At 40.6% G+C, this 72,089-nt stretch overlaps 1 protein-coding gene across 1 annotated transcript; it reads left to right on the forward strand.

Annotated features, from left to right (window-relative positions):
• Positions 1 to 6,721: 6,721 nt before the first annotated feature.
• trhr2 (thyrotropin releasing hormone receptor 2) lies at positions 6,722 to 37,743 on the forward strand. Its single transcript, XM_028585536.1, has 5 exons — positions 6,722 to 7,457; positions 16,729 to 16,861; positions 19,782 to 19,933; positions 22,138 to 22,261; positions 37,028 to 37,743. Exons 1-5 carry the CDS (start codon positions 7,075 to 7,077, stop codon positions 37,619 to 37,621), a joined length of 1,386 nt encoding a protein of 461 aa, XP_028441337.1. The 5' UTR covers positions 6,722 to 7,074; the 3' UTR covers positions 37,622 to 37,743.
• Positions 37,744 to 72,089: the final 34,346 nt, after the last annotated feature.

The raw sequence follows: 72,089 nt of genomic DNA on the forward strand, positions 1-72,089 counted from the left end.
AACAACACAGGACTTTCACCCCGGAGAGCAGGGATCGTGTCCCGCGTGTTGCAGTTCCTTTCCTCGTTATTCTCTTCTTAACCACAACAGTCCCGCTGTTGTTGGCGTGTCCCTTGTGTGACGGTTCCTTTCCCCGTTCTTCTTTTCCTAACCACAACCGTCCCATTGTTGTGGCATTTCGTTTCCCCGTTGCTTTGTGCCACTGCGCCCGGGGATCGCGTCCCGCGAGTGGCGGCCCGTTCCGTTGTTGTGGCCGCCGTGTGGTGTTTCGTTTCCCCGTTGTTGTGTGCCCCTACGCCTGGGGATGCGCCCAGGGATCACATCCCACATGTGGCGGTCCATCCTGTTGTTGTCGCCGGCGTGTGGTGCCTCATTTCCCCATTGTTGCATCCCCCAGGGCAGGTACGAAAATCGTGACCTGTACACATAAAAAATTCGTGACGTCTACACGAAATAAACATCAAAATCATGGCCTGTAAACAAATCAATAAATCTAAATAACGTGACTATTTCACGACCTGGCGTGAAACCGGGTTTGGCATTACATCAGTGAGTTCAAAATATTCTCTTAATTTCCACTTCGACATCAGACAATTTTTTAATGAAAGAGACGTTACATTTAGCCTATATCGTCACAGGTAACAAGCTAACCATCGCAAAGTGTTGTGCTAATGCTGGAAACAGGCAAATTGTATATTTATAGTTGTATCCATATGATGTGACAGACTTAGGTTAATATTTCAACAGGTCCGAGGGCTAGAGGGCCATCAAAAGACTTGAGACTTGACTTGAACTTTCCCCTCAAAGACTTGAGACTCGACTTGGACTTCCAAAAAAATTACTTGTGAACATCATTGGTAAACAGCCATGGCCTGCTCGCCTGGTCCTCCGGTAACGTTAGCAGTGAAGGCGTGACCAGTCGGGATCACTTCACTTGCTGTGTCTCAATTGTTTTGCAAGCAACTAACTTGAGTAACGTTACTCTATAAAATTCAATAACCACATTTTTAAATGAGTGAAAATGCCTGTCCCTAGTAGCCGTGATAAATTAGCCTGAAGCTAATGCTTACTGTTTAGGAGGGAATTAACCAACTCTGCGTTCTTTTGGGCTCCAAGCTGTCTCCATCTTTCAAATACATCTCCAATATTTAGCAGGGGTTCGTTACTCGTTGCAACTGTCCGGTTATTTGTTTGCTGCCTCCGTGGCTGTACTACAGCTGTAGCACGCTGGGTTTGCGTTTTTACAGACCATCTGGCAAATCCGGCTGTCAGAATGGGCAGTTGACACCAATAAACAGGCATAAATTCTGTCACGGAACGGAAATTTGAAAGGAAAAAATACTGGCTTTAGCATCGTCAGAAAACATAGTATTTCAGCTTAGCATGTTACCTTAATATCTTATGACATATTGTGGTCATTTTTGGATTTAATACCGTAAATATATTACATATTGCACCATTTAATTGAATTATATACCTAAAATAGAAGTATTTTAAACTAAGTAAAGCACTGTAAGGTGAACAGTCTATATGCATAGAACGATAAAATCCGAGCGGCAGTTGCTGGTTGTATTTAGCTGCTACAGAGCTCCGGGACACCAGCTATCAGCGGCAGTTGTTTAGCTGCTAACAGGTGATTGTGAGCTGGGTTCAGGCACCACTAGATGACGGTCCTTTCAGGGGCCATGGTAGTTGAGTTCAGGCATGAATTGGCCATCGGGATTACCGGGAGATTTCCCGGTGGGCATATTTGTGTGGGCTGAATGGGGACTCCGGTCGAAAAACGTTTTTTGATAAGCCCCTAGAGATAAGAGAGATAACATGATTGGCCCTCTTGTGTGTCTTTCATGTTAACAATGGCCATTCACATCCTTGGTCTTTGACTGACCGGCCCACAGAGAGGAGAGGGATCACATGATTGGCCCACTGGTTTGTCTCTCATCTGAACACTGGCAAATCACATCTTACTATGGCCTACTTCCATCCTACCATAGAGAGAGAGAGCGCATTTAAGTCCCACCCCATCGGCTGCAAACACAAAGTGCCTGTAGCTAGCTAAAAACACAAGATTTAAGCATGTCAAACAATTATTTTAGTTCCCTTGTCGACCAGAGGACAAGTTAGCTGTTAGTGAGCTAATGTTAGTTATGTGTTTGCATGCTAAGGCCCTTGCAAACATAGTACTATAGATTTCTTATTTATCAACATTCCACAATTACATACTGTGTGCAAAATGCCATGCTCCACTCTCAATCCGGGAGGAATCCCGGAAGTGGAAGTAGTGGATATAGTCTAGGGTTCAAGTACAAATGTTTCAACCTGCTCTGTCCACAGTTCATTGGCAACCCATGTATTGATACCACTCTAATGTATGTATGCTAAATAAAAATCTACAGCCAGGAGTCTTATCTTTGCTTAGCATTAAGACAAGAAATGGGGATTTCTTGGCTGGGATCCGTCTTTGTGCTAAAGTAAACTTACTGGAAATAGTTACCAACTCTCCCCTTAAATTGATGTTGCCCCTTACCCTTTTTGCATTTCTCATGTAGAAAAGATGGTTTGCATCTGTGTATGTAAACTGCAGTACAGCAGCAACCCCTCGAACTAAAGTGTTCCTGAGGCACCTCACTCAGTCAAGCATGATGGAAAGTCAGAAATGTGCAGAAGATCAGCTCTACTGGGTTGTGAATGTGCGTGTGTAACGGAATGGAGAGTGGATGCAGTTTGATTGATGGCAGCATAGTGCAACTAAATTACTTTTCATTTCTTTCCCACCTCAATTTATTAGAGGCAGCCCTCAGGAGGGGAGGTCCATTGTGTGTGTGTGTGTGTGTCCGTGTGTGTGTGTGTGTGTGTGTGTGTGTGTGTGTGTGTGTGTGTGTGTGAGAGAGAGAGGCTGGGAGATGAGTGAAAGAGCAACAGATGACTTGTAGAGTTTCACAGTGCTGCACACTGGTTAATTATGAAACCTCAAAACAAACAGGATTCTTCAAGCGTCCTCTGGTAACCTCAAAATCTGGTCAAGTATTATAGTTAAAGAAATAGCTTTAATGAGAAATTATTCTTCTTGTACAGGATTTTAGGAATGTGTCTGTAACTTTAGCAGAAATGCACTAGGAGGCATCATAAGAACATTATGAGGGGAGAATAAACCCTTACTTATGTTTGTGTTTTGTCAGAATATTATGTTGGAATGATCCTAATGCACTCATTGAGTGTTACGCCTTGAGAGCAGTATGACACATTCGAATATTGCCTATTAATGCATATCCACAATGGATCTTATTAAAGCCTCACCAGGAACAGTTAGAGCTTTGGCTCTCAATCTAAGGTCTGCAGACCTTTCGGGGAACATCAGGCGTTTTCTATTCATTATGTTTGCATTATTTAAAGCTGTGCATTGCAGTTGATCTGTTGGTAGGTCCAATACTTCAGATAAGATTTATTTTATTATTGTCTCTTACTACTGGCTGTATTGCCATGACAGTTGTTGTGGATATGCAATGTCAGTTTCAGATTTGGAAGCACAGCTGAATCACCTGTCTTGTTGTCTCAAGACAACAGTCAAATGCCTGTACATATATTGAAAGTTACCTACTGCTGTGATCATTCCTCCTCTTCACACTGGCCATCCTGATGCAATTCCAGTTTTCATACCATTCAAAAATGCTCTCTGAAGTTCAGCCCAAACTAATGATAAATGAAGTGGGTATCTTCCAACAGCACATATTTTTGGCAAAAATTCCTTCTTTTTGTTTCCTTAGACAGTGTTTCCTTGCTGAACCACAGTCAATGGATAGTAAGACAATGAGTGAATTTTGTAATTGCAACACAGATTTTGGAAGATATTTTGTCTAAAGCCCTATTCCCATTGGACTAGTTATACAAAGGGATCTCATGGGATTTAAAAATTACCCTAGTTTTATTACCTCAGTAAACATTTATATTTTAAATTGTTTTACATGTACTGTAAATCAGTTTTTTGTTTGCTGTGTCTGTTTTTGTGATTCTGTGTAACTTGTGTACTGTTGCTCCAGGGCTCCCTTGTAAAAGAAATTTGACTATCTCAATGGGACATCACCTGGTAAAATAAAGGATAAATAAATAAATAAAATAAATTTTCATAATTTAATGGCCCCAATCACCACTTTCAAGTCTTCTTCCATACAGATGGATGTTAATTGTTTTAAATAATGGTCCCATTAACTTTAAAATAGATGATAAAGCAGGGGATGCTTTGTGGGCATGGCTACACAGCGATAGGCTTAGCATTGTGTATCTATGACACTGTGTACATTAAAATAGCCGTGAACTTCTTTTTGGGTGTGTTTAAGACATGTTTGTCTTAAACGTTGACCTTCTCACTGTGTTTTTCCCTTCATCAAAGTTAATTGGACCATTTGCTCACCTAAATATGTCTTGTACCACATTCTGCCAACCAAGCTAGATAGATCTCAAAAGCCTTAGCTGGTAAGTTAAGGGATAGTTTTCCTATTTTCTGTAGTGCCAAACATGCAAATTGGCCGCAATACCCAAAGTTCTGTGTTTCCCCGCTGGAAAATCTCCCCTGGATGACTACCGAAGAGTTGAAAATCTGCAACTTTCCCTCTGTAGCATTTAGCTTATTGCAGTGCCATTTTAACCACAAACAATGCTGGCTTAACTACGCCATCCTCCCCAGCTCCACCATCTCATAAAAAAAAACGATACGTCTAGTTGCAAAAAACCACGATGGCAACTCCTGTATCGTTGAACTTGAGGCTTCAAAATGGCAGTCCTCAAACCGATGGGTGACGTCACGGATGCTAAATCCACTATTTTTACAGTCTATGTATTTTACTCAAATTTACTGAAATTATTCCCCACATATGATGTTAAAGCTCTGTCAAAACTTTCATAATTTACATTTGCCAATGCAGCCAATCACAAATCACAGAGATGCCGATTCACGCAGGACTAATATTATCATTCAACCTCTGTGTTTGGTGAAATATGGTAGGTTATTTTCTGTAGAATTTTCATTTAACAAATTACAGATATGGCAGATTTACAGGATTAAAATCACAGAAAACCTCTGTCATTAGTCTCAGGTAATACTAGTCCCATGCGAATAGGGCTACTCAGACAGCTGAAGCCTCATGTGAAGTAAAAATTTTGTGGGGTAGTTGTTTTGGGGGATGAAAATGGTTAAATTATATCTTACATCTAAATAGTTTCTGCCCAACGCACAGTTATTGAATTACCAGAGACTTGTACTATGAAGCAAAATTTGGCGTTAACGAGGTAACTTCAGGTTCAACCCAGGGTTTTCTAATAGGCTAAAGCAATGGCAGTTTATGGAAAGCACAAGCATAATTATGATCAGATCTTGGTCCTGACTGATGGGGAAGTGATATTGATAAGCGTTGTGATTTACGCATTGACAGTGTCGGCTATGTTTGTTGCCAGCTTTCCTTCCTGTTTTAGGAAGCAGTGAATGTATTGCATTTTGCCTGTTAAACCGTGTCAGTCTTCTTCATATTTATTTAGAATTATAATTTGCTCTTCTTATATAAAATATGCAGCTCTGGTAGATGTCTGTGTTTGGTCATGCTGTACAAACACCACATCTTTTATGTGAACGTGTGCCTCGCTGGATTGGGAAACCTGGGTTGATTGAACTAGTTGATAACCACCATCACTGTCACGTCACACAGGTTATGCAGGACCACGGTTGTTAGGGTTAGTTAAGCCGGGTAACTGAAAGAAATCCAGGGCATGTTGATGTTGATTCGTAGTACAGGCCTCTGGTAAGGAATGTCTTAATACAAATGGCGGAGATAGACAATTAAATTAAATGTGTTCATCACTGACAGACAGCAATGAGAAGGGGGGATGTTGCTAAACACTTTTGCTGCTAATAAGAAAAATATTTGAGATAAATGATAGGTTTTTTTTGTTCACTTAAAAGAATCGGAAATACAGAACAAACTAAAAAATGCAGTATTGTGTTGATGCAGTTTTTTAATCTTCCCAATCAGCTGCCGTCACCAGAAATGATCCGATTATTGTGTCCTCACCAGATCAAGTAGAAAAGAATGAATCAAAGTTGAGGTACAGTATATGTATATACTGACTGTACATGATAACAATTATTAAAAATGTCATCGATCAGAGAAGATGAATCCTACTAATTTTCCTTGTGACCTGCTGACCATTACTTACGCACCCTGATCTAGCCAAATGTCAGATTGCCATGAAGCACATTACACCTCACCAGAGGATGAAACCTTTGGACACACTATGAGCTTTACTCCCACCCTTAGGACAAAATATCAACTTTGTATACAAGATATTTTATAATCTGGACATCAGAGAATTTAAAATTGATTTACTGCTGATCTTTTCCTTACACATTGTCTGCAATTACAGCATCTCATTGCCATTTAAAACCACCAGCATGCTTTGTTCTTTAATTTGCCCCATTTTATTTTAACAACCATTTGCTTTTGGGGCACTTCTTCTTCCAAGCAGCATTTATCAACTGATTCTGCCAGAATTGGAGCTACCTGAAGGAGTCACTGAGAGGAATTCTGTAGATGTGTTAATGTGTGTTTGACATTGATAAATGAAAGTCCAAATTCAATCCAAAGGTTATTGTCAATATAATTCCCTGTCTGTCCAAGTAATTTAACTCATCTTCTATTTCTAGGTGACTCGGTCTTTGGAAGTCCTGGGATCATATCCAACGTGTTATTCCTCTACATTAGTTTAAAGAAAGATAGATAAGGGAAGTGAAGGGGAATGACAGAAGGAAATATCAAAGACAAGAAAACAGTGCTTATTTTCTCTTCTCAGTGATCAAAGACGTATAACAAGCAAATTCACAGCTGTTTCTTTCTCTATAGTGAACTGTGAGATGCTAAAGCTTCACAACAGTCACTATATATGCTTTTAACTGGACTGGCTATACATGGGAGTTAATGCTCTTAATGAAGGAGAAAAAACATAACATTTAAGAGTCATGCCTCTTATCACTTTAATCAAAAGAACATAACCTGTAATTAACTAACACTAGCCAGGTCGCTAGGAGATATGGCGGACAACGTGAGCTCCAGAATCATCACCCCAACCAATATCTCTCTGAGTCCCAGTGATGCCGTCTCTGAGTCGTTGGAGTACAAGACAGTGTCAGTGTTCCTGGTTATGCTGGTGTGTGGTGTGGGCATCGTGGGAAACATCATGGTGGTCATTGTGGTCCTCACCACACGCCACATGAGGACACCCACCAACTGTTACCTAGTCAGCCTGGCCATAGCAGACCTGACGGTACTGGTGGCGGCTGGGCTGCCCAATGTGTCGGACAGTCTGACAGGCACATGGATTTTTGGCCACGCTGGCTGCCTTGGAATAACCTACCTTCAGTACCTGGGCATCAACGTGTCCTCCTGCTCCATCACCGCCTTCACCGTAGAGAGGTGAGAATGGACAAACAACCAAATACAAAAGGCTCTTAGTACAGCTTTTGCAATGTCTGCTTTATTAGTGTATTATGTGCTTGGAGCCACATATTGTTCATCAGTGTAGATGGTCACATCGTTGTCATTATAGTTATCATTTCTTTGTGTAGACAGCCCTAAAATTAGGCCCACATGGTCAGCCAATGGAGAGGTTGTCTGAATTGAAGTTGGCCTACCTGGGCCTATGGCTAGATAGCAAATATACATGGAAAGTACAGTACATATCAAACACTTAGAAACGAAATGCAGAAAAGTCATAAATGTGGTCAGATGTGACTGGGGGGCAGACAAACAGGCATTAGTAAAACCTACAGCATAGGTCAATATGAGGTCAACAAATTCATTATGGCTGTATACTATACACTCACCTAAAGGATTATTAGGAACACCCTACTAATACCGTGTTTGACCCCCTTTCGCCTTCACAACTGCCTTAATTCTTTGTGGCATTGATTCAACAAGGTGCTGGAAGCACGGTTTATAAATGTTGGCCCATATTGATTGGATAGCATCTTGCAGTTGGAGATTTGTGGGATGCACATCCAGGGCACGAAGCTTTAATTCCACCACATCCCAAAGATCTTCTATTGAGTTGAGATCTGGTGACTGTGGGGGGCACTTTAGTACCGTGAACTCGTTGACATGTTCAAGAAACCAATTTGAAATGATTCGAGCTTTGTGACTTGGTGCATTATCCTGCTGGAAGTAGCCATCAGAGGATGGGTACATGGTGGTCATAAAGGGATGGACATGGTCAGAAACAATGCTCAGGTAGGCTGTGGCATTTAAACGATGCCACATGGTGGCTAAGGGGCCTAAAGTGTGCAAAGAAAACATCCCCCACATCATTACACCACCACCAGCCTGCACAATGGTAACAAGGCATGACGGATCCATGTTGTCATTCTTTTTACGCCAAATTCTGATTCTACCATCTGAATGTCTCAACAAAAATCCAGACACATCAGACCAGGCAACATTTGTCCAGTGTTCAACTGTCCAATTTTGGTGAGCGTGTGCAAATTGTAGCCTAATTTTCCTATTTTTAGTGGAGATGAGTGGTACCCGGTGGGGTCTTCTTCTGGTGTAGCCCATCTACCTCAAGGTTGTGCATTTTGTGGCTTCACAAATGCTTTGCTGCATACCTCGGTTGTAACGAGTGGTTATTTGAGTCAAAGTTGATCTTCTGTCAGGTGGAATCAGTCGGCCCATTCTCCTTTGACCTCTAGCATCAACAAGGCATTTTTGCCCACAGGACTGCTGCATACTGGATGTTTTTCCTTTTCCAGACCATTATTTGTAATCCCTAGAAATGGTTGTGCATGAAAATCCCAGTAACTGAACAGATTGTGAAATACTCAGACCAGCACGTCTTGGCACGCTCAAAATTGCTTAGATCACCCTTCTTTTCCCATTTTGACATTCAGTTTGGAGTTCAGGAGATTGTCTAGACCTGGACAACACCCCTAAATGCATTGAAGCAGCTGCCATGCGATTGGTTGATTAGATAATTTAATTAACGTGAAATTTCCTAAAGTTCCTAATAATCCTTTAGGTGAGTGTATGCTGCAGCAGCAAAGACATCACCGCAAAATGTAAATTACCTACAGTGTAGAGGATTACATTTATGTATAGGAGCTACAAAGTAAGTGTCTACCCATAAATGTAGAAGGCAAATAGAAGTAGAGAGACACCGCTGGAGTTAAGAAGAGAGAAACTCGCACTTGCATACTGTGTTTTTTTTTTTACATTGCATCGTTTCTGTGTTTGCAGCGTCTTGCTTTTACAGGTGTTTTAGAGTTTGTTTTTTACTGTTCATCGTTTGTATTTGCACCATGTTTCTCCTAATGGAAGTGTTTTGGGGCCATTCTAGCGCGTTTACCTAGGTGGGCCACTGTAGTTTTGAGTTGTTAATGGTATTCATTTTACTTTTACTGGAGAATGCTTTTCAATTCAATTTTATTTATAGTATCAAATCATAACAGAGTTATCGAGACACTTTACAGATAGAGTAGGTCTAGACCACACTCTATAATTTACAAAGCCCCAAAAATTACAGTAATTCCCTCAAGAGCAAGCATTAGCAGTGGCTATTGCGACAGTGGCAAGGAAGGAAAAACTCTGTTTTAGGAAGAAACCTTGGCAGACCCACACTCTTGGTAGGCGGTGTCTGACGGGGCCAGTTGGGGGTGTGATGGCAATAATAGTCGCATTAAAGATAGTGGAACAGTAACTTTGAAGGTAGTCGTTGTAGTTCATGTCACAGCAGGACGTTGCGGGATGAAACGTGGCGCTGCAGAGCATGGGTGGGTGCAGCAGACGCAGCAGGACGCGGCCGGGCGTTTGAAGGGAATCGCAGAGCATAGCATAGAAACATAAGGACTCCGGGGAGTAAACTCCCCAGAGCTAGGTTAGTAACAAGCAGTTCTGGGACAGGATGCATATAAAAGGAAACTAATGAAAACATTGATGAGAGGCTGTACTGGCCTGCCTCCCTCTACTCAAACTATATTATTGATTATATGATCAATAAATCTGATGACTACGAAGAGAAGCAGGTGGGCCGGGTTAGGCGGACGCTGCAACTCCTCACTTCTTAACTATAAGCTTTATCAAAGAGGAGAGTTTTCAGTTTATTCTTAAATGACGTGATGGTGTCTGCCCCCCTAACCCAGACTGGGAGCTGGTTCCACAGGAAAGGAGCCTGGTAGCTGAAGGCTCTGGCTCCCATTCTACTTTTGGAGACTCTAGGAACCACAAGTAACTCTGCATTCTGGGAGCGCAGTGCTCTAGTGGGACAATAAGGTACTAAGAGCTGTTCTAGATAGGATGGTGCTTGACCATTTAGGGCTTTGTAGGTCAGGAGAAGGACTTTAAAGTCAATCCTGAATTTCACAGGAAGCCAATGCAGAGTAGCTAAAACAGGAGAAATATGATCTCTTTTCTTAGTTCTCGTCAGAACACGTGCTGCAGCATTCTGGATCAGCTGAAAAGTCTTAAGGAACTTATTTGAGCAACCTGACAGTAGGGAATTACAATAGTCCAGCCTGGAAGTAACGAATGTATGGACTAGTTTTTCAGCATTGTTTTGAGACAGGATATTCCTAATTTTAGCAATGTTACAAAGATGAAAAAAGGCTGTTCTCGATGATTGTTTTAGATGGGCGTTAAAGGATATATCCTGATCAAAAATAACTCCTAGATTTCTGACAGTAGTGCTGGAGGCCAGGACAACACCATCCAGAGTAGCTATATCTTTAGATAATGAAGTTCAGAGGTGTTTAGGGCCCAGCACAATAACTTCAGTTTTGTTACAGTTTAACATCAGAAAATTATAGGTCACCCAGGATTTTATATTTTTAATACATGCTTGAAGTTTAGCTAACTGACTTGTTTTGTCTGGTTTGATTGATAAGTATATTTGGGTGTCGTCCGCATAGCAGTGATAGTTAATTGAGTGTTTCCTAATGATATTACCAAGAGGAAGCACATATAAGGAGAATAAAATTGGTCCAAGCACTGAGCCTTGTGGAACGCCATGTTTAACTTTTGCGTACTTTGAGGATTTATCATTAACATTAACAAATTGAGATCAATCAGAGAAATAAGACTTAAACCAGCTTTAATTCCGACTAAGTGTTCTAATCTCTGTAACAGGATTGTATGGTCAATAGTGTCAAAAGCAGCACTAAGTCCTTTGTCTGCAGCAGTTAGAACGTTGTTAGTAATTTTCACCAGTGCCGTCTCTGTGCTATGATTCTTTCTAAATCCTGATTGAAAGTCTTCAAATAAGCTATTCCTATGGAGAAAATCACATAACTGATTAGCAACTACTTTCACAAGGATCTTGGAGAGAAAGAGAAGGTTAGATATAGGTCTATAGTTTGTTAAGACCTCAGGATCAAGGGTGGGTTTTTTCAGAAGAGGTTTATCACAGCTACTTTAAATGACTGCGGTACATGACCTGTTAATAGAGACATATTGATCATATCTAGTAGAGAGGTGTTAACCACGGGTAATGTTTCTTTGAGTAGAATTTTATCTCTAATTGTTATAATTTTATCATTAAAGAAGCTCATGAAGTCATCACTACTCAGAGCTAGAGGAATAGATGGCTCAATAGAGCTGTGACTGTCAGCCTGACTACAGTGCTGAATAGAAACCTTGGGTTGTTCTTGTTTTGTTCTATTAATGCTGAGTAATAGTCTGATCTGGCATGTCTGAGGCCCGTCCTATAGGTTTCTTGCCAGTCCAAACGAGACTTCCATTTTGGTGGAGCGCCATTTACTTTCAAGTTTTCGCGAGTTTTGCTTTAATTTACGAGTTTGGGAGTTATACCAAGGTGCTAGTTTCCTTTGCTTCATCTTCTTCTTTTTGAGTGGAGCAACAGAGTCTAAAGTAGTCCGTAGGCAGGCCGTAATACCATCTACACAATTGTCAATTTGAGAGGGACTAAAGTTTACATAAAGGTCCTCTGTTGTATTAAAACAAGGTAATGAGTGTAGTGCTGTTGGAATGTCTTCCTTAAATTTAGCTATAGCACTGTCAGATAGGCATCTAGTATAGTAGCTTTTATCTAATTTTGTATAATCGGGTATTAAGAATTTGAAAGTAATTAAGAAGTGGTCTGATAATAAAGGATTTTGCGGGAATACTAATACATCTTAAATTTTGATACCATATGCCAGCATGAGGTCGAGGGTGTGGTTAAAACAGTGCGTGGCCTCATGCACACTCTGACTGAAGCCAATAGAATCTAGTAGTGCTTTTAGTTGCTTAAGTTACAAAGGCAAAGTATTAAACATTTACATAGGCTCTACATGTGAACAAGGTAAACAATGTGTGGATGTAAGTGATGTAATAGGATGCAAGTTTTGCATTCTTATCTATAATAATTGGTTTTAGATATCTCCGTTGCATATACAGTGGGAGAACAAGTATTTGATACACTGCCGATTTTGCAGGTTTTCCCACTTACAAAGCATGTAGATCAAAAATCACCAGAAAAATCACATTGTATGATTTTTAAGTAATTAATTTGCATTTTATTGCATGACTTTGATACATCAGAAAAGCAGAACTTAATATTTGGTACAGAAACCTTTGTTTGCAATTAAAGAGATCATGCGTTTCCTGTAGTTCTTGACCTGGTTTGCACACACTGCTGCAGGGATTTTGGCCCACTCCTCCATACAGACCTTCTCCATATCCTTCAGGTTTCGGGGCTGTCGCTGGGAAATACAGACTTTCAGCTCCCTCCAAAGATTTTCTATTGGGTTCAGGTCTGGAGACTGGCTAGGCCACTCCAGGACCTTGAGATGCTTGAGACAGAGCTACTCCTTAGTTGCCCTGGCTGTGTGCTTCGGGTCTTGTCATGCTGGAAGACCCAGCCACGACCCATCTTCAATGCTCTTACTGAGGGAAGGAGGTTGTTGGCCAAGATCTCGTGATACATGGCCCCATCCATCCTCCCCTCAATACGGTGCAGTCATCTTGTCCCCTTTGCAGAAAAGCATCCCCAAAGAATGATGTTTCCACCTCCATGCTTCACAGTTGGGATAGTGTTCTTGGGGTTGTACTCATCCTTCTTCTTCCTCCAAACACGGCGAGTGGAGTTTAGATCAAAAAGCTCTATTTTTGTCTCCTCAGACCACATGACCTTCTCCCATTCCTCATCCAGATGGTCATTGGCAAACTTCAGACAGGCCTGGATATGCGCTGGCTTGAGCAGGGGGACCTTGCGTGTGCTGCAGGATTTTAATCCATGACGGCGTAGTGTGTTACTGTTTTCTTTGAGACTGTGGTCCCAGCTCTCTTCAGGTCCTGCCATGTAGTTCTGGGCTGATCCCTCACTTTCCTCATGATCATTGATGCCCCACCAGGTGAGATCTTGCATGGAGCCCCAGACCGAGGGAGATTGACCGTCATCTTGAACTTGCATTTTCTAATAATAGCGCCAACAGTTGTTGCCTTCTCACCAAGCTGCTTGCCTATTGTCCTGTAACCCATTCCAGCCTTGTGCAGGTCTACAATTTTATCCCTGATGTCCTCACACAGCTCTCTGGTCTTGGTCATTGTGGAGAGGTTAGAGTCTGTTTGAGTGTGTGGACAGGTGTCTTTTATACAGGTAACGAGTTCAAACAGGTTCAGTTAATACAGGTAATGAGTGCAGAACAGGAGGGCTTCTTAAAGAAAAACTAACTGGATCTGGTCTGTGAGAGCCGGAATTCTTACTGGTTGGTAGGTGATCAAATACTTGCAATAAAATGCAAATTAATTATTTAAAACATGCTTTGTAAGTAGGAAAACTTGTTCTCCCCACTGTTTGTAGTAGTAGTAGACACTATCATCCCAAGAAGAACAGCAACAGATGTTTCAGCAAGTGCCCCATAATGACATAAGCCTATGTGTAAGTGGCTAAACCCTCTAGTGCTGTATAAAGTATGACAGGAGCAAAGGAAGAAGTGTGACATTGTAGAGCAACAAAGTCTGTGTAGCGAAGAGGTCGGGGTACATAGATAGATCAATAAAACCTGGGACACTGCTTGTTGTTTCCTTGACAGTCATATTTTTTTAACCAACTGAGGTCTAAATGTACTTTTTAAAGATATTTCCATGTAACTGATCCCCATGTGTTTCATATGAAAATGGTCAGAACAAACTCAGCTTTCAGTCCAGTGAGACCCACATTTTTTCTAGAGCGATGTGTGAAGAGATCATTTGGTGCGATTGTAATCACGATGACAAATGTCCCCTAACTTTATTAATTTATTTTATTTTTATTCCCTAATGTTAACCAAGTCATTTTTGGGCCTCAACCTAACCAAACCATAGTGTTGTGATTTGTAATGGTTTTGAAAGCACACACACACAAATTATGTCCTGCTGATATGGTGGTCCTGATAGCTCAGTAACAGTACTAAGGGGCCACTGTCCAAGCATCAGTATGGGATGAATTGGGAGTGAGATAGGATTGGTTCCAAACAGGAGTGCAGACAGCTACTCATAATGTCAGGGCTTTTTCTAGCTTTGGAGTGTTTGTCTAGGCCAGCGATTGAACAACCAAGGGAATGTAACCAGTGCATTACAGTTAGTTTTTTATTTCTGAAACATCATTACTAAATGAACTGCCACTTTCTACTTCTACTCCGCTACATTTCAGAGAGAAATATTGTACTTTTTAATCCACTACATTCATCTGTTACTTTACACATTAAGATTACTGCACACAAAACACATGTAGTTTATAAAATCTGATGTTTGATTATAAATGAAACTAGCCAACAATATAATGGCCTACAAGTCCAGCTGAAAATAATTAGCTGATTAAACTGTTGTGATCGTTTCCAGTTTCTAAAATAGGAGGCCTTTTTTTCTGCATTAGGTAATTATAACTTTTAATACTTTAAGTACATTTTCCTGATGATACTTAACATACTTTTACTTAAGTAACATTTTCTAAGCAGGACTTTTACTTGTAACAGAGTATTTTTACAGTGTGGTATTATTACTTTTACTTAAGTAAAGGATCTGAGTATTTCTTCCACCATTGCATGCAGAACCCAAATTAATATTGCCAAGTTCTCTTTTTAAATTATCTTTATATTTGAGTTTCACGCTCCTATTTTCACTTTTTATCATTTTTAGGAACTTTGAAATACCCTTTCTTATTGTTCAATAAAATCTTCAATCATTTTGACAACCATGGCTTCCTGTTATTATATACCTTCAGAGACTTATTAGAGATGACATATTCTTCACAGAACGTTTCAGTGAGCTATATTTATTTTCTATTAAATAAAGACAAAACTAAGATCATTCTCCATTTCTTTAAACTGAAAATACCAAGTAACAGATCAAAATCTCAGTTTAAACAGCAATATCAAGTCAATAACAAAATTAGCCTATTATTGCTTTACAAATATAGAGAGACTTTGAGGATACGTGTCCAAACAAGATATAGAAGAACAAATTCATGCTTTCATCTCAAGTAGTTTAGACGGCTGTAATGACCTCTTCTCATTTAATGGCTTAGGGATCTGACCTACTTCTTCCATATGAACTCCCCAGGCCTCTAAGGTAATCTGGAACAGGTCAGCTAACTGTTCCCAGAGTCAGAACAAAAGACAGTGAAGCTGCTTTAAGTTATTATACCACCACTGTTGGAACAAACTGCCAGAAGAATTGGAATTTGCACCAACTGTAACTACTTTAAAAACCGACTAAAGACTTTTGTCTTCATGCCTTTTAACTGAAATTGCAATTTATGTTTTATTTGCACTAAAATTGCACTTTATTTCCGCTGTCTTTTATTATTACAGTTTTTGTATAGCTTTTGTACTATTATCTAATGTAGGTGGTAAAATCTCACAACTCTTAGTACAAAACTTAAAGCAGATCATCAAAATGGCTGGTTTTTCAAACATGTAATCACATGTTCAATTGACAAAGTACAACACACAGATTTACATAGTAACTTTTTCATCACACATAATCACTGTGTCATCAAAGACAATACCTTTTATATGATGTCTTTCACAATGCAATGCTCACAATACTTTTGATATGCCTATCTTCTGATTTGCATAAATACATTTCACCAACATTTAATCCAACTGCTCTCAATGGCTATTCATTGAACCGTTTGGTAAACCTAAAGATTTTAAATTGGTTTGTCAGCTATATAAATGTGTGGTCAGAAAGGTGGCAATTGGCACCAACAGAGAGGTCCGATGTGATGACATCAGTGTTGACCAATGTCAAGCATGGATTCACCGCGCCAAACGTTTTTTCCCAAGGTGCATGAATAATGAAAATCTATGGCCAAAAGCTCAAGCAGGTTTGATCCAAATTAATGTAATGTTTGGTTTTAATTTAGTTACAGTAATTTGTTTTACAGTATTTACTCTAACGTAATGTAAGTGTATTACCTACCTTGTCTTTTACACTACTGTAGCATATTACTTTCAGCACTTCTCAACGGGGAGTTTGGAGTTTTGTACTGTGAAATTGTACCACATAGTTGCAATAATAGTACTAAAGCGATTAAAAAAAAAAAACCTGTATTTTTATTTTATTTATTGATTGTATACACTTTTATTCTTCCTACCTGTGTCTTTTTTATTTATTTTTTATATAAAATGGCTTGAGCTTGTATGAAATGTGCTATATAGGTAGACTTGCCTTGCCACGGTTGTGTTTAAACCCTCCATTTCCTCCTTACATGCAGGTACCTAGCTATCTGCCATCCAATGAAGGCTCAGACAGTGTGCACAGTGTCCCGGGCCAAGCGGATCATTGCAGTTGTTTGGATCTTCACCTGTGTCTATTGCATGTTGTGGTTTTTCCTGGTGGACATTCAGGTTAGATAAATATGCTGCATTTTGCATTACATTTTGTGTGTTAATGGTTTAACTTGAGTAAGTTAACAGAGTAACAATCAGCATGCAATTTGTGAAAAAAAGCAGGGGGGGTTTTTGATCACGCACAATGAAACAAAACATGCAAGAATTAAATCCCCCTTTCAAAACCATGGATATAGAGCCACTCGGCCAACCATGCCAAAACACGTTTTTATGAACTTCAATATCCAATGGAAAATAATCTAAAAATGAAGTAGCACAATGTGGTGTCATCATAAAATACAGCTTTCAAGCCAGAGAGCAGAGTTCACTTGTTTGTTACTTGGGAGTGTTTTAAGCACATAAATAAAGAAACTACAATCTGCTGTCTTATTTTAGTTCATAGCCTCATTTTAATTAAACGGTGCTTAATAAATGCACATTCAGAAATGTAAACAAAGTATTATTATTGTCAATGTAGTACATGTATTGCCTCTGCCTCATACAGGCTCTCCCTCCCTCCTCTCTGTCATTTTTTGCTCAAGAGCACCTTGGCAGTGCTCAGGAGGTGAACTGGCACCTCTCCAGCTACTAGTCCACCACCATACTTTGGGCCTAATGGGGACTGGAACCAGCAACCCTCTGGTTCTCAACCCAACTCCCTCCAGACTGAGTTACTGCCGCCCCAAACATTACCAGTGATGTAAAAATGCAAATAAATCAGTAAATGCACAGGAAATTAAGTGATATCCCGCAGTTATGGTGTTGAAATAAAATCCCATCCTTTTTGTCTGAGACCAAGACAACACTGAGTAAAACTGCGGTCGATTTTGTGACGAGGCCGAATAAAACACTGCCGAGGTCTACCAACACAGCTCTGCCGACCGGAAGTGCAAGCAAGAGACCGTAAACAAAGTGGGATAAATGGGACAAGGGATAACTCCGTATCAGCTATTACTATGCAGCATTTTCCTCGCCTATGTACAATCTTTAGTAAACAAAATGGATGACCTTCGGCTGCGGATCACCACTCGTAAATGTATTATGGACTGCAACATCATGATTTTCACGGAAACATGGTAACAACAGAGCTGTGCAACACCATGTGCGGACGATGAGTTTGACGCCACTAAAGCGAGACACACAAGTGTAGATCACAGCATTATGCAGTTGACTTATCACTCACGGACCCTCCCCCTCTCACACACATTGGCCAACTCTGGCAGACTCGCTCTCTCTTCCTTTTTCAACATTTAAACAGAAATAAAGAAGTCATGAAATTTGCAGGTCTTACATGTGCAATGAGTTAAACACTTGCATTGTCTCAAACAATGGTCGCAAAATGCCATTTTGTTGCAGCCTGGAGACCTGACACCTATTTTATTTCATCATTTTGTGTCAGTTTGCATCATTTAAATATTAAATGTGTGTTTTACAATAATATGTTTATTTAATTTTGTGTTTGTGTTGTTAATAGGTTCCACTGCAATTACCAATCTCTTTCTGGTAATGACATTCTTTAACCCTTGTGTTGTCATCCTGTCAACCTTTTTTTCGACGTTTTTGACGGCTTTTTTTTTTTACAGTTTGTTTTAGCTTTTTCCAACGTTTTAAATTGTTAAATTTTTCTTCTACACATTTTCAGCGCTTATTTCTATGTCCCATAATTTCTGATATAAAACAAAAATTGAAAACGGGTCAATGTGACCCGAAGTCAACATAAGGGTTAAATTGGACCAGGTCAGCTTTCATTTGTGTCAAGAACAGAGGAATAAAGTCTTTGGGCCTCATTCACCAACCGTTCTTACAAAGAAATGTGTTCTTAAACCCCACTTACGCACTTTTTATGAAGATTGTGACATTCACTAATGTTTTCTTATCTTGGATTTGTTCTTAGCTAAAAACAAAATCTACGAACACTCAAGAGCACTCTTACGCATATCTGAGTGATGACAATTTGCTCCAAATAACTGGTTACTGCATTTTATTTAATTCTACAGTCGATTACAATGATAGTATTGTACGGTTATGTATTTCTGATCATTTGTTGAAAAAAAAAAAAAATCATAGTATAGCATAGTACACTAACACTGGAATTTACATCAGCAATTAAACTGATTAAATCCTGCGTTATTTGGTGATTGATCGCGCTATGTATAGGGCCAAAACGTCTTCCTGACCATCACACGTTTGTCTCACCAGTAAAGTTTGGTTGCCATCGCCGATCCTTCATCGGCTTCCAAGCCATCTCTGGTGCTCCAGAGCCCGGGCACAGCGCGGCTGACCCTCAGTAATACAGCCTCCAGTAAAACAACATATTTCCATTTTATGCTGGTAAGGATAGGAACTTCTTCTAAAAGCCAGGCCTTGTTTGTGGTAGTGGACATATTCTATTTTTAATAAAGTAAATACGTCTCCGGTTATTTGTACTTTTACTTATTTATTTGTATTGAAATTCAGTACTTCCTCCACCACCGCAATGTACAAGTCATCTGCAACTCCGACAACCATTTCATGAAGGCGGTCTCCCGCTTCCCAGGAGGTGCACAGGAAGTGTCATGTCCTTATATGGGAATTTGCGGGGAGTTTTCTTATGCTAATAGGAACAACTGGCACGCACTTTCAATTACGAAGACGTGGGATTCATCAAGCCTAAGAACACAGGTGCGAACAATTTTGTTGTTTAAGAACACATCATGAATCCGACGTAGATTTTCCTTAGGGACTTTCTTAAGAACATATTTCAGAGAAAACTTAGGAAGATATTGGTGAATGAGGCCCTTTGTTATTACCAAGCCTCTTTTGTCCAATGTGAAAAGCTTTTTAAGAGCTCTGTGCCATTTCTGAGAGTAGTGTTATTGTGTTTAAATGTGAAAGATGATTATGTAACTCTGCCCAGAGTTTTATTTAAGTGTCTTAATGATAACCGTATGACATTCAGGTCAGCCAGGATGGACATGTGCAGTGTGGCTACAAAGTGAAACGAGAGCTCTACCTGCCCATTTACCTCATCGACTTTGCCATTTTCTACGTCATCCCACTGCTCCTCGCCATTGTACTGTATGGCTTGATAGCACGGATCCTCTATCTCAGGTACTGTAAAAGGTCTTTAAAACCACATTAATAAATTAGTTACTTCATTAAAAAGGGTCACTACAACAATTTTAGATATGTAATGGGTCAGTGTATTCACCATGTGGAGTACTACTCAGCCTGTGAAAAGAGTTGTATAATGTCTTAAGCGGCTCTGGAGGAGCATTGTCAAGTCGGAGCGAATAACCCTGATGTCATTTTTTAAACTCAGCTTGGCTTTGGAGCTTAAAATATATAATGATTTAAAAAAGAAAGCCTGCATTACAAACTAGAGGCATGGAGTTTGAAAAAGATGGGTATCTACCAAGCAGGAAGTCAAATTAAATACTTTCAAACTTCATTATGGAAAACATAGGCTGCCGTAGATTTGGTGATTGAACCATACTAGGGAATAGGGACTAAAAATCAGGAAATCTCTGACTCTGCTTGCAAGAACCACGACCTTAAAGGCCCTGACACACCAACCTGGTAATCGGCCGTCAGACAGTCTTGCGAGGTCGGTGACTCGAGTATGTTTGGTAGGTTCTGTGCTGGCGTCCGTCGAAGGTGCCGTCGGCCTTCATTTTGGCCGATTTGACATGTTGAATCGGAAGGACTTAGTAACCAATCTGAATGGTGGAGTGCTTACCCGGATATGACGAGTGGGATGAGCGACGGACGGCTCTCAATATCTGACGAAAATCTTTTAAACTGACCTTTGTCGATCTGAAATGAAGACAGATTCAGCAACTGCACAGCCTATTTCTCTCTAAAAATGTTTTCGGAAACACGTTTCAGTGAACTGTTTTCGTAAAATGAGATCGTATTCCGAACGAGCTGCCATTATGTTCGGCTGGAGAAGCCAGACCCATGTGACGCGTTCGGCATTTCCGGTTGTCTGTTTTTGGGTGACAATACAGATTAGCGCCGCCTGCTGTGCACGTGCAGAACGTACGGTCAAGTCAGCGTTGGTTCGGTGTGTTTCGAGGAACTTTTTGGACCTCGGGGAGCTGACTGATCAGTCCGACTGCCTTTTCTGCTGAAGGTCAGCTGTCGGGTTGGTGTGTCAGGGGCTTAATGTGGTGAATGGGTTTGCATGTCCATGTGTCCCTGGGAGCTGTATTTTCAGAGGCAATAGTTCCTGGTAGCGTCTATGAAGGAAAAGTGGTCCCAAGGGAGGAGCCAGACTAAGAGTGATTCACAGACCCAAAATGAAACTGCAAAAAACTTTGCCCGGAAAAGGGAAACCTGGTCACCCTTCAGGAGCCAGACTTGGAAGGGCAGCTCGCTGGCCTTGAGCCATGGCCACCAGACTACATTAACAATCGATCTAAAAGAAAACTCCGGTGCCTCCGGATGCATGTTTTTGTTTTGCCGTTCCAACCTCTAGTGGATTTATGAGGACTAACTGCCTGTCCAATCTGAGTTTTCTAATTGGACAGACTAAACAACTTTTGAATGTACACGTTCCACCAAAACAATTTCCTTCCTGAGACTATTTAGCAGAGGCACCGTGGCTCCGTCCGGAGCTTAGCGCCGTCCAAGACCATTGTGATTTGTTTGAAGAAATGCCAATAAACCAGAATGTTTTTTGCCCATCCCTGAATGCTGTGTGGACTAGCCAGACCCTCCTGCGCAGCGCTGTGGAGGAAGGTCTGGCAAAGTGAGACTAGCCTAGAAGGGACAACTACGCATTGCATTTCTGGCACACCGCTTTCTTAACATTCATTTTCAACATCACACAGCGAAAACCCTAACTCAACAGGGAACTGGAAGGTTTTCTGGGCACGGCCAACTTGTAGGTGTGAAAACCCACTGAACACCAAACAGCAGACAAACAAAGTTAGCATAGCGGAGGATTTAGAAGCTAAAGAGCCAAGACTTTCTAATCGGAAGTTGGTGGAGACCAAAACAGAGCTGACGGGAAAATAAATATTGGACTTACATTCATCAGGCAGCCAAATCAAAACTCTAAAATAACTGATCATGTTGTTATGTGTCTGCTTGAGGTTTAAATAGGTAATTGCTTGCCAACAATTTTATAATATTATGTCAATGTTTTGTTTGCAGCCTATTTCTGCTTCATTTTTTATAGAACTTTTAAAATGTTCTGTTTTTATAAAGAAACCCTACAGCACAATAAATCAAACCACCTCCTAACACCTGATTTAATCAAGAAAACTAAACCAACCAACACATCTAACATGCTGCTTGTGTCCCCCCAGCCCTCTGCCCAACCATCCTGAGACCAGTGCCACCACGCTGCGTCGGAGCTGCCGGGAAGCCTCTGAAGTGGGGAAGCAGGGTCGCCAGGGCCGGCAAAAGAGCGCGCTCTCCTCCAGGAAACAGGTTTCTGCCTCATCCCACATTTAACCTCTTTCCCATTAACCCCTTCTGTGCTCTCCTTTTCCTGTTAAATCCTTTCTTATTTATAAAGTAAATGCTATGTGATAGCCTTAGTCACATTTGATCCCGGTCTTATCTTTGGCTGTGTGTGTTATCTGCTGGAAATATAGAGGCCATAATTCCCTCTTAACAGCATGGTGATGATGTCCATTGCTTTCAAAAAGTGGCCCCTTGTCGGCTCTATGTCCTGGCTGTTACGAGGCCCTGAAGTCAATTGTGTTGGTAATGGTTACTTTTCCTCAGGCTAAGCAGTCAAAAAGCCTTCTTACTAAGTAAGCCCTCTCTCTCCCAGGTTACGTGGTATTGCTGCAGTAGTGCTTTGTCTTTATGCTTTTGGATGTAGAACACATTCTCTCAGGCTTTTTGGTCTTGAAACCATTTACCTTGAGAAGCCTTTATCCACTCAGAAGGGACACGACAAAGTTATTTTTAGTCCAGAAGGAACTAGTTTTGTGTCCACGTATTATTCTTTTAAAAGTTGTATAGCAATTGAAAAGCCATAGTACAAAGATCTTTGTACTCTAAAAAAGCAATAGCATTTCTGTCTCTAAATATCAGTTTTTAGTTTTTTTTACATTTTGCAGTAAGACCGTAAAACAAGACACCATCTTGCAATTGGATTAGGGCATGTTCACACCAGCAAAAGAGGATCTGGTGATTTGCTGCAGGGTTGTGCGTAGGAATGCAATGATTATAGATTTTGTTGGTACGATTATAGTCTGAAAAATTATCACAGTTTCAGGTTTTTCACAATTATTATGCATTAATTAATTTTACTGCTAATGTCTGAAATTTCATGAACACTAGATTTTAATGTGTTATTTATTGCTGCCTTTTGAACCCTAACCCAGAAATAACACAATAACAGTTTGGAATGTTTTGAAAATGATTATATGATCAGTCATCAACCTTTTTATTTAAATTAATCTTTAAAGATTAGAGACTAGAGGTGAATCAACCAAAGACAGTGCTGTCTTTCTAAAGCCCTTTTTGGGCTAGAAACGGCCCTGCTAGCTGCTGTGTGAGGAGCAGCTAGACAAGATGCACCTGTCTCAGGTAAAGTCACAGCATGTTGCCAAGGAGTAAGCAATGTTAAGTAGTAACGTCAGTGACATTGAGTAGTTGCAGAGTTTTGTCTCGTACGAACGCAACGTTATCATCATAGCTCTCCTATGGGATCCTCAAAGTTACTGCAGGGGAGCCAGCAAGTTATTGTAAATTTTTCCATAGATACAGTAAAATGATTCACTGTGCCACATGTATGTTTAACATTAAAACATGATTTATAAAATCATGCCAACAATTATTATTTTAATAGCTTAGTATTCTATGAATTAAAAATAGCATTGTCATTGTCACTACCTTGCTGTTACCAGCTGTATCCAGAGGCCTGTCCAAATGAACCAGGACTGAAATATAAGGATTATCATTCTACAGAAGAAATAATTAAAATTTGTAGTTTTTAATTACTGGCTTTGACTCCTGTACACTTTTTCCTGCTTCCAACGTTACATGATTGCTGTTATACCAAACTAACTTTTCTTCACTTGGATCACAAGTGGATAGCATACAGGAACATCGCACTTGTTACTTATGTTAATACCGCTGTTTAAAAAAGTGAATCATATGCCTATTACCAGGGTACCTGTAATGCTACGCCTATAAAGTATTAGCCTCGTGAGACCGTCCTGATCTCGCGAGCTCCAGTTTTCCACTCGCAGATCAGTCTGGCATCTTGAGGCAGAGAAAATTTGGAGCCGTTAGCCAAACGACTGGGCCAATCAGCGTTGGTTTTGAGGTGGGTTAGGTGGTGATACACCGATGGTTTATCCAATCAGCTAACCAGTATTATCAGCCAGCGGTAGCCCTAATTCTGTTAGCCGCTCGCTAATGCTTTTTTTCTCTTGGATCCTTCTTTTGGAATATGGTCTGGGAACCTGAAATGGTGCCTTTTATTCCTAAATTCTCGTTACACAAATGGCAAATATCCTTTACCGACATGTTTGCATGCTGAGCTTACGAGCTATGCTTTGCCTGCAGCAACAGGGGCGGGCTTGTGGTTGTATTTTCATACGCTTCGTGGATATGATTGGTTGATTTGGCCCATCTATCACCAACATAGGTGATAGACCGATGGTTCATCCAATCAAATAACCAGTATTCCGCTCCTTCCCAAAAGTTCTCCAACGGAAAGTTCCCAGATGTATATGCCGAGCAAATGCGAAGCAATCCATCTGGCGGAGTCAGGTTAATAAAGTATATCTTCCTTCACAAAAACGGACCAATATATTTATTACAGCTAATAGATTACTACAATCACAATAAAGTACTAGACGGGGTAAAAATAACCTAGGTTGACTGCAGCAATTTTTTAAAAATGGTGACGACGCTCTGTACAGCATCAGGGGGAGTTTCAACAGTTTTGACTTTGACTGTTTTGCGTTACATGATTACTGGATATAACTACACTGAGTAAACCCAGTCCGATCTGCCGGCGATTTGATTTCGTCCTGCAGCTCAGGCTGGAAACCCGAACATCTTTCTATCCTGCTTCCGTTACATATTTGCAGGAAGCAATCACAAATTGGTTTACCCACCGGGCGAGCCACTGGCGGGTTTAACACGAGGACAATAGAGAAGCGACCATACAGCTCCTTGTTTACATTCAACATGGTGGCCACCGAAGCGCAGCACTCCATGGCAGCAACCCGTTGATGCTGCTGTTGCTGCTACGTCACCCGGATCATTGCTCTGATTGGTTGAAGGGTTATCCAATTGCATACACACATTTGAACTATGCCCGTTAATCACGCCTCTTGTACAGAGAAAATACAGCCAAACTAGGATATAACGTTAAAAACCAATCTTATCTTCGCTTTCCCAGAGAAACAGCTGATTGCTTACATGGACATCACACCAGAGACGAGACAACGCAGCAGTCATTAAACTGGGGTGATATGCAATATCGTTGACGAAAAAGACAACACAATGTTTCTCTCTCTCTCTCTGCACACACCAACACACACACAGAGTCCCGAGCTAAATGTGAGTTTGTCTCTCTACTCGCTTCGTTTCTGGTGGTTGATGAACACAGTGTATTTGCTGATTAGCTCTCATAACGGGCTGGATGGGTAGCGCACTGCCACGAGTCCATGATGCTAATGTAGTAATATAATAAAATAAGAACAAATTGTGGAAATTAACAAAAATTTGAGGAGATTTGTTCTTATATCGCTTCCTTTATGAGGCCCAATGTCTCTTCAGAAAATCTATTTTACTTCTGGACTGCTGGATGTCTTGAAAGTACTGCTACTGCAGCTTCTAGAGGTAACTCCCAGAGGTTGTACAAAGTCACAGATTAAAGAATAACCATTTAATTTATTGGGTCTAGAGTGCTTTACTGTCTCATGCAACCTTTAGCATAGCTTGTTTCTGTGTCACTGTGTGCTTGTGGGACACTCATGCGAGAACAGAGAGACGATCCCAATCTCATGTGTTCAAGGGGCTCCATCTAGAAGCAGAATATTTGCATAATGTGATTTGGGATTTACATTGAAGTGTGCTTAATACCGCAAATGATTTTACTCTCAGTTCTTCAATAGGCACTTCATGGTCTTTCATTTGTTTGATAGGCACACTCAATCTGATAGGAGTTTGATAAATTTGTGTATGCCAAAGAATGGCACTTTTAGGATTGGATATTAATATTGTGTGGTGTGAGATTGTATAGTTTTAATCTCTGAGTTTCTTCATGTCTGTGATCTCCTCAAGTGCAAATTGAGGAGGAGAGATGAGGAAGCTTGGTCATTATTGCCCTGGGCGAGTTGATAGCATCAGAGGCTAAATGCAAATTATTGAATTATTTTTATGACTGGGACGAATTATTGGATTCTGGATTCTAGAGTTAAAAGGGTTAGATTAATCAATTAACCGATCAGTTGTTAACTATTAAATTAATTGGCAACTATTTTGATAATCGATTTATTTGAGTCATTTTCTAATTCGAAAAAAAAAAAAATAATTCTCATTATGGCGTTGCAGACATAATTAGAAATTATCTCCAGCCCGCCTCTTTTGTGTTCAATTAAACACTTTGTGTAACGTAACTACCTGCTGAGGTGGCTGTCACTAGCCCACCGTTTAGGGCATGGACACAGACCCTTATCTCAAATTGCATTTTGCTGAGAGGAGGCGTGTGCATGATACCTGGCATCAACCTGGCATACTGAAGGCGGTTGACTTGGCTGCAGGGTGAGGCTGGTAGGTGTGTTATTGGCGAGTGATAAGACTAATCACTTGAGTCTTACAGGCTTGCATGGGTTCAGAGATGTCTGAGCCATTACCATGGTTACAAGCCAGTGGTGGGGTGGGAAGGAGGGTCAAGGCATGCTGAGGTTGTTGTACACATGCACATAGCTTTCTGAGAAACAGCAGGGCTTTGCCATTTAAGATCAACTGTCCTTGCTGTCCATTTAGATCTTGCTCTATTGATTGGCTGCCATTACTTATGTTGAGTTCCAATGTTTTTGATTTTGCGTGTTTGTTTTACCGCATTGCCCTCCCCCCCGACCCCTTTCCTTCTTTTTCTGTTGGGAATCGATCAAGATATTTCTAGCCAAGGAGAAGATATTTCCCATCTTTGAAGCCTTTTCTCTTGTAAAAGTGAAACATAACATTCTTACATAAAAGCAGGATGTAAATCACACATTTGTGTAAATACTCACTCTTTTTTTGGAAATCATGCAGGTATATATATATGGGGGGCTGCACGTCAGCCCGGGAACACTGGTCAGCTCGGGTACACTGGTCAGCTCGGGAACACTGGACAGCAGGAGCTCTGGGACACTGGACAGCACTGGGATACTGGACAGCTTGGGAACACTGGACAGCTGCGGCTCAGGAACACTGGTTCAGCAGGAGTTCTGCCTCTGGGCTGAAGAGAGGTTGAAGAGGGGCATGTCGACGGGAGCCATGTCGTCCTTTCCCCGTCCCAGAAATAATAGCCAGGCAAATACCCTCAAAGGGCTGCTGGTGGTTGGGGGCGTACGCTGGGCAGGTTGCATTGGTGCCGAGAGGCAGGAGTTCAGAGGAGCTGCTAACAGATTTACTGAGCTTTTGACTGGTAGCCAAGGTGGTAACAGGCTGAGAAACCGGCAGACTGGTGGGTGAGTCATTGTGAATGGTTTGTAAAAAAAAAAAAAAAAAAACCTCTAACCTCTTCTTAATTTCATCCAGGTGGGGAACAAAGTGACTCACCCAAGGTCTCTCCAAAAACCAATGCCGCTGTGTGACGAGCCTCTCCGTGATAGGGGAATACTGGTCTGGATTAGAGTAGAAGAGACTCTCCACTGTCTGTTCGAACTCCGACCCCTTCTCCTGGAACAAACGCTTCTCTGGATCCATGATGGTCAGACCGTTCTGTCACAATCCAGGGAATTAGAGGACCCAAACACAGAGAGCAGACAAGGGAACGTTACAGCTTGAGGATTTATTTAGACAAAAAGAACAAAGTATTCATCAAACAAAGGGAGTCCCGAATACAGCAGGCAAAAACTTTTTCCAGAATGTAGCAGACAAGAGAACAGGGAATCCAAAAAACAAAAGTAATCCAAAAACAGGAACTAGAGAAGAAATACAATCCAAGGACAAAAGGACAGCAAAAAACCAGACTGAAACTGACACATGAAAACATTACAACAATCAGACAAAAGACAAGGGGAACACGGAGGCTAAATACAAGAGGTAACGAGCAAACAAGGGACAGGTGATACAACAGGTGAAACAGATCAGGGTGGGGCAGAACAATCAGACAAGTGGGAAAACAAGACAGGAAGCAAAACCAGACAAGACAAGGGAGAAAAACGGACTATCAAAATAAAACAGGAAACGGAAATCTAAACAACCACAACATAAATTTACACAACCACAACAGAAATATACAAAACAGGAAACCGAAATCTAAACAAACACAACCAAAATACACACAACCATAACAGAAATATACACAACCACAACAATATGATTAAAATTGATCGTGTTAACTTCAAGTATTAGCATGTCCAGCTAACTAGCTGAACAAGCGTTACTTCCAAGGCCAAGAAGCATATCAATAACTACATTAGTTTGTAGGGTTACAGGTTATGTACTGTATGTATATGTACACACACAGTATAAATTTACAATTTCTACTTATACGCATAACTACTTTAAGTACTAACAATACAGTATCTCACAGTTTATTACATTCCTGTGTCCTGTATTCAACTAGTAAGTAAGTAAGTAATTTATTTGATATAGCACCTTTCACAGACATATTTGATTAAAAAACATTAAAATCCAAAACAGAAAAAAAACAAAAAAACAAATCAATACGACCACCATTGTAGTCACTGTTCCATTATCCTTATTATTACTATTATTGCCACTGTTCATCACTCCCCCAACCGGCACCTTCAGACACCGCCTACCAAGAGTCTGAGTCTGCCGAGGTTTCTTCCTAAAAGGAGGTTTTTCCTCGCCACTGTTGCAATAGCCACTGCTAATGCTTGTTCTTGGGGGAATTACTGGAAGTGTTGGGTCTTTGTAAATTATAGAGTGTGGTCTAGAGCTACTCAATCTGTAAAGTGTCTCGAGATAACTCTTGTTTAATTTGATACTATAAATATAATTGAATTGAAATTGAATGGTGTTTAAAATGTAAATTTATAAGATAGACGTCCCGTTCACAACATTAACGGAGTGGCACTATGCTAATGTATATAAAGCTTCCATATTTTATTCTTTAAGTGTTCAAAAAATAAACTGTACCAGCAAAGGCATGCTGCAGTCAATGTTAAAAAAAATACCCATTTATAAATAGCACACCCATTGTGTAGTATTGGCCCACTGTGTAGAAGCCAGTTCTGAATGCTATCAGAATTGAGGTTAGCATTATCAACCCTGTCCTGCTCTTGAGGGTAGTTTACACTCCAGCAAGTCCTCATACCTTATCTCTTGCAACACTGAAAGGGTAAACGTCTTGTATGTGTGTTGTGTTAAAGCGTATATTGTACACTTTAACACAATAATGGTGCTGTTTCTTTATGTATTCTACATGGATCATCAGCTGGTGAGGAAGCTGACCTTTTGCTTGAGATGTGTAGCTTTAGCCTCAGTCTTTTAGTGCATATTGCTGCTACCTCAGGGACACCTAATCTCTCAAGGAAATCCTGAGTGTTTGCTGTCCTGGCTCCTAAATGGTGGAACAAGCTCCCTACTGACATCAGTACAGCTGAAAGTCTACACACGTTCCGCTGCAGGCTAAAGCACATCTCTTCCGGCTGCACCTTGGCTAAGAAGATGATGGTTATACAAAAAAAGAATTGCACTTACATGTTGCACTTACATGTGGCCCTTTTTAGTTTGGCTCTTTGAAGCTAATATACTTCTTTTGTGATTCTTGCTGTTATGAGTTTGTTTTGGCATCAGCTAAATGAAATGTAATGTAATATTCATATAATCAAGTGCATACCAGTATTTAAGACAGTTTTCCGGCTGCTTGTTTTCAAATGATTCAGCTGGAAACATTAAAACAAGTGAGCCAGAGTAACACCCAATTCTGCAGCTCTATAAGCTTTGTCATGGTGATACCCTTCTCCTCTAACTACACACCTGCATCTCATTACCTATTTGCAGTGGTGGAAGAAGTAGTCAGATATTTTACTTAAAAGTACCAGTGTACAACAGTGTAGAAATATTCTACTACCGGGTAAAGTAAACATACAAGTCCTGCTTTCAATAAGTATTAACATCAAAATATACTTAAAATACAAATAAATACAAATAAATTGTATCTCTGGATTCTAATTAGTGATGCATTAATGTGTAAGCATCACTAATGTTGCAGCTGGTAAAGCCAGGTGTAATTTCATCTCCATTGTATACTGCCATCTTTATATATAATAATATATCATAATTTATAAGTTGATTTATATTTCCATTTCATATGGTGCCATTTGGGCCTTGTTCAGACTGCCAGCTCTAATCAATTTTTTGGCATATCCAGATGGATTTTGAAGTCTGGACAGCAAAAAAATACATGGAATGCAATTTTTGCAAATCAGATCCAAATCACATTTGGAGGTAGTTTGAAATACGATTCCAATTGGATTTCTACAGATGCTTCTTAGTCCGGAAACTCTGGCCGCTCTAATCGGATTTCAAAATGTCTTTTGCGTCACTTGTGTCACCGAGGGTTATCGCCTATACTTATGCAGATAATAAAACAAAAACAGAGTCTCTGTAGTTTGAGCCAGCGTGAACCAAGACAGCCTATATTTAGATCCACATTGTTAAGTGCATAATCTTTCTGATTTTACCTTTCATAGTTAAAGGACAACTTAAATTTATTCCGAGCATTACGCTAAAGAGGCAACTCAACAAAATGCTTAACGTTACTCGCTACGAGACACACGACAACAACGTCAAGTCCAGAGTGACGGAAGTGATAAGCAGATGCTGCAACTAGAGAGCGCTATGGCGGACAAAATGGAAGAGAACAACAGTCCACTGCAACTTGACAGCGGAATTGGAGAAAACTGCGTCACCAGTGTATCTACACTGACACATGCCTACTTTGTTACCACAGCAACCCATTGAGATAGGTTGGTGATGTCTGTACACACAAATCTGATCTGATCGCTTGGAAATAACAGTGGGGACAGTCTGTCTTAAAGATCTGATTTGAGAAACAAATCGTATTTGCCTGCAGTCTAAACATAGACTTGGAGTTGGGCAGGCAGCTTATGAGATGGGAAGACCTGCCTGCGGGTTTAAGTGGCTAAAGGTGTTGATTCCAAATGGGTTTGGCAGTACTAGGCAACAGTGATTGTAATTTCATTTTCTTATTAGTAAATTGGGATAATACTCAACTATATTTAAAGAAGATTTTGTTAATACTCATTTGATTGATTGATTTGATTGATCGGTTATCCACACAAAATAAATAGTAGCCAGTTATTAGTTATTAGTTATAGTTGAATGAAAGTACTTAAATGGTTGCTGTTGATGCCTTTAAAATGTCATCAGTATTTATGCCATTTCTTTTAGACTGCCGCCTATTTGTGTTTGTGTGTTTTTTTCATTCATCACAATGCACTGGTCAAATAGTCTGGTGCAAAACAAGGTATAGCATAGTAGCCTCAGTTTGCATGCCTCTCTTCACATGTTTATTATGATTGACACAAGCCTCTTACTTCTCCGTGAACCATCACCTTATCGTGGTGGAGAGGTTTGTGTGTCTCTGTGAACCTGAGGGCTGTGTGGTCTGGAGCTTTGTGCTCCTGGTAGGGTCTCCCAAGGCAAAGTGGTCTCAGGTGAGGGGCCAGACAAAGAATGGTTCAAAAACCCTATGGAAAAACAAGGTAGAGATGGAGTGACCCTGCCCGGAGGAAGCCCGGGGCCCCCGTCTGGAGCCAGGCCCAGACGGCGGGCTCGTCGGCGAGCGCCTGGTGGCCGGGTTTGCCACGGAGCCCGGCCGGGCACAGCCCGAACAAGCTACGTGGCTCCCATCTCTTCAGCCCATGGGCCCACCACCTGTGGGAGGAACCGCTGGGGTCGGGTGCGCTACCACATGGGTGGCAGTGAAGGTCAGGGGCATCGACGGACCAGACCCGGGCGGCAGACGCTGGCTCTGGGGACGTGGAACGTCACCTCTCTGTGGGGGAAGGAGCCGGAACTGGTGCGGGAGGTGGAGTGCTACCGGTTAGATCTGGTGGGGCTTACCTCTACGCACAGTCTCGGTTCTGGAACCGTACTCCTGGATAGGGGTTGGACTCTTTTCTTCTCCGGAGTTGCCCAGGGTGTGAGGCGCCGGGCGGGTGTGGGGATACTCACAAGCCCCGGCTGAGCGTCTCGTTGGAGTTTACCCCGGTGGACGAGAGGGTTGCCTCCCTACGCCTGCGGGTTGTGGGGGGGGAAACTCTGACTGTTGTTTGTGCATATGCACCAAACACAAGTTCGGAGTATTCGGCCTTCTTGGAGACCTTGAGTGGAGTCCTGCATGGGGCACCAGTGGGGGACTCCATTGTTCTGCTGGGGGACTTCAACGCACACGTGGGCAATGATGGAGACACCTGGAGAGGCGTGATTGGGAGGAAAGGCCTCCCTGATCTAAACCAGAGTGGTTGTTTGTTGTTGGACTTCTGTGCTAGTCATGGATTGTCTATAACGAACACCATGTTCGAACATAGGGATGCTCATAAGTGTACCTGGTACCAGAGCACCCTAGGCCGAATGTCAATGATCAATTTTATAATCGTTTCATCTGATCTGAGGCCGTATTGTGGTGGAAGTTTTCCTTGAAGCAGCAGCGTTAGTGATATTCATGATAAAATCAAAATGAATAACGACTGTTTGAGAATTAAACCAAAGTTTGGTCTTTGAGTATTTATTTACATTTGCAAATGGAGAAAACACAGTTTCAAAGATACACGCAGCACAACTGAAAATGTCTTCCTAACCTAAAGTCTAAACATCCAAACATCATATAGTGAAGACCTCTGTTAAGCCACCCCTCTAAATGTATCTTTTAGCATGGCCATAGTTGAAAAGAGACATAATTAACAGTCACACCATTGTCTCACCTTTCCCTCTGCTCTCTGTACTTAACATTAGCCTAAACAACACTTTTATTTCAGGAGACAGAAACCTACGTAGTTCTCACTGTTGTAAACAGTCATCGGCCTTCTCCACTTCTATCTAAGGAAAAAGACAACAATGTGAGAAGGTTCAGGCTAGTAGAACTAAATAACTCTACTGGGCTATAGTTCACGGTTGCCAACTATTTCACTTGGAGCCTTTTGAATCTACACATGAAGAAGCTAAATCTTGTGGCGTTATAAAACAATCAAACCAATGGTTAATATCATTAAACAAATGGTTAAAATAAAATTTGCCACCACAGTATGTTTTGGACACTCGGGTGAAGAGAGGGGCAGAGCTGTCAACCAATCACCATCTGGTGGTGAGTTGGGTCAGGGGGTGGGGGAAGACTCTGGACAGACCTGGTAAGCCCAAACGGGTGGTGCGGGTAAATTGGGAACGTCTGGAGGAGGCCCCTGTCCAACAGACTTTAAACTCACACCTCCGGCGGAGCTTTTCGTGCATCCCTGTGGAGGCTGGGGGTATTGAACCCTAGTGGACAATGTTCAAAGTTTCCATTGCTGAAGCTGCGGCGAGGAGCTGTGGTCTTAGGGTCTTAGGTGCCTCAAGGGGCGGTAACCCACAAACACCGTGGTGGACACCAGTGGTCAGGGAAGCCGTCCGACTGAAGAAGGAGTCTTTCCGGGATATGTTATCCCAGAGAACTCCGGAGGCAGTTGCAGGGTACCGAAGGGCCCGAAGGGCTGCAGCCTCTGCCGTGAAAGAGGCAAAGCAGCGGGTGTGGGAGAAGTTTGGAGAAGACATGGACAAGGACTTTCGGTCGTCACCAAAGTGCTTCTGGAAAACTGTTCGCCACCTCAGGAGGGGGAAGCGGGGAACCATCCAAGCTGTGTACAGTGAGGATGGGACACTGTTGACCTCAACTGAGGAGGTAATAGGGCGGTGGAAGGAGCACTTTGAGGAACTCCTGAATCCGACTAATACGCCCTCTATGTTAGAGGCAGAGCTGGAGGATAACGGGGGATTGTCGTCGATTTCCCAGGCGGAAGTCACTGATGTAGTCAAACAACTCCACAGTGGCAAAGCCCCGGGGATTGATGAGATCCGTCCAGAAATGCTCAAGGCTCTGGGTGTGGAGGGGCTGTCCTGGTTGACACGACTCTTCAACATTGCGTGGAAGTCTGGAACAGTGCCAAAGGAGTGGCAGACTGGGGTGGTGGTTCCCCTTTTTAAAAAGGGGGACCAGAGGGTGTGTGCCAATTACAGTGGTATCACACTTCTCAGCCTCCCTGGTAAAGTCTACTCCAAGGTGCTGGAAAGGAGGGTTTGGCCGATAGTCGAACCTCGGGTTGAGGAGGAACAATGCGGATTCCGTCCTGGTCGTGGAACAACGGACCAGCTCTTCACTCTCGCAAGGATCCTGGAGGGAGCCTGGGAGTATGCCCAACCGGTCTACATGTGTTTTGTGGATTTGGAGAAGGCGTATGACCGGGTCCCCCGGGAGATACTGTGGGAGGTGCTGCGGGAGTATGGGGTGAGGGGGTCTCTACTCAGGGCCATCCAATCTCTGTACGACCAAAGTGAGAGCTGTGTCCGGGTACTCGGCAGTAAGTCGGAATCGTTTCAGGTGAGGGTTGGCTTCCGCCAGGGCTGCGCTTTGTCACCAATCCTGTTTGTAATATTTATGGACAGGATATCGAGGCGTAGTCGGGGTGGGGAGGGGTTGCAGTTCGGTGGGCTGGGGATCTCATCGCTGCTCTTTGCAGATTATGTGGTCCTGATGGCATCATCGGCCTGTGACCTTCAGCACTCACTGGATGGTTCGCAGCCGAGTGTGAAGTGGTTGGGATGAGGATCAGCACCTCTAAATCGGAGGCCATGGTTCTCAGCAGGAAACTGATGGAATGCCTTCTCCAGGTAGGGAATGAGTTCTTACCCCAAGTGAAGGAGTTCAAGTACCTTGGTGTTTTGTTCGCGAGTGAGGGGACAATGGAGCGGGAGATTGGTCGGAGAATCGGTATTACATTCAATCTATCGCACCGTTGTGACGAAAAGAGAGCTGAGCCAGAAGGCAAAGCTCTCGATCTACCGGTCAGTTTTCATTCCTACCCTCACCTATGGTCATGAAGGCTGGGTCATGACCGAAAGAACGAGATCCAGGGTACAAGTGGCCGAAATGGGTTTCCTCAGGAGGGTGGCTGGCGTCTCCCTTAGAGATAGGGTGAGAAGCTCAGTCATCCGTGAGGAGCTCGGAGTAGAGCCGCTGCTCCTTTGCGTCGAAAGGAGCCAGTTGAGGTGGTTCGGGCATCTGGTAAGGATGCCCCCTGGGCGCCTCCCTATGGAGATGTTCCAGGCACGTCCAGCTGGGAGGAGGCCTCGGGGAAGACCCAGGACTAGGTGGAGGGATTATATCTCCAACCTGGCCTGGGAACGCCTCGGGATCCCCCAGTCGGAGCTGGTTAATGTTGCTCGGGAAAGGGAAGTTTGGGGTCCCCTGCTGGAGCTGCTCCCCCCGCGACCCGACACCGGATAAGCGGACGAAGATGGATGGAGATGGATCATTGATTTCCATTTTTCAATACTTTTTTTGTTGTTCACTGGGGGCTAATAACAGTAGCAGGTCCTATGATGGATACGCTATTACAGATCCCATGTGCATACGTACAGGCTACACACTGTCAAACATTGGCTGCTGTTGTACATGCAGGTGCCGCCAGCGGAAATTGTCAAAAAGGAGTGGGCACAGAATGTTTTCCAAGAAAAGAATCATCAGTTCCTATTAGAGATGGTCATCGGCTCCGATACTGCCTAAAACGCTGGTATCGGGAAGTACTGGAGTTTATGCACCGATCTGATACCACGTAATAAAGCCCTAAAGAAAATCTACGTTAAAGTAGTTTATTTATGTTCTTTTTCCATTATAACTGACTGTCAAACTGGAGAATAAAAGAAAGTTCTGTGGCATTCATTTTTTGTGTTTGTTCATGTTTCACAAAGAGTTTAACCTGAGCCAAACCGACAATAAAGATAGAAATCATATCACATCCATACAGGGATAGTAGTATACAGCTGTTAAAACAATAAAAAATAAAAAATAATAAAATATATGACACACTGGTACCGGATCAGTACTGGGTATCAGCCAATACGCAAGTTCAGGTATCAGAATCGGTATCGGGATGGAAAAAATGGTATCGGGCTTTCTCTAGTTCCTATTTCTTCACAGAGGTAAATAGGAAACTAGTGTTCTTGGTGTGTTCACAGCACATTTCTGTGCTCAATGAATATAATATTTGGCACCACTATCATTTCTTTTTCCATCCTGACCAGAATACAGTTGAAATTACACTAAATCGTCTTAAGGAAACATAGGCTGTTCATCAACTGTTTTGTAAATAGATTGTTCTTTAACTTTGGGGCATTTTAGGCCCTTTATTTATAGCACAGCTGAAGACATGAAAGGGGAGAGAGAGAACAAAGGGCCACAAGTTGGAGTTGAACACGCAGCCGCTGCGATGAGGCGTAAATCTCTGTATGTGGGCGCGCGCTCTACCAGGTGAGCTACCCAGGCGCATAGTGTGGACTTTTTAGAATGTAATTGTACCCTTTTACATTAATAGAAAGGGACAAATTTGGAGGTGTTGTTGTTTATCAGTTATTATGCAATGGTTTTACTGGTCTGGCCCACCTGACATCAAATTGGGCTGTATGTGGCCTATGAACTGAAATGCGTTTGACATTCCTGACTTAGAGGCTTCATTCCATAGACTGTATAAAATATGGATGTGGTCTCCGTAATGCCAACTATAGTTTTCTGAAGAGCCAAAATGAAGCTGAAAGTGGGCAGCTGGAGCTGAGGCAGGGTGAATGAAGCCTACAGTCTATGTTCGCCTCCTGTGACAGTAACCCCCTGTCAATGCGGCAGTAGTTCAGTCCGTGGGGGTTTGGCTTGGGGACCAGAGGGTGGCTGGTTCAAGTCCCTGTTCAGAAATTTAATTTGATTAATAAATAACTATTTCTTTCTTTAATGGGGTCTTAATTAACTGTATCTCTGCTATTTCCCTACAGGTGACAAAGATGTTGGCAGTAGTGGTGATCCTATTTGCTGTCCTGTGGATGCCCTACCGGACTTTAGTTTTGATCAACTCTTTTGTTTCCACACCCTATCTGGATGCCTGGTTCCTCCTGTTTTGTCGGACATGCATCTATGCCAACAGCGCTATAAACCCTGTGATATACAATGCCATGTCTCAGAAGTTTCGCTCAGCATTTCGTGGGCTTTACCGCTGCCAGCAGCCTGCGGGAAATCAGAGGACACTGTCGATGATTCAGACCAGCTTCGGTACTGTCCGAGAACCCCGAGCCTCCCAGGCCAATAGCAATGGAACCAATGAAAAGGCAAGGAGAAATATGAATACTGTCACTGTTGTGACTGCAAAGCAGAATAGAAGTGGTCATCAGGAGACAGCAACAGTAAATGGCAAGAAAGCAGACCATACCATCGACCTCAGCCCAGCTACTTTCAGCTTTGGTGTGGGTCCAGCTGAGACGACACCATCTGGTGATGAGGAGGTTGTTTGGCCTTCATTAAATGATACTACAGATAATTTAGCAGAGAGACATACAACAAACGACCAGCAGGAAAGCATGCAAATATTGTAGGATATCTATGAATTTGTTAGTGCCACTTAAATCCAGTAAGAATTGAAACAACAAACCTATTCAATTGAGCTGCTTCCATCCGGTGACAAAACAGCCACCGGACAGGATCCGTTAGGTAAAGAAAAAAGAGAGAAGAAACCTGTGACTTGCATTCATTTCATGATGTAAAAGTGGTAGATTTCGCCTTGACCACTGAGGTTGCATGTAAATATGAAAGATGATCAGGAAATGGCATAAGTCACACTGTGGTATGGAAACACTCATAAATAATATCATTTAAAATATTAAAATATGTCATCCCTGCAACACTCTATCATACATTCAAGGAGAAACAACAGTGCAAATACCACAGTTTAAATAATTTGTCCTATCCTAAATCTTGCACAAACAAATTTGACGGGACACAATTTTGTGTATAAAATGAAGACATAATGATCTTTTTAACATTGCCATCCATCACTAATTCTATGATGGTGCTCATGTTTTCTAATCTGCACGCTGCAGTCCAATCCAAGTGGGTTTCATTTCTGAGATACAGTACAGTATGATAGTTAAAGAGGCAGAGTACTATAGTACTATTTCTCTAGTACAATAGCAAGCAAAGACTCAACGTTCAGCAAAAGATCAAGTCAAGACAATCCAGATTTGTAACCAAACAGTGTTAAAGGTCAGACAGAAGGTAGTCTCGCTTTCCCAGACCCTCCTCCAAAGCGTGCTGAAGGAGGGTCTGGCTACACCACATAGCATTTGGAGATGGGAGGAAAGCATGCTCTGGTTTAATGGCATTTCTTTAAACCAATCAGGGTGGTCATGGGCGGTGCTAAACTCCGCACAGATCCGCTACAAAATAGTCATGCAAACAAAAACTCAGATTGGACAGATAGTCTACCTAGCTGTCTGGATTTACCCTGCAGAGATCTGAGGAGCAGTTAACCATAGTCCTATACCAAAGCGGAAGGAAACGGAAAATAGATTTAGATTAGATTAGATTAGATTCAACTTTATTGTCATTGTCTAGAGTACAAGTACAAAGACAACGAAAGTGCATTGTGATATACAAAGTATAGACAGGTAGTGCATAGGCAGGACAAAAAAATACATGCATCCGGCGGAATTTCCTGCAGCACTGGAGCAATTCTGGAACTGAAACATCAAGGATATAGACTAGGTAGAAGTTCATTAATTATATTTATATTTGTGACAGTTCTGTTTTATTTGAAAGTCTACAACACATAATGATCAGGGAGAAAGTGACAGGGCATGTCATGGCATGTGGAATATGACTACACTGGACTCCTGTAAAAGTCCTAACCTGAAACTGCAAATTTTTGGTCCTTCTGTTTCTTTTTTTTATTGTCAAAGTAGCACATTTGCCCTTTGATTATGAATACCTTTTTGTGTTGCATGTTACAAGTTACTTGCCAAGTTGTTAAGTAGTTGAAATCTGAAACCCTTGAAAGGGACATAATATGACGTTTTGGAGAAACAGACTTATTTTGCAAGATCATTTTTTTTTTACATGTTATTACAAATTAGTGCACATGCATTAACTGGCCAGATATGGGACTTCAAAACTGAAATACAGATCCGCTGAATAAAATGCGTTTATATATATACCTTTATGTGTTTATAAAGGAACATTAAATAATCTTCATAACCATTGTGTTTATCATCATTGTCAACAATATTATTAAAACCAAAAACAGCAGGAATTAGAATCATTATTTAGTACAACACACTGATCCAGCGACGTGCACAGACATTTGGAGGGTCTATTGCTCTAACCTGGAAAAAAAAAACAGCACTCCGCTGTTCAGCAGAGACTTCGAAGATGGAACTGTCTCCAAAAGAAATGTTATAATATAATTCTGATCACAGATTGAACAGATAGTCAGCTAGCTGTCTGGATTTACCCTGCAGAGATCTGATGAGCAGTTAACCATAGTCCTCACAAATCCACCGGAGGTTAGAACGCCAACACAAAGACTTTTTTTTATGCAAAGTTTATTACATTAAAGGTATAGTGGAGGATTTCCCCGAATTTTAGAAAAGAACCGCCCTCTCTACTTTTTGAAAAAATGCACATGCGCAACACTCTGCCTGCTCCCGAGAAGGAACGCCTATTAAACGTGTGCACAAGAGTGCACTGTTTACAAGTTGCTGTCGGCATGGCTCATACAAGCCTACTTTCCAAAAGAAGATTTGCACTTTTTCACAAATTGAGATGTTTACCGTGTGTGTGCGGTGCGTGACTTGTGCCACGGCTAGTATCGCTAATCATAGCTTAAATCAACTTTTACTAGCAGTTATTTTAAATGGATTTCTCCAAATAGCATGCCAAACTTTACCTGTCGAGTAGAAACTTTGCGACTGAGGCATCAGTGGGAAGCCCAACCTGTGCTTTTAGCGCACGCCAGCGTGTGAAATATTCTCCTCAAAACACTCTTTTTCAGAGGCCTTTCTCTTCTTGTCATACAATTCGTAGACACTTTTTCTCTTGCGACCCTCAGACATTTTGAAAAAACACGGTGAGAACGGCAAGCTTCAATGAATGGCTGAAACCGTAGCTCAAGCTCACCACACTTATACACCTGAAAGCTAGGGACGTGCATATCACCAGAATGATTGACAACTAGGAGGACCAATAGTCTTGATGATCCACCCGGAAAAAGAAAATCCTCCACTATACCTTTAACCAATTAAGACATTCATTTATCATCCCATAAAAAAACCTAAGGCGACTTTTATTTAACATTACATCTGCCTGTTGGTTGAAAATGTACGTAAAATAGTGACAGTAACTAATGTGTAATCTATAATGGTCTCAGAGCCATCAAGAGAATCCCTGATGTAACGTAGCATGATACGTTAATAGAAGGCAATGTTGTGCGATGTGATGCAAACGTTAGTTTATTTAGGCTCTTTCACCAGAGGGGTAGCTGAGCCAATCAGGGCAAACGGGCTGTTGCCCGAGTAACAATAGCCCTACCTGTGCAAGTCCCTGCACTGATCATTTATTCACATTCCTGTACATAGTCACATAAACAGTCCAAGGATTGTCTGCTGATGTAACCTGACAATGCCTTGTTGGCTGAAAGACACAAACAAGGTGTTGGATGTTAACACATAATATCTGTGGAAAACATGGAGACACTGACTGGTTGTCTTGCTGTTTGTTTGCTCCTTTATATGGATAAACCTGTGATGTGTAAACTAACAATTTATATTTTTAGACTTCTTTGTCTTTATTGCAAAAGAAAATGAGTGAACTGTTTACCCTTGAACTGTATTGTTGTCAGAATGCTAAAGCATTGAATGCAGTATTTAGAATTGTTTTTTTTTAACGATGGTCAGATTTTGGCCAGATATTAATATACTATGAGTGAGCCATGAGCTTACAAGCATACCAAAAAAATTAAATATGTGCAACTAGCAACTGATACTGAGATGTTTATCCAAGTAAAACTACCCACACTGCTTATACTTACTGTCAAAGACAACAAGAGTGTTTAGAAATATACTGTATATCTTAACTAAGAGTGAATTCTCCTGACATTGTATATTAATGTGTTTTACCTTAGCTTGTTATTGTTAGAGCTTGTTATCAGCCATTTAGTGAGGATAAAAGCCTCCTATCAAGACAGAGATTTACATGTTCATTTTCACTTAATTGAAAGGTGGTTTTGCATCTGTGCTGCTAATTAGTTAGTTCATTTTCTGCAGCCATATCCTTGTCCAATAAGGCAGCTTACCCTTTAACCAATGAGAGCACTGACACCAGTTAGACACCTTAGCATTTTAGCATACACATATACATTGTATGTATTGAGGCATATTAGCTTATTGGCATTACTAATGTGAGACAGTGATTGTAAATAACTCATCCCATAAGACTAAGTCAGTATGAGGATTTAATAGCTAGAGGAATGTTTATCTATTGGCAGTGTGTCAGATAAACATGCATTCTAAAACTATAGGCTGTAATATATTTTTTAAGGGGGGGTTAAAGGAAAGTTTAAAGACTTTAAAAATGAAAGTCTTGAACATACTGCATGTAAATATGGCTAACATGTTCTTGTTCTCGTTCCTTTCTCTTTAAATATAGTTACTGTAAATTATGATGTAAGTGATATGTAAGTTATGATTGGAATGCCTTTACTTTTTTTGTTTTTCTGGGATTTACAAAATGCACTGCATGCATTCATTGATCCTGCTGGATCTAGTTAGCTTTTGAGGTAATTAGTACACACAATGTATTTATTTTTTAATGCTCCAAAAAGTTTGCTAAATTAACATTTAGTAAGCAGAATTTCTTCTTGCTTATTTCCAGGATATTTTAGGTTTTTCAAAATCTGTATGTAGCACTGCTGGTGGTCAATGAAAATAGATACCCTTAAACATTTGTAGAGTTGTTAAAACTTAAAGAAAAAGTGTTGGGCCACTTGCAGCGTAACAAGCCGTAAACACAACAATGACATATTATCATCCTATGAAGTTTTTTAGCTGAGAAATGTTTAGCATGTAGTTACTTACAGTTTTTGACAATCACTTTGGCACTAATTTCAGAACCTTGATGTCATTTTTCAATACTCTAGACACAAAACTCATCAAAATGCAAATTTTTCAAAACTCTAACACTTGTTTCAATTGCTTGGATACAATACATTACAGTAAAGAAGGATGATGAAATATTACATCCATAGATCATGTAGTCTAATTGGTTCATGCTCCACGCTAACTGGTGACAATGACTCGTTATCTTGAAACTTTCATGATCTAAACATGGAATATTGTTTGTCTGTTTCCATACAACTATGCATAAAGAGTAATGCAACAGTTATCATTTTGAGTAGTTGTATCAATTGATAGTTAGATGATTGTAATGAAATGAACAGAAAATCATCTGAACTGTAATGTGTGAATTGCTTTTTGAAATAGTAGTACTTTGATGTTAAGTTGTGTCATATTGAACAGCTGATCTTTGTTAAATGAACAAATTATCACAGGTTTATGTGTACTGTATCCAAGCAATTGAAACAAGTGTTAGAGTTTTGAAAAATTTGCATTTTGATCATTGTTTGTGAGTTTTGTGTCTAGAGTTTTGAAAAAATATGTCAAGGTTCTGAAATTAGTGCCAAAGTGATTGTCAAAAACTCTAATTATTTCTTAAATGTTAACTCAGAGCACAGTGACCCGCCCACTTATTTTTATACAGCACGTATGAAAATACACCTTGAAATGACTTAGATTGGATTCCACACCACATTACAGTGTGTGAAGTGGTCGATAGTAGCATTGTAGAACTCCTTTGGACGTGTGTGTGTGTGTGTGTGTGTGTGTGTGTGTGTGTGTGCGTGCACTGCTTGCTTGGGATTTATTTTAATGAAGGAATTTTTATACAAAGTTGGAAATGCATTTCAAGTCTTTGACAGCTGCTAGAGGAACAACAGTGGAATGACAATATTTACAGTTACAATTTCAGAACCGTGATGTCATTTTTCAAAACTCTAGACACAAAACTCAAAACGGTCATCACTTGTAACACAGGCTGTCCAATGTTCAAAACAATGCATTGTGCATTCATATCTTTAAAGAAATCTTGCCCTTGCACAATGTGTGTGTGTGCATGTGTGTGTGTGTGTGTGTGTGTGTGTGTGTGTGTTTGTGTAATTTTGTCATTCAGCCCTGGAGAGCTGCAGGTTGGTTGTGTTTAAAATGTTCTGTAATTACAGATTTGATTATTTCGATATTGATTGTTAAAGTGGCTTTATCTGTATTGTTGCAGCAAGATGATGTTTTATTTTTCGTTTTAGGAAAAATGCGATGCACTCTGGTGATTGATTGATTCAATGGTATGCATGTGCAGTACAGTGGCTTTCTTTCAGTATTTTGAAAAAAGTCAATAAAACATTTGTTGAAGCATCTCTCAGAAACAACTTGTTTGGACTGTTACTTCTAGTGGTACACTGTTTTGAGAAGTAGTACTGCTGCAAATTTTGAATGATAGTTTTCTGAACCATTGAAACAGCATAATTCACACGATGTTCGAAGTATTGTTTTATTAACTGTGAGCCAGCTTTCTCTGGTAGAGTATAACAGGCAGCACTAGTTCTGTCAACATAAAGTAAGTTTGATTTGGCTTTTTTAAGATTTGTTTTGGCATTTTAGGTCTTTATTTGTACAGGACAGCTGAAGACATGAAAGGGGAGAGAGAGGGGGAATGAAATACAGCAAAGGAGTCGAACCCGCGGCCACTGCGTCGAGGAGTAAACCTCTATGTATGGGCGCACGCTCTACCAGGTGAACTACCCAGGCGCCCAGTATATAGTAAGTTCTAACTGAAAAAAAAATTATATGAAATGAATGACGTGGAAATATGCTTAAAGTTATCATTCTAAAGATTTTAATTAAATCAAACCCTGCGTTTGATACTATGTATGGTCAGCCTTTTCTTTAGCGTTCACTCTCCTACAGCTGTGTCACAGCTTTAACCACTTATTGCTAATGCACATATCCCACTGCTGCTGCTTCACATAACAAGTGTTAAAGGGAAAAACCTTGTGTCACCCTCAATGTGGATGTCCAATTAGTACTGATGGTATATGTAGTCTGTTGAAGAAATAACCTTTAAACATGCAGAAACACACAGCCTCGTGAGATGTCGTCGGCAACAGCATACAGCAAAAACATGCAGAAAACTGCCCATGCTGACATTCATTGCAGCAGAATGTTTCAGTGTCTGTTGGTGTCAAAAGGGCACTTCAAAAAATGCACCACCAGCCGGTGTTGGCTCTCCGCAGCTCAAGTTATGGAGGCTCCCTGCCGCCTAATTAGATTAGTAAAACGTAAATGTCCACCATTAAGGTGTGTAAAATTTAAGTACCTTACCAGTACTCAGTTTATAGTCTGTTATGACCCATTTTTACACAGCCTTGTTGAATAACAGAGCGTTAATAAGGACGTAGTTCTGATTATAGACTCTGGCGGACTATTTTTGAATCAGTAAAATCATTTTAAAATAAATTTGTGCTCAATAAGAGGAGTTCATACTGCTGAAGGGAGAGAGAGAGGATGGAGGAAACAGGGATTGCTAACAGCACTAATGGAAACATTGCAAAGAGATAATTAGTTAGCTCAATCTTTAGCTCTATTAAAAGGGTGACCTGGCTTCTGCAGGAGAGCCGTGCTCATCGGTGGTAAAGTAAACTGGCCCAACCCTGGACACAGGTACCACAAGTGGGTAACCTTCATATGAAAAAGATGTCTAATAATCTGGATAATATAGTGTGATAATGTCATTATTGCAAATTACAACCCAACAGGGTGACACAGGGCTTGCATCAGCCTCTACAAAACCCCAAATTATATACAGCTACAGGTAAAGTAGAAATTGTTGTTAGGTAGTATCTAATTCAATTTAATTCAATTTAATTTATAGTATTAAATCATAACAAGAGTTATCTCGAGACACTTTACAGATAGAGTAGGTCTAGACCACACTCTATAATTTACAAAGCCAGTGGCGAGGAAAAACTCCCTCTCACAATAAAGATAATGGAACAGTGAATACAAATGGTAGTCGTAGTAGTTCATGGCATAGCAGGGCACTGCAGGGCATTACAGGATGTAGCGTGGCACAGCAGAGCATAGGTGGACATAGCAGGACACAGCAGGACATAGCAGGGCACTGCAGAGAATAGCAGGGTGTGCAGGGAGTGCAGCAGGATCACGGTGACAACTGCAACCAAGATCTTGGTGCCATCCTAATCCAAGGAAATATGCTGGATGAAAAAAAATCATAAGGACTCCGGGGAGTAAACTCCCCATAGCTAGGTAAGTAACAAGCATTTCTGGGACAAGGATGCACACAAATGGAAACAAATGGAAAGAGAGAGGAGAGAGAAGGTCAGTGTGTCAAAGGAAGGAAGAAAGTCCCCTGGTAGTCTAAAACTATAACAGCATAACTAAGAGAGACAGGTTAAGGAGAGGAGCCTGATTGGGCCAGAACTCTCCCCAACCAGATCGGGCTGTACTGGCCTGACTCCCTCTACTTTTATTATATTATTGATTATATGGTAGAGGAATCTGATGACTATGACAAGAAGCAGGTGGGCCAGGCTAGGCGGACGCTGCAACTCCTCACTCCCTAACTATAAGCTTTATCAAAGACGAGGTTTTTCAATTTATTCTTAAAAGTGGTGACGGTGTCTGCCCCCTGAACGCAGACTGGGAGCTGGTTCCACAGGAAAAGAGCCTGGTAGCTGAAGGCTCTGGCTCCCAGTCTACTTTTAGAGACTCTAGGAACCACAAGTAGCTCTGAATTCTGGGAGCGCAGTGCTCTAGTGGGACAATAAGATACTAAGAGCTCTTCTAGGTATGATAGTGCTAGACCATTTAGCGCTTTGTAGGTCAAAAGAAGGCTTTTAAATTCAATCCTGGATTTTACAGGAAGCCAATGCAGAGAAGCTAATACAGGAGAAATATGATCTCTTTTCTTAGTTCTTGTCAGAACACGCGCTGCAGCGTTCTGGATCAGCCAGAACTCTCTTAAGGGTTTTATTTGAGCAACCTGATAGTAAGGAATTACAATAGTCCAGCCTGGAAGTAACAAATGCATGGACTAGTTTTTCAGCATCGTTTTGAGACAGGGTGTTCCTAATTTTGGCAATGTTACGAAGATGAAAAAAGGCTGTTCTTGAGGTTAGTTTTAGATGGGCATTAAAGGATATATCCTGATCAAAAATAACTCCTAGATTTCTGACAGTAGTGCTGGAGGCCAGGGCAATACCATCCAGGGTAGCTATATGTTTAGATAATGAAGTTCGGAGGTGTTTGGGGTCCAGCACAATCACTTCAGTTTTGTTTGAGTTTAACATCAGAATATTTTTGGTCATCCATGATTTTATATTGTTGATGCATACTTGAAGTTTAGCTAACTGACTGGTTTTGTCTGGCTTGATTGACAAGTATAATTGTGTGTCATCCACATAACAGTGAAAGTTAATTGAGTGTTTCCTAATAATATTGCCTAGCGGAAGCATATACAGTATAAGGATAATAAAATTGGTCCAAGCACTGAGCCTTGTGGAATGCCATGGCTAACTTTAGCGTACCTGGAGGATTTATTGTTAACATTAACAAATTGAGATTGATCAGAGAAATAGGACTTAAACCAGCTTATTGTTATTATGTGATTTCTTTAATGCCAACTAAATGTTTCAATCTCTGTAACAGGATGGTATGGTCAATAGTGTTGAATGCAGCACTAAGATCTAATAAAACAAGTATGGAGACAAGTCCTTTGTCAGCAGCAGTTAGAAGGTCGTTAATAATTTTCACCAGTGCCGTCTCTGTGCTATGATGCTTTTTAAATCTTAAATTACAATCTAGTGGTGGGCGGATCAATCCAAACCAACATTGGTATTGATATTGATCAATACCAGTGTAATGAGATCGATATTTTAGTTTTTCTCCAGTATGCACCGCTGCGATTTAATCAGAGAGGCGACCTGGCTGTCGGTGTCTGTGTAAGTGCTCCTCCCCCTCTTGTGATTTGATGTTGTACTGTTACGTGACTGAGCGGCGCCGGGCAAACAAGTGAGCAAGCAGCCAGGCCCAGCAGTGGCCAGCAGCACACACACACAAGAGGAAGAGGAGGGCTGTGTAGTTATATTTTCAGGCCGAAAGTGAAACGACAGCAAGCTGTATAATTTGTAAAAAGGCTGTAAGATACAGTGTTAACACAACAAAATTAAACAAGGATATGAAAATGCTGTCCTTGGTTTTAATTTATTAATAATCCAAATGTAAAATCACAAAAACACTTAGGCTCTGATTAGGGTTATGAAGGGTAAGGTCATGAAAATTCATCCTCCTTAATTATTAAAAAGTATCTTTATTGTATCGGTATTGGTGATATTGGCCCTGTAAGCAAAATATGTTTTGTTCCACTATAATTATTAAATAGCATATATTTCTGTGTTTATTACATTGTTTGAATTAGATCAGGTCAGTTTGATTATCAACATCACAGGAACATAAGGCTAATTCTATCCTGGGTACAGTGGGCAGTACCTGCTCCCCCCCTCTCATCTCCATCACCTTCTCTCTTTCTTTTTCTATCTCCTCATCTTGTCCTGAAGCGTAGCTTTGATTGAAGTCTTTTAATATTAATCTGTCTCATTAAAGAAAGTAAACACAGGGTCAATTTATATTTATATTTAAATGTTACCGGCCTCCCTTAGGATCATCTTGCAATGAAAAGAAAAATATGTTGTATGGGGGAGGCCTCATTTTAACATAAATTTCACAAATTTACACAAACTGAATTGAAGGAAAAGCATTTCAACTTCCATTGAAAGTTTATCAGTCTACCATTGGACGGATGGAACAAATGTTAGCTGGCTAGCAAGCAAGTTAATTCACTCAAGTGACAAAAGGATAAAAAAAATTCTTAATATTAATCAGCACGAATGACTTGGATGCATCTCTCAAAGCAAGCATTGTTTGAAACGGCTCCTTGTATGATGTAGTGTATAAGTAGACTTATAATACACAATTTTTTTTTTTTTTATAGATCTCAACGTTTGCAACTGCAAGAAAGGCAGCTTCATTTTCACAAAGAAAGACAAAAAGAAAAGAGACAGATCAACTGTGCTTCGATGGCATATCAGAGGTTGTGTTATGTGTTTTAAAACGTTGTTGTGGCAGAGATAAATGCAGTGATGTCTCCTGCTTACTGTACGGGACTGTGCTTAAACTGCCTCAAAACCGACTGACATGTCTGATCTCCGGTTACATGATTGGCTACTGCAGCGTGCCGTGGGCTTGCATTTCTCCAAAAGTAAATAAAAATAATCCACATAACTCATACACTAAACAAACATGCTACTCTTGGTACCATACTCACTATTGCTTCCACTTTTACTTTGTGTCAATATCAAATCAAATCAAAACAAACTTTATTTCTATAGCACATTTCATATAAGTTAATATAACACAATGTGCTTCGTACAAAAAAGTACACTTACAAATAAAACACTTTATACATAGTATAAAGAGGATATTAGGCACACGCACACAAACACACACACTTAAAAGATCAACATTGAACAGCGACAAACGCTGTTAATCATAAACCTTTGTAAAAAGAAAGGTTTTTATCCCTTTTTTAAAAATGTTCAGTGTGGAGGCCTCTCTGTTCCACTGGCAGGGTATTCCATATATTTGGGGCATAGACACAAAAAGCAGCCTCCCCTGCTCTGGAGTTACAGCGAGGGACAGTTAAAAGACCACTGCCTGTGGATCTGAGGAGTCTTGCTGGTTCATATATAATGAGCATGTCTCTAATATACTGAGGTGCAAGGTGATTTAGAGCTTTATATACTAGGAGCAGAATCTTAAAATCAATTCTAGCCTTGACTGGGAGCCAGTGTAAAAGTCTAAGGACAGGTGTAATATCTTCAAACTTCTTTGTACCAGTCAGAACACGTGCAGCCGCATTTTGAATTAATTTTAATCGCTGCACAGTTGATTTCGGAATGCCGGTGAAAAGACCGTTACAGTAATCTAATCTACTTGTTATAAATGCATGGATCAATTTTTCGGCGTCTTCTTTTGACAAAAAGCTCCTTAATTTAGAAATATTTTTAAGATGGTAGAAGGCTGATTTTGTGACTTTGTTGATATGACGCTTAAAATTTAAATCACTGTCTAATATAACACCCAGATTTCTAGCTTCGCTTTTGTTCTCTAGAGACAGAGAACTGAGATAAGCCACAATTTTCTGTCTTTGAGCCTTAGCACCAAAGATAAGTATTTCTGTTCTATCCTTGTTTAGTTTTAGGAAATTCTCTGACATCCACATATTAATATCACCGATACAATTGATTAGAGAGTGTATGGGATTCATGTCATTAGGAGTTAAGGATATGTATAGCTGTGAATCATCTGCATAATTATGGTAATTTATGTTGTGTTTCTTTATAACATGTGCTAGTGTGAGCATGTAGAGATTGAACAATAATGGTCCAAGAATTGAACCTTGGGGAACTCCACACATAGTGGCCCTTTTGTCCGAGACAAAATCCCCAATGGACACAAAGAATTGCCTATCAAACAGGTAAGTTCTAAACCAGTTTAAGACCGGACCAGACAGGCCGACCCATGTTTCTAATCTGTGTAATAAAATCTGATGGTCAACGGTGTCAAAGGCGGCACTGAGGTCCAGAAGCACAAGAACAGATAATTTATTAGAATCAGTATTTATATGCAGATCCTTCACAACTTTAATAAGTGTGCTTTCTGTGCTGTGATAAGGTCGAAAGCCTGATTGATAATTATCCAGGTGGTTGTTTAACGTTAGATAATTATTCAGCTGAAAAGCAACCATTTTTTCTATTATCTTGCTGAGAAATGGTAGGTTGGACATGGGCCTATAGTTACAGATGACGTTGATGATGTGTCAAGATTGCTCTTCTTCAGGAGTGGTGTAATGACAGCTGTTTTTAGCACTGCAGGAAATATGCCTGATTTAAGAGATGAGTTTACAATATCTAATACCTCATGTGCCAAACAGTTAAAAACTGTTTTAAAAAATGGGGTGGGGAGAGGGTCCAAGCAGCAAGTAGAAGACATGAGTTGACTGTTGGATAGGATGAATTATAGACCTTGATGCACTAATATTCTGTCTAATAGCTATAATTTTGTTGTTGAAAAAAAGTAGCAAATTCTTCACATTTATCAGTAGACAGCATCTCTGATGGAGTTGTAGATGGTGGGTGAATAATTTGATCAAAGGTGGAAAAAAGCACTTTACTGTTGTTGATATTTTCAGTAATGTTTTTAGAGAAGAAAGACTGTCTAGCCTGTTTCATCTCTTTATTATGGTGATTAAGTTTATTCTTATATATGCCATAGTGAACATGGAGTTTGGTTTTTCTCCATTTGCGTTCTGCCTGGCGACACTCCCTCTTACTCTGCCTAACAACTGCTCCATTTTTCAATGGGGCTTTTTGTTTTTCTATAATTTTAGTTATAACAGGTGCAATGTTTTCAATGATATATCGTATGTTAGAGTTAAAGTATTTTACAGGATCCTCCATTAATGGTGCCATAGATATTGGTAAGTTATTTACAGTGTTCATAAAGGTTTCAATAGTAACATTGGTAATGATCCGTTTTTTAACTTTTCAGGTAGCTTTCTGCTGTACAGGAAAAGCAGATACATCAAAGAAAATGCAACAATGATCTGAAATAGCAAAATCCACCACACAGGGCACACTAATATTTAGTCCTTTTGATATGACTAAGTCTAGAGTATGCCCCTTATTGTGGGTGGGTCCAGACACATGCTGAGTTAAGTCAAACCCCTCCAATAGGGAGATGAAATTTTGAGCATCAGAGTCACTTGCATTGTCTACATGAATATTAAAATCACCTAAGATAATTATGCGATCATAGTCAGTAGAGACCTTGGACAGTAGCTCAACAAAATGATCTTGAAAACCATATTTGGATTTTGGTGGTCTATAGACAGTAATAATTAAGAGTGGAGAACCACAATTGATCAATATAGCAAGGTGTTCAAAAGATGCATAATCCCCCAGTATGATTTCCTTGTCAATACTCATGTTAAGTACCCAAATACATGTTTACTTACTCTTACAAGTACCCAAATACATGTTTACTTACTTTTACAGGGACTACAGATAAGTATTTAGCAAATAACCGTAGCTACAAAATACTGTCTCTTTTTAGTGTCAAATTACTCTTTTTAACATACACACAGGTAAGTAATGCATAACTTGAAATTACATAAAAACATGAAAATAATAGTTCAGTAATAGCACATTACTCCAGACTGAATCATCTATGAACTTTTCTTATTAGTCTCACTGTTTGTGAGTCCCACTGCTTTTACTGTTTTTAAACCTCTATGAATTATGCTTATGAACTGAATTATCTAACATAACTAGCCTTTAACGCACAGCCAGTTACTGTATTATTTTCACATAGATTACAATTAAAGTTTTAAACACTGACTACCGCACACTCCACTTTACACCGTTTGTTCTCACTACTGTCTTAACCACATATATCTCAAAACATGTGTTTCACTCCTTACAGCGCACACAGAAATGTAGTAGCTTGTGTTTTCGACCGAAGTCATTACTATCGGCGTCCGCCATCTTAGACACACGAGGCGGCAAACATACACACTCATAACACGGTCAAATTCAATGTCTCTTAATGTCACAGCTAAAGCTCTACTAACACAAACTACTGATGTCTATTACCCGGGTTCTGATTACAATCAGCTTACCTGTAGGAAATATGAAAACACAGTTCAGGTCAGGAGCTGTAGCACGTACACTTAAACTCGCTCATCACATACTGACTTCTACTTCGGCGCTACTGGCGTCAGCTACTGATACCCAGTCAAGTTTAAAGCTTAGAGCGCCCTCTGCTGACAAAGTTGAATTAAGCCAGACCCATTCAAAACACATTAATTCAGAATCAAGACAATAGACAATAGAATCAAGACAATTATAGACAATAGAGACAAAAGTTACCTTGTGTGTTTAGACCAAGGTTATAATCATTAACGAAAACGAATGAAATAACGAAAACTAGATGGGAAAAAACATTGTCGTTAACTGAAATAAAAATAAAAACGAGGCATTAAAAAAAAACGATAACTAAACTAAAACTGTAATGTCTGTTTGCAAAACTAACTAAAATGAAATAAAATTATCGAGTAAATGTCCTTAGTTTTTGTCTTTGTCAATGTCTTTCACAGAGCAAATAACATATCTTTCAGAGTTGACATTTCCGACCTGTTTAATTCAGTCTATGCCGTAGACATGTATAGTTTCCAACTGGGAACCCAGAAATTCCGACATTCTACGTCAAATTGAATACAACATGTCTGTGCCCCTCGCCTGGCATCATAGCAGTACCAAAAGTCTGAAGAAAGCGGCAGAGTCCTATCTGATTATGACTGTGTCAGATAAAAGCAAGTGCCTCGCAGTGGAAGGTGGTAAAATAAGTGGACAATTAAGGAAAAAATCCCACAAATTTGAAAGTACATTTGAGAAGTGCGCACAAGGAGGCTAACCTAGCTTACTTTAACAAGCAGTGACAGGGCAAGGAGAAGGCAAAGCCCCCTTCCCCCGAAACAGAAGCTAATATAACCCCGGTACAGGGCGTGGATGTATGGGGCCAGGGCCAGGCAGCATGACGGAGACAACAGCAGGACAGAGAACACTACAGGAGGGCTTTCACCGGTGACCCGATACTTGCTGGTTAGTGAATACGCATGGACACTAAAAGCGTGAGGAAGCGTGGGTTAATATGTGTGTTGATACTGGGATGTCTAGCTACACAACTGTGGGAGTCGACTGACTTCAAAAAGTTCGCCACTTTACTCGAACCAAAGTTCAAAACACCTGTTTATGTATGTCTTCTTTAGTCTGTTGGCTATTTAGGTTTTTTCCTGACACAGTTACTAACACATTTTGCACTTACTGCTGCGTCTTGTGTAGACTGTTTACATACAGTATCTCACAAAAGTGTTTTTTACATTTTAGTAAAAATTTCATTATATCTTTTAATGGGACAACACTGAAGAAATTACACTTAGCTACAATGTAAAGTATTAAGTGTGCAGCTTGTATAACAGTGTAAATGCACTGTCCCCTCAAAATAACTCAACACACAGCCATTAATGTCTAAACCGCTGGCAACAAAAGTCAGTCCACCCCTATGTTAAATTCCCATAGAGGCAGGCAGATGGTTATTTTTAAAGGCCAGTTATTTCATGGATCCAGGATACTATGCATCCTGATAAAGTTCCCTTGGCCTTTGGAATTAAAATAGCCCCCCCACATCATCACATACCCTTCACCATACCCCCACATCATCACATACCCTTCACCATACCCCCACATCATCACATACCCTTCACCATACCCCCACATCATCACATACCCTTCACCATACCCCCACATCATCACATACCCTTCACCATACCCCCCATCATCACATACCCTTCACCATACCCCCCCACATCATCACATACCCCCTTCACCATACCCCCCCATCATCACATACCCTTCACCATACCCCCACATCATCACATACCCTTTACCATACCCCCCATCATCACATACCCTTCACCATACCCCCCACATCATCACATACCCTTTACCATACCCCCACATCACATCACAGCACATTAACACTGTTATACAAGCTGGACACTGTGTAATTTCTTCAGTGTTGTCCCATTAAAAGATATAATGAAATATTTACAAACATGTGAGGGGTGTACTCACTTTTGTGAGATACTGTATTTGTGCTCATCATCATATGTACATTTTATGTACTGGTGTTATTGTTGAATATATTGTGAATACATATTTCTAAAATTGTATGATGTTTTTGTTGAGTTATTATTACACAATACTTTTTTCTGACCTTTCTGAATCTTGCCCCCAATAAATAACCCATATTAGAAAAAAAGACTAAAACTAAGACTAAAACTAATAAAAACTAAACTAAAACTAAACATTTTCAAAAAATAAAAACTAAACTAAACTAGCAAAAATGCCTCAAAAACTAATTAAAAATAAACTGAATTTGAAAACAAAAAGTCAAAACAAAATAAAAATAAAAACTAATGAAAAATGCAAAACTATAATAACCTTGGTTTAGACTTTAGCTTCACTCAGTTCAAAATTTAGAGGGGGGCAAATACTTAACACACAAATAGTTAACACACAATGCCACACACACAGCATTCCGGGATGGGAGAAAAACATGCTCTGGTTTATTGGTATTTCTTTAAATCAATCACAATCATCTTGGGCGGTGCTAAGCTCCGGACGGAGCCACGGTGCCTCTGCTAAATAGTCTCAGGAAGGAACTTGTTTTTTGTACGTTCAAAAGTAGTTTTAGTCGTGCAACAGAAAACTCAGATTGGACAGATAGTCTAGCTAGCTGTCTGGATTTACCCTGCAGAGATCTGAGGAACAGTTAACCATAGTCCTCATAAATCCACCGGAGGTTAGAACGCCAACACAAAGGAAGCCCAAGGCAACGGGTATCTGGCCTAAATGAGTGAAATCCGGCGGAATTTCCATCGGCAGCGGATCAATCCTGGAAGTGGAACGTCAAGGATATAGACTACCACAGCCTAAACGCACTATCCCCATTTAAATATAATGGAAACACCTGCATTTTTGCCGCACCGTCTGATGGCCAAAGCAGGCTGTGTGAATGCAGACTAAGAGGATAATTAGTGTGCTAATAAGAGAAGAAAGTGTGTGATAGATGTAAAATTATTCTGCATGTTAATCATTAAAGCCAGGCTGGCTCATTAGAGTATGTTTTGAGAATTAATGTAATTTCCAGCAAACTTTTTTAGTCTTTTCTAATATTAACAGGGGAAGTGTTGTGATTTAAAATTTTTATTTGGATATTTGAATTAGCAATGAGGACAAATTAGCATAAGGAAATGTACCCAGGTGAAGAGGGTCCTTCAGTGACTGTGCTATGGCTTCAATATAAGCTTTGAACTCTGGACTGACAGATGCTCTGTTCTATGCTACAGAACTGCAGCTGACATTTACACATATTTTGTAGTTGAAGAGGTCTAGTGGAGCCGTAGTAATCTCATTAGGGACAAAAAACGACTTGACCCCCTTCTGCTCCAATTAGTCAGTTTATTCCTCTATTTGCAAAATGTGTCCTTAGTGAATAGCTGTTTTGGAAACCGTTCCCTCATTCACTCACTCACTATCCCCTATATAGTGTTTATTAAATAGTGAACTATAGAGGGAACAACCAAACCAGATTTCGGACACTCACTGAAAACACATCGTTGCGTGACTTGTGTCAGGAGATGTGCCAGTTATTTAGTGTGATGGAGGCAGGCGCCTCCAGCATCATGTAAACAAACTGAAACAAAAATACTTCTAATACGTCCCTGAAACAAAGCGAGCACCCAGGAGGAAAGTAAAAGGTTGTATATGATATATTTTGCATGTTACATTTCCACTGTTTAGAAACGAAAGTCCATTCAATCTTTCCTTTTCCGTTTTCGTGGTAACTTCTACTTCTTCTCCGGGAAAATACATCCACGTTGCATTGTGGTATACAGGAGTAAAATGTAGGGTACATCTTATGTACATTCAAATTAAAGGAGAAGGTATAAAGAAACAGGTTACAAGTCTGTAATTTGTTCTTGTGTCACCATTTTAAATTGTTTTATGTCTGTTATTTGTGCTGCTGCCTGTCTGGGCCAGGACATTCTTGATCTCAATGAGTCTTTTACTCTTGGTTAAATAATTAAATTAATAAACATTGCCATCCTTACAACTACACTGTTAGTAGCTGGGGCTTGTTTGTCTTAGGCCTCCAACCACATCATTGTCCTTAATAAAATATTCTGGTTTGGCTCTGATGCATCAGACATGCCAGTTGCGTTCCATTGTCACCCCATGAAGAAGTCAGTGTTAAAAATGACTCTCTTTTCCATTGACAAATATCTCTCCCTCTTACTTAGTGACCTTGTCTGTCTTGGTTTTTATAGCTGTTTCTCTCAGGAGCTTCAATCCCCTGGAATGAGATAGGCCATTGAAAGCCTTTTTTAATTAATCACAGCAGAGAAACACACAGAGAGACAAAGATATAAATAAAATGCTGCAGAGTGATGCCCTCGATTGTGATAAGGAATACATGAATTCTGTGTTTGCTTGCTGAGTTTGTATGTGTGTGTGTGTGTGTGTGTGTGTGTGTGTGCGTGTGTGCGTGCGTGCATGCGTGTGTGCGCGTGCGTGCGTGCGTGCGTGTGTGTGTTTTATTGTTAGACCCACTCTAAGGAACTCATCTGTCGCTATCTGCCCATATTCTTGTCATGGCCAGAAATCTCGCCTCTCCAGACTGCAATCAAAACCGTGACTGAGATACTTTATCCCTGGAAAAAGAGACCCCAGGGAAATTGCATTGACTTCATGTGCATATTGTGCAATTGCAATTTCATATTTTTATTTGTGTGTAATAATAATCTTCCATACTGAAATACCATCCACTTTCAATATTTAGTGGTGAAATACCAAATCTCAACTGGGAACATGTATCTACCTACTATTGTTAGATAAATTATAATGAAAATAATTCTCTGTACCATTTTCATATTTTATAATCCTTAATGTACGCAGTTTTAGTTTAAATACAATTTCTTAAAACCAATACAAGTTGCAATTTGTTCTTTTCATTATTAGAAATTTGATTGCAACTGTGTATTCAAACTAAAAATTAAAGTACAATGCCAGTTGCTTATGACTAGGTAAAGCAGCCTATATGTAGTGGTCTTTACTCTCTGCTGCCACATTTCTATCTCTTTCACACAAGTGTGACATTAGCGTTGATGTAAAAATGCAAAAATGTAAGTGAATGCACAGGCAATTAGGTGATATCCCCACAGTGCATTATTTGCATTTTAAAAGATGGATGGCATTCTGAACAGTAATGCCTGTGTTCCATAGAGCAGAGAGGAGTAGTGTGTTACAACATGTAGCATATTTACTAAACTGGGAACGACACAGAGAAGATGAGCAATGGCCCCTGGTGCAGATGACAACCTATATTACACTTGCTACTATAACACAATAAAACTTTTGAGTAACATAGTAACACTTACAGGCATAAACATGTAGAAAAGCAATATTTCAGGGGAGCCTGGGTAGCTTACCTGGTAGAGCGCGCGCCCCATGTAGAGATGCTCGGTCCTCGCCACAGCGGCAGCAAGTTCGGGTGATGATTTATTTTATTGACAATAAATCAAGGAAATGTCCATCCCCTGGGCACTGAGATTTCTGACAGTGTCACCCTGAACAATATATTTGAATAGCCCTGCTGTAAGCTTTGTGCAGTCTGCATTTACCTGGGTAACCCTTTTGCATATTCATTGTAAAGAGCCGTTACCCCTCCCACCGCTTACTCTTGGCCACAAACCAACAGACAATTTTTTAGATTGCAAATTTGTTCTATAAAACAATGGAGCAGTTGAAAGTACTTGTGTTTGTTACACACTTAAGAGGTCCGGGTATCATTGGATAATATATTATTAATTTATAGTCAGAATATGAAAAAAAACAACTATTTTCTTTATCATTATTGCTTTTTGATTAAAGAATGAACAAGTCTGTTTTTAAAGCCGATGTTAACTCTGCCCCCTACAGCAAGTTCAAGTGCCAGTTATTTAGTGTTATTTTATGCCCATATGACGCAACATGTGTTCATGCTCATTTTATCCAAAACTTGTTTAGTTATGTCATAACAGCACTGGACCAGATCTTCACTCTCGCAAGGATCCTGGAGGGAGCCTGGGAGTATGCCCATCCAGTCTACGTTTGTTTCGTGGATTTGGAGAAGGCGTATGACCGGGTTCCCCGGGAGATACTATGGGAGGTGCTGCGGGAGTATGGGGTGACGGGGTCTCTTCTCAGGGCCATCCAATTTCTGTACGACCAAAGTGAGAGCTGTGTCCGGGTTCTCGGCAGTAAGCCGGACTTGTTTCAGGTGAGGGTTGGCCTCCGCCAGGGCTGCGCTTTGTCACCAATCCTGTTTGTAATATTTATGGACAGGATATCAAGGCGTAGTCGGGATGGGGAGGGGTTGCAGTTTGGTGGGCTGGGGATCTCATCGCTGCTCTTTGCAGACGATGTGGTCCTGATGGCATCATCGGCCTGTGACCTTCAGCACTCACTGGATCGGTTCGCAACCGAGTGTGAAGCGGTTGGGATGAGGATCAGCACCTCTAAATCTGAGGCCATGGTTCTCAGCAGGAAACCGATGGAATGCCTACTCCAGGTAGGGAATGAGTCCTTACCCCAAGTGAAGGAGTTCAAGTACCTTGGGGTTTTGTTCACGAGTGAGGGGACAATGGAGCGGGAGATTGGTCGGAGAATCGGCGCAGCGGGTGCGGTATTACATTCAATTTATCGCACTGTTGTGATGAAAAGAGAGCTGAGCCAGAAGGCAAAGCTCTCGACCTACCGGTCAGTTTTCGTTCCTACCCTCACCTATGGTCATGAAGGCTGGGTCATGACCGAAAGAACGAGATCCAGGGTACAAGCGGCTGAAATGAGTTTCCTCAGGAGGGTGGCTGGCGTCTTAAAGTCCAAAGGGAAAACAAAGCGAGATCAAATAAAAAATATTATTTTTTAAATTTTCCATTTGGCTTTGGCTTTTGAATTTAATATTTGGCTTTTGAATTTCAATTTATCATTGGATTTTAATTTTCATTTAATATTTGGCTTTTGAATTTCAATTTAACATTGGATTTTAATTTTCATTTGGCTTTTGAATTTCAATTTAACATTGGATTTTAATTTTCATTTGGCTTTTGAATTTCAATTTAACATTGGATTTTAATTTTAATTTAATATTTGGCTTTTGAATTTCAATTTAACATTGGGTTTTAATTTTTTTTTAACATGCACCTCACACCGCGCGCACCACCTGGAGAAAAAAGTGAGAGAAAGAAAAAGGAGAGGTCGCAGTTCGGACGATGACTATCCAGTTGAGATTGTGTGTGTGTGCGTCCTCGAGATCTGACCACACACAAACACACGTAAGCAGAGCTACCCACACCCATGTTTCTACAGTTGCTTAATTAAATATAACATCAAAAGAGAGAAGTTGTCTGAGTCGTGTTTTAAACAGACACACCTGGGGCGAAGTTGGGAACCAGAATCAGCTTTAAATCCAGTCCTAATCTAGTCCTCATTAACACGGGCCCAATTATAGTAACTACATGAAAACTTCACGGTTGTTGCATGAAATGTAGTTTGTGTTTAGCTTACATCATCATTTTCTATCATGTGATACAAGACCCAGCCTAGTGGTGAAGCTGCAGACAGATGCTTAACAGTGTGCTCCTCAGCAGTAAGCTCCCCCTGCTGCTCATAAGGTGCCTCTGCATCCCTTTGGTTTCAGACCCTCCCGCCAGCCTTTGGGCCACGCCTCCTCATTTACATTGAAAGGTGTCAAGTCCAAATGAAAAGTCAATGTTAAATGGAAATTCAAAAGCCAAATATTAAATGAAAATTAAAATCCAATGTTAAATTGAAATTCAAAAGCCAAATATTAAATGAAAATTAAAATCCAATGTTAAATTGAAATTCAAAAGCCAAATGAAAATTAAAATCCAATGTTAAATTGAAATTCAAAAGCCAAGTATTAAATGAAAATTAAAATCCAATTTTAAATTGAAATTCAAAAGCCAAATGAAAATTAAAATCCAATGTTAAATTGAAATTCAAAAGCCAAATATTAAATGAAAATTAAAATCCAATGATAAATTGAAATTCAAAAGCCAAATATTAAATTCAAAAGCCAAAGCCAAATGGAAAATTTAAAAAATAATAATATTTTTAATTTGATCTCGCTTTGTTTTCCCTTTGGACTTTCAATTTCTCTTTGGACTTTCAATTTGAATTATGAATAAATATTTCCTCCATATTAAGTAACACATGTTTATTATGTAACATTACGACAGTGACAAAAATACCAGCGTTCATGTAAAGTTAACTGAAAATGTTATGTTCAGCTGCTGATAAACTTAACATACAGTACAGGCCAAAAGTTTGGACACACCTTCTCATTGAATGCGTTTTCTGTGGTGGTTGGAGTCCGGCTGGCTGTGAGTTTCTGTTTTTCTTTTCCTCATGTTTTGCTGTCAGTTTGTGTTGCCTCTGTTTCTCTCTGTGTTCCCCCCTCCCTTCCTGCCTGTGCCAGCCAGCTGATTGTGCACACCTGCTCGCCTCCTCACTCCCACTCTTCCCACCATACACACCTGCTGGCCATCAACTCCAATCAAGCCCAGTATATAAACCCCGGATTGACTCACCACCTTCGCCTGATCGTTGCTCCTGCCTACTTTGTGACACACGTCTCAAGCGCCTACAAATTATCCTGAGTGTTTTCCTGCTTGTGCCTTTGTAATCCGTTTTCTGTCTTTTTATTTCAGTCATTGCCTTCCTCGTCACTCTGTCTCCAGTCAGCTGGCTCCTCCATCCAGTCCCCCCCTCACGGTTTCCTGCACCAGCCTGCCTCAGCCCTCGCCTCTTCGCGCTCCAGTACTTCCCCGTCGAGTTCTCAGACCTGGTCTCCCCGTGCCTCTGTTCCCGGTTCCAGCCCTTTGCCTGTGCTGAGTTCTGCATTTGGGTCCGTTCTGTCCAACCGTAACAGTTTTCTTTATTTTCATGACTATTTACAATGTAGATTCTCACTGAAGGCATCAAAACTATGAATGAACACATATGGAATTATGTACTTAACAAAAATGTGAAATAACTGAAAACATGTCTTATATTTTAGATTCCTCAAAGTAGCCATCCTCTGATTTTTTGATAGCGCTGCAAACCCTTGGTGTTCTCTCAATGAGCTTCACAGGAGTGCCTTGTCAGGGTTAATTAGTGGAATTCTTTCCCTTATTAATGGGGTTGGGACCATCAGTTGTGTTGTGCAATAGTCCGGTTGATACACAGCAAACAGCCCTATTGGACAACTGTTAGAATTCATATTATGGCAAGAACCAATCAGCTAAGTAAAGAGAAACAAGTGGCCATCATTACTTTAACAAATGAAGGTCAGTCAGTCCGGAAAATTGCGAAAACTTTGAATGTGTCCCCAAGTGCAGTCGTAAAAACCATCAAGCACTACAAAACTGGCTCACGTGAGGACCGCTCCAGGAAAGGAAGACCAAGAGTCACCTCTGCTGCTGAGGATAAGTTCATCCGAGTCACCAGCCTCAGAAATCGCAAGTCAACAGCAGCTCAGATTAGAGACCAGATGAATGCCACACAGAGTTCTAGCAAGCAGACACATCTCTAGAACAACTGTTAAGAGGAGACTGCACGAATCAGGCCTTCATGGTCAAGTAGCAGTAGCAAGGAGAGGCAACAAGCAGAAGAGATTTGTTTGGGCCAAGAAACACAAGGAATGGACATTAGACCATTGGAAATCTGTGCTTTGGTCTGATGAGTCCAAATCTGAGATCTTTGGTTCCAACTGCCGTGTCTTTGTGCGACACAGAAAAGGTGAACGTATGGATTCTACATGCCTGGTTCCCACTGTGAAGCATGGAGGAGGAGGTGTGATGGTGTGGGGGTGCTTTGCTGGTGACACTGTTGGGGATTTATTCAAAATTGAAGGCATACTGAACCAGCATGGCTACCACAGCATCCTGCAGCGACATGCTATCCCATCCGGTTTGCGTTTAGTTGGACCATCATTTATTTTTCAACAGGACAATGACCCCGAACACACCTCCAGGCTGTGTAAGGGCTATTTGACCAAGAAGGAGAGTGATGGAGTGCTGCACCAGATGACCTGGCCTCCACAGTCACCGGACCTGAACCCAATTGAGATGGTTTGGGGTGAGCTGGACAAAAGGGCCAACAAGTGCTAAGCATCTCTGGGAACTCCTTCAAGACTGTTGGAAAACCATTTCAGGTGACTACCTCTTGAAGCTCAAGAGAATGCCAAGAGTGTGTAAAGCAGTAATCAGAGCAAAGGGTGGCTACTTTGAAGAAACTAGAATATAAGACATGTTTTCAGTTATTTCACACTTTTTTGTTAAGTACATAATTCCACATGTGTTCATTCATAGTTTTGATGCCTTCAGTGAGAATCTACAATGTAAATAGTCATGAAAATAAAGGAAATGCATTGAATGAGAAGGTGTGTCCAAACTTTTAGCCTGTACTGTATGTTAAGTTTATCATGTATCACGGACAGTTTAGTTCTTAAAATCAGCAGCTGAACATAACATTTTCAGTTAACTTTACAGTGTCCAAACTTTTGGCCTGTACTGTACATCAAAGTGTTTTTGTGATTTTAGAGTGTGTGCAAATGCCATATAAATCCACATAAATTGTTCCACACACTTGCACTTTCAATACGAGGTGGGCTAATCAGGCAGAAACAAGAGACATCTTTTTATACCAAACAAATAGCGCCAAAATTGCACTGCTGCAGGCTCTGCATAAACATTATCTCAGTTGCACTGTCCCACCCACCTCAGCAACAAAAGTCCAACAATAAAAATAGCCAAGCCACATGTTGCATCATTACTGTGGATCTTTTGTTTGTTGGTCCACAGATCAAATCCATTCCTTGGATTGATTTTCAGTGTTTCTATCAAAGTCCAATCCATTCATCATAGTGCCAGGCACAATACCTAACCCCTACTCTTCCCACCCACATGCAGTACTTCTTTGAAGCATACAGTAAAATGAATTCTCAGCAGGTGCTAGGCTGGGTGCTATTTAGGTGGAGCAACTGATCACAGTAGGGGCATTTGTCATTGTCCTAAAAGACCCTGAAATGACAAAAATCATTTCTCTTCCCTCTTTCACCCTCCTTCTGTGTTCCCTTCAGAAAACGTGATGGTGGTGATAGTCGAAGGTCGTTCTCAGAAAATTCTTTGCTTTTTGAGCTTACATAAATCTCCAGACAAAGCGAGTCCTGCGATCCCCTCCTGTCGATTACCAAGCAACCAGCCAGCCAACTGCTGAGCAGATTGATTTCTGCTTTTACTGTGCTATCATTGGTGTGCAGATAGGGCTTAGTGGATAAAGCCATAGAGGAGCAGAGATAAATATTGTCGCTATTAATAGGAAACACCGCAGGTAGATGGCCTACCTGCTGCTCACCTAAATAAACAATGTAACTTTTAAATCTAATGAAGTACATTACATTAATACATCTTGTATGTTATGCTTAGGTCAAACCACCCATCTCATGCCAAGGCCGATGAGGTGGTGGGGAATTTTGGGGAAGCTGGAAAAGAAGCTTTTGAAGTGCAAAAACTGGTGTGTTTATTAACAAAAAAGCATACTCAAACGGGCACAAACTGAACCCAGATAGATACAAAAAACTAAATTAAACTATGGCCAAATAACAGCAAACAAACAAAACAGCAACTTCTCAGCAAGCTGCCCAATCCTTCATTCCTCTCCCCTTCTCCTAGAGCTTTTTGAACTCAGCCTCAGAGTTATTGCTGACATTTCTAATTATATATACTGATTAGTGTTGCTTTGCTAGACCTTCCTTCACAGCGCTGCGGAGGAGGGTCTGGCTAGTTCACATAGCATTCCGGGATAGGAGAAAAATGTGCTCTTGCTTATTGGCATTTCTTTAAACCAATCACAATCATCTTGGGAAGTGCTGAGCGTCGAGACACGGTGCCTCTGCTAAATAGTGTCAGGAAGGAACTTGTTTTGATGGAACATGTGGACGTTCAAAAGTAGTTTTAGTTGTGCAACAGAAAAGTTTATTAGTCATGTGCATTTAAAAGTACAGAGGGAATGCAATGAAATGTGTTTTGCCCTGGCACTCTCTTCTCATAAAAACTAGAAATATATAAATAAATATAATAAAATGTCCTAAATAGGTATTACAATCTAATATATCCACAGCCACTAGATCACTAAATGCCACTGTTCATTAGTCTCACTGCCTGAGGGTAAAACTGTCTTTAAGGCGGGAGGTCCGAGCACTAATGCTCCGTAGGCACAAACTCCGATTGGACAGATAGCCTAGCTAGCTGTCTGGATTTACTCTGCAGAGATCTGAGGAGCTGTTAACCATAGTCCTCACAAATCCACCGGAGGTTAGAACACCAACACAAAGGAAGAGGAAGGTAACGGACATCCGGCCAAAAAGGGTGAAATCCGGCGGCAACACAGCTATTTACATAGACCCAACAATTTCCCACGAGCAAAACATTTAGTGTGACAGTGGTGAGGAAAAACTGCCTTCAGGCAGAAAGCTTGGACAGACCCAGGCTCTTTGTGGGCAGCCATCTGTCACTGCCGGTTTGGACACATACACTGATACGGATTATAGACAAATATGATATTTATGTGAGAACCCTGATCAGTGACTATAGTTCTTCACGTTTATAATAATGGCAAGCTGCTGGCTAACTGTGGATGTGTTGTGTCCCCCAGGGCTGTCAACGTAGCACGTTAAACTTGATCAATCGTTATGGGTTAGGGGGTTAGCCCTAACCCTAACCCTAAAAAATTATGCTGTGTGGCAGAAAGCAAGCTGTATTATGGTTACTGAGTAATTCTGTGACATTGTATGATTTAAGATTACTCTCAAACGTATCATCTGGGTGCCCGTGTTTTGATGGAAGTTAGAGGAACCAGAGGGGTCAAAGGTTTTATGAAACCACGGACAGGTGGATTTCTCAGGGTTTGAACATTGTTGGAAATATTTAGGATAGTGAAATTAAAAGTTAACACTAAACCATACTTCTATGTGAAATAAAATGGCAGAGATAAACAGACTTATAGATTTGGAGGTTCGAGGTGAACTTGTGGAGCCATTTCAGATATGCGGTTATAACACATCTGTAAGGATGCCTGTGGAGGTGCGATCTCTCACCAGTGTGCAAATTATATGCAAATTACCTGTAAACCGCGCCCTCTTTGTCCCTCCCCTCAAGCCCCTCCTCTCTACACCAAAACGGTGACAAAAAGTTAAAGGGGTGGTTCAGAATTTTGGAGATAGGACCTCACAAGTTAGCCAGTGTGTTATTTATCAGTGGAGACAGTTTTCAACACTTTTCATCCAGTCCTTCCAGTTGCAGAGTTCGGTGCTAGGCTAGCGCAAGTCAACGGTATATGCTAGCCTGCCATTAAAAGCAGTTTTACACACTTCACAGTACACCTGAGGCAAATAAATTATAACGCCAGACTATCGATGTAAATGTCTGTGTTGATAGAATAATGTTAGAAATAAAACTACCCTTGCATCGCATTGCAATAGTTATACTTTGTTCCCTGTAGTTGGTAGCATAGGCTACAGCAGCGGCGGATATTACCTAGGCTACCTAGAAATCCGATTTACATGAAAATCACGCAAGTTTATTTACTTGCCACTGTGAGCTCCAACTAATTCCACTCTGCCAGGCTATAACTCACATGACGTTACTGGTACATGAAAGCACACAGGCTAGCAATTTGCATGTAAACTTTCCGAGCTTCCATGACCTTTCTGTTAGCAATTACCTAAAGTTAGCGGTTATCCCAGCCAGGTATCTACCAAGAGCGTAGCTATACTTTTAGCTAACGTTGTCACTCCCCACAATGCATTAAACTGTAACGTTATCTCCACTAACGTTGTCAGTCTCAATCTATCAGTAGCAGCTACGCTAACGTTGTGAAAGGGGCTGGCTTTATTAGCTAGAGTAGCCTACCAAAAGTTATACTGTTCATCAGTAGCTATTGGTACATCTAGAAAAATGGATGGAACCGCATTCGTCGTCAGTGACTTGTGGTCCTTTAGATTGCGGGGTTTTTCAAGTAATGTGGTCTAAAATGATTACTACAAATTTGCCACTTGAGTAGGGTCGCCGCCGGTGTCTTGATGTCCAAGCCAGCAGCTACTACCTAGGTGTCCCGACTGGAGTGCGCTTCTCTGTTTACTTTTTGCCGCAGTACTACTAACCGGAGCTAAAATTCCGCTGTTGCTGAGAAACTAGTCCCTCAAAATGTAATGCGATCGTTGAGATGCAAGGGTAGTTTTATTTCTAACATTATTTTATCAACAGACATTTACATCGATCGTGTGGCATTATAATTTATTTGCGTCGGGTGTACTGTGGAGTGTGTAAGACTTTTAATGGCAGGCTAGCAGATACTGTTGACTTGCGCTAGCCTAGCACCAGCGAACTCTGCAGGACTGGATGAAAAGTTTTGAAAACTGTCTCCACTGATAACTAACACACTGGCTAACTTGGAAATGAGGTCCTATGTCCAAAATTCTGAACCACCCCTTTAAAACTGAAAACCAGTGATGTTGTAAAAATCCTGATCCACTGAAAAAAGACAGACATCAAGAAAAAAATGTAGATTAACATTGAAAAATGCTAAAAATGTCAAATTGAAACAATATAATAGCATTGTGAGATTATAACATTTTGATTTTTGTGTTTTATATTTCAGTTCAACATTTTTCAGTGCCAATTTTTATTTTCAGTACCACAGGTTACTGTCACTGTTCTAGCTCCATAGGTTATCTGCTTTATTAAAAGGAAAATCGTTTAAATGCATGAGGTAAGCTGACAACAAGTGATGTTAATAACGTTATACGATAACTGATTCCAGAAGGAGTGAAGGAGTGAAGACGAGCACTGCTCGTTGTTAACACGTTCTAAGTCTATACTTGGTTGGCATGGAATCAGCTGCTTAGTAGTCAAATGTAACATTTGACTACTAAGCAGCTGATTCCGTTAGGTTATAATAATAATTTTGCTTACAATTCAATGCTGCTGAGCGCTAGCAGCACTGAACTGCTGGACAGTCGCAGTCATTTATCATATGCAGAAGTAAAGCTGATTTTGGTCACACTGTCTCACAACTGAAAACTGGTGCTAAAACTAGAAAATTACAACACAATTACAATTACTAGGTCTTCTTAGCATCTTTATTGCAGGGGTCTTTCAACTAATTCCAATAAAATTCCATCCACAGCCATATTTGACACAGAGAGCAAGCGCTACAGCATCCTCTCACTCCATTAACCCGACCGCTGCACTTAAACACGATTTGATTATCCGTCCTATTACTAAGGACCTTGAAACCTGGAAGTTTTTTCCTTACTATCAGTTTTCATGTTAACAGTGATTTTTCAATGATATGTGAGACATTTCTCAGCACAAAGACACCAGTGTGTCCCTGTTAAAAAGGTTGATGAGTGTGGAGTATTAAGGTTGCAAACCAAAGCAAAATAAATAAAATGTTCAGCAGGGCTGAGGGCATTTGAGGGCAAAGGATTTTATGCTGAAAACAAACTTCCAAAGCAATAGTAACCATACACCACAATAACAACATGATGTCACTACAGGTAATGACATTTCAGATTTATGGTATCCATATAAAATTCTACATGACTAACGCCATTGGTTGTAGTATTACAATTTACGGTACATCAGAACCTTTCCTATAGCTTTGATTATTCATTTAATTCATAATGGATTTTTTATGATAAAACAGAACTTTGGAACAATGGAAATATCAACATACTGTATGATTTAAAATCTCAACATGGCATTTACCGTCTGTTATTTCCCATTGCCCCCCTGCACCCTTCGTGAAGAAAAAAAATAGATCAAAACATGTCTGATAATGCATTAATTATTTACAGCACAGCACCATAAGACATTAAAATATAGCATCTACTGCATACTGATCACTTTATCTGTGAGATCTGTCTGCTTAGAAAGATTTAAAGATTTTTAATTTAATCATATTTATAGGATTTGGTTCTTTGGTGATAAGGGGTGCAGGGAAAGAAAGAGCTCATATGACATGTCAGCTATATATAAGTGGCTGCTATGACCACGATATCCATGGAAACAGTTACCTCCAAGTTCTCTCCAGAAGTGACCAGCTTTATATGGAATAGAGCTAATGAGATAAATATAACAGAGAGCAACATATATGAGGAGACAGAGTTCAACGTCAACCTGGATAAGCACTAAGCGCCACCATTAAGTTGTTATGGTACAATCTCTATGAATGTTACAGATATAAATAACTACAGGTGGTAATTTTCTTTGTCCCACAGGTCAAGTTCTCTGATATATGCTTAAAGGAGAACTCCGGGCAAGTTTTACGCTAATCTTGATTGCTATGCGTATATGAGTACTGCCGATAGCAAAAACAACGAGCCGAATCGGTGCTAGCAACACAGAGCTGCTGCAGCTAATACCGAGAGCTCCCACTCGGCTAAAACAGCAGGTATGGGGGCATAAGATAAAGAGTGCCTTTGTGCCTCTTAACAGAAACAAAATGCAATTAAAATGTATGTGCAACATGAATAGGGCCCTTACATGACAACAAAATGCATTTAGCAACTTAGCTATTGTTTAAATTCACCTACCCTCTTAGCTGCTAGCTGCCGTCTGGGATGAGTGAGTGTGTTCAGACAGGCTCCGGTAATAATCATCACGCAGCAGTTCCATGTGTATTTGTAGCATATATATCCATTTTGTGTGCTGTTGTTAGTGAATATGAGTCTCTGCAGTGGAAAATGGTGTGGTAGTTTCCTTAGCCAGGCTAGCAGTCCTGACCGGCATCCAGCTTCTACTTCCTCCCCGCCTCCCTCGCCTGCTGCACCAACAACAATCCATAGGCGCCCGCTGGTCTGATGGAGGTCCTCCAGAGGACAGTTCATGCTTTCGCGGTGAAATTTTGAAGTTTATTCCCAGATCACATTCCAGGCTGCGTGCGGAGGACTGTGCAGAACAGCTGAAGGACATCTGTACAGACATAGCCAGGGAGGCCATCTGTTTCAAGAGGGCCACCATAACCCGGATTTTCCACTGGGCTGTGCTGCATTCCGGCTGCACCGCGGTTTTGTTCCAGTTTCCGCCATGCGCCATACCACACAGGGAGCTTCTCAGAAGCAGAGCGTCTTGCCTGCCCTAACCCTATCTACCTTCCACTCCAAGCACTCCTGCAGGTTAACTTCATGCCTTCTCTTTTCTGGCATTATCCTGATAAAAAGGATCTATGGGTTCGTATTATGTTTCCACCTCCAGGATGAATCTCTTCTCCATGTTGTTGTAGAGGCAAGGCAAGGCAAGGCAGCTTTATTTGTATAGCACATTTCAGCAACAGGGTAATTCAAAGTGCTTTACATAAAAACAATAAAAACAATTTAAAAACAAACAGATAAAATACGAAAATAAAAGTTACAGTGCAGTATAAGAAATTAAACATTAAAGAGTAGTTAAAAACAGTTAAACATATAAAAGCAGATAAAATACGAGATTACTTTTACTCTCCTTTTCCCATTGTGCCAAACATTTAATGGTTAACTATTTTCAGAAAACCTAAAATTTAATGATCAATATTCTAAACATTGGAGACATCCAGGCCCATATTTTTGTGTCATTATATCCACTATTGGTCCCTCTGGGATGTGTGTCTTACTCTGTTTGCCACCCATTCTGGCGTGGAAAGTACTCTGCGTCTTAAAATATAGGCATCACTATAAGTAAAGGAGACTTATATGATATTTGGGGTGTCTTTTGGTAAATTGACTGGATATTCTCTCTGTTTCACTTCCTGTTTGAACACCCCGCAGCTCGCATGAAAATAGACCTGGCGCATATCTTTAGCGGAGCGGAGCGGAACAGAGATCCACTTCACACACGCTTCTGGGACGTGACGTGACGCAGGTGTTGGAATATCAAGCATTGACTTGAATGGTACCGATTGCTCGCAGAGGTTGCGGTGCTTCCGGAACGCAGCTCAGACAGCCCGGTGAAAAAATAGGATATTGATATGTATTGAACTGACAGTGACAGTGAACTGACAATAAAGTTGGAAGGACATTTCTGCCGGGATCCTGCTTATTGACTTAAGCTCGGCTTTTAACACAATATTGTAACAACAGCTCATTGAGAAGTTGTTGCTGTTGCGTGGCTCCTTATTAAAATATCATTATATTCTATTGTGTAGGGCACAGGCCTTACAATTGATACATGGATTACTTAAAAAGTCTGCACAATGTGAAAAATGCAAAAACAATATTTTAACCAGAAACCGTTTTGGTCACTTGGGGAAAGCAGAACGAAGTTGTAAACACAACACTAAAATATCATCACTTAATAAGCGATATGGAGATTCTGGCCACCCGGCAAACATTGTCTCACTTTAATATGTGGTGTTGTGATGTACTGTTGTGATATATATATATATATAATATTAGTTGAGATTGAATTTTAGACAGATGTATACATTTGCTTTGTACCACTTAGCATGGAGGCATATTAATTAAAACCTTTTCCTCTTTGATCTCTCAGATTTAAGTTATTTTTTGTTGGGCCTCTTTCAACAATAATTTAATGGTTATACTGGTTTTAAAGGGCAAACAAACCATATAGTTTGTATTCAGATGACAATCTGTGCTTTGAGGGTATAGATACCCTTGAAAGATATTTTTTTTCAAAACGTGTTGCTCTTATTATCCTTTTAGTAATTTTAATCTCAGTGAGGTTTGTGTTAGAAGATATATATTCAGCTCTTTCAACGCAGACAGCAGCTGCAGTAAAAATTGATGATAAGAGAACATGATAGATTAATGATGGGGTACTTTTCAGATTGATATACATTGTTCAGAGACTACATCTTGGAGCTTGCAGATGGGAAAAATGCAGCAATTTTCTAGAAATAGACAAGAGCTGTCATGGGACAGATCTGCCTCTCTACAGACCTCCAGATTCCACCAGAGTGAACATAACATACACTCAAACTGGAGTTAAATCCCAATCTCCCTGTCCTGTGTTTCCCCGCCCCTTCTTTCCACACACACACACATAAAAAAAACAGAAAAAATGGCTTTGACTTTGGCTGGCTAATAAGTATGAGTACAAGGGATGGAAGATTCAATAGAAAGAGAGAGTTTATCTTAGTGCATTCATGTGCATATCATCACTATATGTTATGTAAGAGCAAGAAACAGTCAGAGGATCATATATTTAAATACAATTAAATGCATTACATCAATAAAAGCATGTTTACATAATGTTTTGTTAGCCTCTCTGTATGCAGGCATATGTTTATGGCTACTGTGCCTGAAGGGAGTAGGAGGCAAACCTGTGAGGAAGGAAGTGGAACAGAGGGCAAGACTGATACTCACTATTGTTGGGGAAAGCTGTACTGTTATTTTTAATGACAGAGACAGACAGGGATTTCTGCCCTGTATGTGTCAGTGTGTGGGTGGTGTCAGTGTGTTGGTAGTCTCACATTGCAAGGTCTGGCTACACCACAGATATATTTTAGAAACTCTGGGTTGTTTGCATTTCTTTAAACCAATCCAGTCTTGGGCGGTGCTAAGCTCCAGATGTAGCTAAATAGTCTTGGGAATAAAACACCACATGAAATATGAATTATTAACTGTTACACAATACAGTATTGTTAGCTATTTTAATTAGCCGGATACATGGTTAAATGTAATTAGCTCTAACCAGTGTATCTCCATGTGTACTTCGTCCACAGCAATCCTCTCCAATCATGGAAATGTCCTAAAAATATTCTTTGTAAATCTTTACAATCATTAACCGCCTTGTTGCATAATCCAAATTTCTTTAAATCTGTTTCCCGAAGCGAAGAGATTTTGACATCCGGCACAGCCAATTATCCTGGAAATGAGAGAGACATGCAGCAAATGGCTGCAGGTCAGAACCGAACCTGCGGCCGCTGTGGCAAGGACTGAACCTCTGTATATGGGTGCACGTTCTACCAGGTGAGCTAGGTGGTAGTATTTCATGCAGGCTGTTTTGAGGATCTGCCCACTGATACCATCAGGCCCTGCTGCTTTTTTTGGTTTACATGCATGAAATCCCTCCTGACCAGTGCTGGAAGTGGAGGGC

Source organism: Perca flavescens, chromosome 8 (assembly GCF_004354835.1).
Source record: "Perca flavescens isolate YP-PL-M2 chromosome 8, PFLA_1.0, whole genome shotgun sequence".
Classification (NCBI taxonomy): domain Eukaryota; kingdom Metazoa; phylum Chordata; class Actinopteri; order Perciformes; family Percidae; genus Perca; species Perca flavescens.

Excerpts from the sequence above, each read along its gene's own strand:
- trhr2 (XM_028585536.1), top strand. The coding sequence starts at position 7,075 with ATGGCGGACAACGTGAGCTCCAGAATCATCACCCCAACCAATATCTCT. Across the intron at positions 7,458-16,728 it reads ACCGCCTTCACCGTAGAGAG|GTACCTAGCTATCTGCCATC; the intron begins GTGAGAATGGAC and ends CCTTACATGCAG. Across the intron at positions 16,862-19,781 it reads TTTTCCTGGTGGACATTCAG|GTCAGCCAGGATGGACATGT; the intron begins GTTAGATAAATA and ends TATGACATTCAG.